Below are 72089 nucleotides of genomic sequence, written 5' to 3'. Positions count from 1 at the left end.
AAAATGGATGGATGGATGATAAGAAATGTCCCTGTAAATACTCTCTGCGTCCCCCTTTTGGTTGTGGTCTAGTCAGCAGTCACACTGAGTTGGGGTTATGCCAGGGAATATATATTTTAATGATGTTATACTCCACTAAAAATGTTGTTACGGAATAATCTAGTTGTTATGAATTTGTTTTAGTACAAAACAGGCTTTAAATTAAATACAAGTTTGATTACAAAAGTATAAACATTGTTTTCACCAAAATAAAAAGGTGTGAATTTTTTTTGTAATTGTTATAATGGTTGTCCACACATTTTATTATTATTATTATTATTTATTTTTGTTGATTTATTTATGATTAATCAGTCCAATAAAATAATACACAATAATACCATAATAATACAATTCCAATTCCAAAACCAAACCCAGCCCAACAACGTTGAGAATAGCAATCAACAGAGCAAGTGAGAGGACACACAAACATGACACAAAACAATCCAAAAGTAGTCAAACAAAAATGAATAATATCAACGACAGTATCAATATTAATAAGAATTCCAACATAGTGATTAGAAATTTAAAAAAAAATGTTTTATTATTTTTAAATGTTATCATTTTTATTATTATTTGCATTTATTATTTTTTATTATTTTTATGAAAACAAATTGATTAAAGTTTTGTATGATTTTTTTTTATTATTATTATTATTATTTATTTATTTTTGTTGATTTATTTATGATTAATCAGTCCAATAAAATAATACACAATAATACCATAATAATACAATTCCAATTCCAAAACCAAACCCAGCCCAACAACGTTGAGAATAGCAATCAACAGAGCAAGTGAGAGAACACACAAACATGACACAAAACTATCCAAAAGTAGTCAAACAAAAAATGAATAATATCAACAACAGTATCAATATTAAAAAGAATTCCAATATAGTGATTAGAAATTAAAAAAATATATATTATTATTTTTAAATGTTATAATTTTTATTATAATTTGCATTTATTATTTTTTATTATTTTAATGAAAAAAAATTGATTAAAGTTTTGTATGATTTTTTTTAATTATTATTATTATTATTTATTTATTTTTGTTGATTTATTTATGATTAATCAGTCCAATAAAATAATACACAATAATACCATAATAATACAATTCCAATTCCAAAACCAAACCCAGCCCAACAACGTTGAGAATAGCAATCAACAGAGCAAGTGAGAGGACACACAAACATGACACAAAACAATCCAAAAGTAGTCAAACAAAAAATGAATAATATCAACAACAGTATCAATATTAATAAGAATTCCAACATAGTGATTAGAAATTTAAAAAAAATGTTTTATTATTTTTAAATGTTATCATTTTTATTATTATTTGCATTTATTGTTTTTTATTATTTTTATGAAAACAAATTGATTAAAGTTTTGTATGATTTTTTTTTATTATTATTATTATTATTTATTTATTTTTGTTGATTTATTTATGATTAATCAGTCCAATAAAATAATACACAATAATACCATAATAATACAATTCCAATTCCAAAAAAAAAACCAGCCCAACAACGTTGAGAATAGCAATCAACAGAGCAAGTGAGAGGACACACAAACATGACACAAAACAATCCAAAAGTAGTCAAACAAAAAATGAATAATATCAACAACAGTATCAATATTAATAAGAATTCCAACATAGTGATTAGAAATTTAAAAATATATATATTATTATTTTTAAATGTCATAATTTGCATTATTATTTGCATTTATTTTTTTATTTTATTTTTTATGAAAAAAAAATTGATTAAAGTTTTGTATGATTTTTTTTAATTATTATTATTATTATTTATTTATTTATTTTTGTTGATTTATTTATGATTAATCAGTCCAATAAAATAATACACAATAATACCATAATAATACAATTCCAATTCCAAAACCAAACCCAGCCCAACAACGTTGAGAATAGCAATCAACAGAGCAAGTGAGAGGACACACAAACATGACACAAAACAATCCAAAAGTAGTCAAACAAAAATGAATAATATCAACAACAGTATCAATATTAATAAGAATTCCAACATAGTGATTAGAAATTTTAAAAATATATATATTATTATTTTTAAATGTTATAATTTTTATTATAATTTGCATTTATTATTATTTTTTTATTTTTATGAAAAAAAATTGATTAAAGTTTTGTATGATTTTTTAAAATTATTATTATTATTATTATTATTTATTTTTGTTGATTTATTTATGATTAATCAGTCCAATAAAATAATACACAATAATACCATAATAATACAATTCCAATTCCAAAACCAAACCCAGCCCAACAACGTTGAGAATAGCAATCAACAGAGCAAGTGAGAGGACACACAAACATGACACAAAACAATCCAAAAGTAGTCAAACAAAAATGAATAATATCAACAACAGTATCAATATTAATAAGAATTCCAACATAGTGATTAGAAATTAAAAACTTTTTTTTTTTAAATGCTATCATTTTTATTATTATTTGCATTTATTATTTTTTATTATTTTAATGAAAAAAAATTGATTAAAATTTTGTATGATTTTTTTTAATTATTATTATTATTATTTATTTATTTTTGTTGATTTATTTATGATTAATCAGTCCAATAAAATAATACACAATAATACCATAATAATACAATTCCAATTCCAAAACCAAACCCAGCCCAACAACGTTGAGAATAGCAATCAACAGAGCAAGTGAGAGGACACACAAACATGACACAAAACAATCCAAAAGTAGTCAAACAAAAATGAATAATATCAACAACAGTATCAATATTAATAAGAATTCCAACATAGTGATTAGAAATTAAAAACTTTTTTTTTTTTTTAAATGCTATCATTTTTATTATTATTTGCATTTATTATTTTTTATTATTTTTATGAAAAAAAATTGATTAAAGTTTTGTATGATTTTTTAAAATTATTATTATTATTATTATTTATTTTTGTTGATTTATTTATGATTAATCAGTCCAATAAAATAATACACAATAATACCATAATAATACAATTCCAATTCCAAAACCAAACCCAGCCCAACAACGTTGAGAATAGCAATCAACAGAGCAAGTGAGAGGACACACAAACATGACACAAAACAATCCAAAAGTAGTCAAACAAAAATGAATAATATCAACAACAGTATCAATATTAATAAGAATTCCAACATAGTGATTAGAAATTAAAAACTTTTTTTTTTTTTTAAATGCTATCATTTTTATTATTATTTGCATTTATTATTTTTTATTATTTTTATGAAAAAAAATTGATTAAAGTTTTGTATGATTTTTTAAAATTATTATTATTATTATTATTTATTTTTGTTGATTTATTTATGATTAATCAGTCCAATAAAATAATACACAATAATACCATAATAATACAATTCCAATTCCAAAACCAAACCCAGCCCAACAACATTGAGAATAGCAATCAACAGGGCAAGTGAGAGGACACACAAACATGACACAAAACAATCCAAAAGTAGTCAAACAAAAATGAATAATATCAACAACAGTATCAATATTAATAAGAATTCCAACATAGTGATTAGAAATTAAAAACATTTTTATTTTTATTTTTAAATGTTATCATTTTTATTATTATTTGCATTTATTATTTTTTATTATTTTTTATGAAAAAAAATTATTAAAGGTTTGTATTTTTTTTTTTTATTATTATTATTATTTATTTTTGTTGATTTATTTATCATTAATCAGTCCAATAAAATAATACACAATAATACCATAATAATACAATTCCAATTCCAAAACCAAACCCAGCCCAACAACATTGAGAATAGCAATCAACAGAGCAAGTGAGAGGACACACAAACATGACACAAAACAATCCAAAAGTAGTCAAACAAAAATGAATAATATCAACGACAGTATCAATATTAGTAAGAATTCCAACATAGTGATTAGAAATTTAAAAAAATATATATTATTTTTTTTTAATGTTATAATTTTTATTATTATTCGTATTTATTATTTTTTATTATTTTTATGGAAAAAAATTGATTAAAGTTTTGTATGATTTTTTTAAATTATTATTTTATTATTATATTTATTTTCCTATGATACTGTACTTATAGTCTTTGATCTATTTTGTAAAATTTTCCATTGTGTCTATTATTTGTGCACTTTCATTGTTGATGTATTATATCAATTGATTGAGCACAGCTGGGACTATTTAAGTGCATGACTTCCTGTGGAAAATGGCACGCTGATGGTGGAAAGCGCTCTGTGTTTGGCAGCACTTTGTATTAAAATGATTGCTGGCCTTGCTTTTTCTTTACACCTTTTGCCTTCATTTTCGTTTCATTAAGTTTTTGGGAGAGTGCGTGTTTTTCCTGTATTTTGTACAAAAAAGTTCTGCCCAATTTTGCCTGGAGCAGCCCTGATCCTACTGGGTTGACTGAGATTGCATCAATTAGAGAGGAGGCCACTACTCCAACATGGCTGGAAAAAGCAGGGTTGAAGATGGAAATGCGTACATGACGGTTCATCACTATTACCCAACAGAGCTCAGTTACTCAAGGCAAAGCTGATGGGAAGCGGGACAGAGGGCAAGGAGAGTGAAGTTGGGGGTGTGGCAACCCAAGAATGTCTATTTGTAAACTGGCTTTTCTGAGAAACGCCCCGAGAGATGTTTTTCGGGGTATGACGGGGGGGGGGTGACTTATAGCGGCCTTTGGGCCTGTTTCCTGTCAGACGTCCAGGATTCCTGGGTGGGAACGTCGGCCGAATCTGCCCCAGGAGGCTGCGCTGGCCGGGAAGCCTGCCAAGATCTTTCCAGAGAACTATGCAGGACATGACCTCACTTTCTGAGGACCAACATACCATGCAAAGACCACTCAATAATAAACAAACAATTCATGCAAAGTTAACTGAATATAGGTAAAGAACTGTTTTAGGTAGATGCATTTAAACTGTAAAAAATGTATGATTTTACACTTAACTAGATTGATTGATTGGGACTTTTATTAGTAGATTGCACAGTACAGTACATATTCCCTACAATTGACCACTAAATGGTAACGCCCCAATAAGTTTTTACACTTGTTTAAGTTGGGTTAGGGTTAGAGTCCATACTTGCCAACCCTCCCGGATTTTCCGGGAGACTCCCGAAATTCAGCGCCTCTCCCGAAAACTTCCCGGGACAAATTTTCTCCCGAAAAACTCCCGAAATTCAGGCAGACCTGAGTGACGTGTTGACAACACACAACAACAGTGTCTACCGTAAAGCAGTTCGTCTGCCGTAAACAGCAATGTTGTGACACTTTTAAACAGGACAATACTGCCATCTACTGTACATGCATATGTGACCCACCCATAATGTGTCACATTTTTGTGTTGATTTATTTATTTTATTTTGTGGTTTGAATTCGTTTTTGGAGCTGTCATTCCACATTTATCAGTATTCACATTGGTCAGTAGGGGGCAGTAGGGCGTTTCTTCCCAATTGAATGCTATCGCCTGCAGACCGGAAGTGTCTTGTCATTCTGATGAGCGCGACCAGTCTGTGAACAATTGAAACGTCCTGTGTGCTTTTTCCTCCTGTATAACAGGTTAGTTTTGGTGAATCAACTCACTGAATAACATCCATGTGATCTTTATAAGTTTAAGTACACATTCTGATGGTGGAGCCTAACTCTAAAGTGTTTGTGAGTTGTAGTTTGTAAATGAACACTGAAATTCAAGTATTTATTTTATTTATATATATATATATATATATATATATATATATGTATATATATATATATATATATATATATATATATATATATATATATATATATATATATATATATATATATAGCTAGAATTCACTGAAAGTCAAGTATTTCTTATATATATATATATACAGGGACGTGCACATGATTATAGAGGGGCAGGGGCTCAAAGTCAGAAAAGGGCAGGACTTTTTTTTTTTGGTCCTTTACACAATAAAGTTAAAGTTAAAGTACCAATGATTGTCACACACACACTAGGTGTGGCGAAATTATTCTCTGCATTTGACCCATCACCCTTGATCACCCCCTGGGAGGTGAGGGGAGCAGTAGCGGTGGCTGCGCCCAGGAAACATTTTTTGGTGATTTAACCCCCAATTCCAACCCTTGATGCTGAGTGCCAAGCAGGGAGGTAATGGGTCCCATTTTTATAGTCTTTGGTACGACTCAGCCGGGATTTGAACTCCCAACCTACCGATCTCAGGACGGACACTCTAACCACTAGGCCACTGAGTATATGGAAATTAATGTAAAATTAAATTTGCTAATAGGAAGCTAACTACTTAGCTATGTGTCCTTTGTAGGTAAAAGTGATTGCCATTTCTTTTGTGTCAACAAATTATTGTCATAATGAGTTAATTCACATTATCATAGTCTTGGAAGACATGAAAAGCAACAAAACACTGGTTTATTATTAGACACAGTGCATTTTATTTTGAAAATTAACCCGGTGTTTTATTTTGTATTTTGTACACTACTTCCTGTCCCGCACGATCCGCTCTGCTCTGTGCGGAGTTGATGTGCCGTGCTCAATTGATGCGCCGTGCTCCAACGTCCGGCAAAAACAGAAGCTGACACACTGAATAATAGAATAATACAGCGTTTTTCTGAAATATTACCCATATTAGATGCTGAATTAGTGGACGGCGACTAGACCATAACTCACAGGTTCAAGTTGCTCCACTGTCACATCTCCTCAGGGGCGCAGTTGGCTCTCTCTCCTCTTACTTACTCACTCACTCGCCCTCTCTCTCTCTCTCTGGCGGAAGCGGCAGGCTTAAACAACCCGGTATTACAAGAAAACGTGGAGTTTTTGTACCGCTGTTTTTTTGTTGTTGTTGTTTTTTTACATCCCTGACAGGAATTTATTACTGTTGTTTACAGAAAAAAAAAAAAAAAACACACACACAGGCAGAGGGCACTTTTTAAGACGAGGCAAAAAAGGGCAGGGGCTCAAGCACCCATAGGGCCCTATGTGTGCACGTGCCTGTATATATATATATATCTTAACCACGCCCCCAACCACGCCCCCCGCCCCACCCCCGACCACGCCCCCGCCCCCACCTCCCGAAATCGGAGGTCTCAAGGTTGGCAAGTATGGGTTAGAGGTTAGAGTTGAGGTTAGGGTTAGGGGTGGGGGGGAGAGTGCCTGGTCCACCTACAGCAGTCTTTTTCAACCACTGTGCCGCGGCACACTGGTGTGCCGTGAGATACAGTCTAGGGAGATTATGTAATTTCACCTAATTGGGTTAAAAATGTTTTTTGCACACCAGTAATTATAATCATTGAAGCTTAGGCATGGCTATGCAGAATGAAACTAAAACTTCACCGGCTGCAAAGTAAACAAAGCACAGACGTCAGTAAATGAATGTATATATTTGTAAACGCTCTGAAGTGGGAAAGGGGTAGGATTAAATAAGCTTTGCTTCTTCCAACTCCTTGTCGGACATGATGTAAAGTGAAATGATATGAAATGGTGTGATGTATTATGATGTAAGTGTGTTCATGTTTAAATGCTGAAATGCTTTGAATGTTAAAACCAGGGCCGGCCCGTGGCATAGGCCGTATAGGCAAATGCTAAGGGCGCCGTCCATCAGGGGGCGCCACGCCAGTGCCACAAATGTTGGAGAAAAAAAAAAAAGTTGGTACTATTATTTCTAAATAAAAAAAAATAATCCCACGTTAATTAAAATGCAAAGTAAAGCCTATATAATAGAAATATTATTTGTTACAACATTACGCCTCCCCGCACGGTGCGCCCCCTCCCTTCCCGTATCATGACTCTTTTTGGACGTCACCACATCAAAAAATCAACACAAGATGTCAAAACGGCCAAAACTGTCAGGTGCCCAGGGAAGAAAAAAGAGAAAAGAAGAGGAGGAGAAACGAGAAAAAGACAGAGGTAGCAGGTAGGTAACGTTAGCCTACATGAAATTATTTGTCTGTTACAGAATGTGATAGTAACCTGGCTTTTTAGCATTAAGCTAATGTTACATGATTCGGCAATTGCTAATCAATAAATATCTGTTTTAACGTCGGGTTAATATTGTGGAGGGGGCTAAATTGTTATGGAAAATAATAATGTAACGTTAGGTAATTACAGTACTCCCACCTTACATTCCTCAAGGACATTTGTATTAGATCTTTTAAGCAGGTGTTTTTTGTTTACATTGTTATTGCCTTCTGGTTAGCTAATGTTTGCCCTGCAGGTAATAGTCACTTTTCCACCCCTTTATATATTAGGTATAGTTGTAAACCGAGTTGTTAAAGTGCACATCAATAATGTTAATTAAGCAATATCACATGAGAGGGAATGCTGTTTTTTAATTTAAGCACTGCTGTGATTCGGTTAAAGGTAATCATAACATAACATTCTCATATAATATATGATACTGTTGCTTTGCATTCTGCTATTCAGCATTTCACTGTAATGATGACAATAAATTGAATCTAATCTAATTTGCATATCAGTTAACATCATACATATATCTCTTTGGTTTTTCATCTATATTATATCATTTCATTTTATTCCTGGAATCATATGTTTTTATTATTAAACTGTAATACTCAATGGTGTCACATACTCCTCTCTTCAGATGCACTGTTGAAGTTTCTAAATCCCACCCCTGGGCCATCTACCACATCTACCGCTGCTGCCTCCACTTCAGCAGCACAACCCACCAGTTTTGCAGCAGCAAAACATACAGCCATCTCTTCACTTGATGAGAGATTTCAGAGCCTTGGAGAGGTGAATGACAAGTTTGGAGTACTCCTCAATTTCCACAACTTACAAAAAGAAGAGCTGCTACAGCCCTGAGTACTACTCTGACCCATGACAGCCAGCTGGACATTAATGGCACAGAACTTGCAATGGAAATGCAGAATTTCCCACCATTGCCATCAAAGAACATGACAAACATGGAACTCTTGACCTTCCTGCATGAGAAGAAGCTGGCAGAAATGTACCCCAACATGTGGGTTGCTCTGAAAATCTCTATTAAAAAGCACAAATAGAGAACTCTGTAGGATCCCCTTTTTTTGTAATATAGTTGTTAAAGTCATACTGGTTTGATATCTTGTTTTGTGCAGTGCCTTATTTATATTGTATTTTTAATTTATTTTATGCAACTTGTTGACACGTTTTATTTTGTGTTTATGTACCGTATTTTCCGCACTATAAGGCGCACCTAAAAACCACAATTTTTCTCAAAAGCTGACAGTGCGCCTTATAACCCGGTGCGCTTTATTACGATTCATTTTCATAAAGTTTCGATCTCGCAACTTCGGTAAACAGCCGCCATCTTTTTTCCCGGTAGAACAGGAAGCGCTTCTTCTTCTACGCAAGCAACCGCCAAGGAAAGCACCCGCCCCCATAGAACAGGAAGCGCTTCTTCTTCTACCCGCCCCCGGAAGAAGAAGAAAAAACGCGCGGATATCACCGTACGTTTCATTTCCTGTTTACATCTGTAAAGACCAAAAAATGGCTCCTACAAAGCGACAAGGATCCGGTTCATAAAAAGACGCAATCTCTCCATCCGCACACGGATTACTACCGTATTTCACAGCAACTGATATTCCTGTGAACCGCACTGTGGATACAACGGGAGCACGTACGGTGAATATTCGCACCACAGGGAATGAGAAGTCATCCTTCACTGTGGTTCTAGCTTGCCATGCTAATGGCCAGAAACTTCCACCCATGGTGATATTCAAAAGGAAGACCTTGCCAAAAGAGACCTTTCCAGCCGGCGTCATCATAAAAGCTAACTCGAAGGGATGGATGGATGAAGAAAAGATGAGCGAGTGGTTAAGGGAAGTTTACGCGAAGAGGCCGGGTGGCTTTTTTCACACAGCTCCGAAGGCGAACACACCTTCACTAAGACGGGCAGACAGCGCCGGACGACATACGCCAACATTTGCCAGTGGATCGTAAATGCCTGGGCAGATATTTCGGTCACAACTGTGGTCCGAGCTTTCCGGAAGGCAGGATTCACAGAACTACTGGACAACAACAGCGACACTGAATCCGATGACTTCGACGAGACGGAGCCGGCCATTTTTGGATCCCACGCTTGCGCAACTTTTCAATTCGGACACCGAAGACGAAGAATTCGAAGGATTTACGAATGAAGAATAACTTCAGAAGGTGAGCGCTATGTTTATTTTGTGTGTTGTGACATTAACGTTCGAGCAACATTATGTTGCTTTTGCTCTACACCATTTTGAATTTTACTATGTTTGTGATTGCACATTTGCGTACATTTTGGGACAGAGTTGTTAGAACGCTGGTTTTCAATATATTATTAAAGTTTGACTGAACTATCTGACTGTTTTTTTGACATTTACTTTAGCGCAGCGTTTTTTTGACATTCACTTTAGCGCAGCGTAGGCGCGGCTTATAGTCCGGGGCGGCTTATTGGTGGACAAAATTATGAAATATGTAATTCATAGAAGGTGCGGCTAATAATCCGGTGCGCCTTATAGTGCGGAAAATACGGTATGTAAAAAATATTGTATTTCATATATTCATTTTTTATTTTTTGTATTCATTTATTTATTCATATTTTTTTTTAAATCTTGTTAACTATTCTGATTGTTAATTTGCTTTCTTTAAGTAAAAAAAAAAAGGTCAAAGACAAAGCTATTCGGTTTCTTGTGAGTATATACACTTCACTGCCGATGTGGGGGGGGGCGCCACCTAAAATCTTGCCTAGGGCGCCAGATTGGTTAGGGCCGGGCCTGAGTTCAACTATTCAACACAATTTGAATTAGCCAACATCATTTGCCCACTAATAGAAAAAAAAAAAGACGTGAGGTTTTGTCGCTGCTGTATAATTTGTTGGAAGTTTCCTTCTTCGCCACTAGATGGCAGTGTTTGTCCACTTTACAATATAAACCCCGCCCAGTTATGTCGTCATACCCGGAACTACGGAGCAACATCTCGCTGAGGTCATAGATACACGACACGCTTACACGACCCGGGAAATACTCACACAGTAGCAAATACTATTGATTGTTGGCTCATTTTGCAAGTTAACAGTTGCTATATATATATATATTTATATATATTTATGATTATTTATTTGGTGAGAAAGTCAGTGGCCAATGAGGTGAGCATTAGCCAAACATGGCTGCGTCTCAGGGACTCTCTTTGGCCGCGTTTGGTGTGACTTCTGAGGACAAATCCACTTCTGAGGACAAGTCCACTTCTGAGGACAAGTCCGGCGGTGAGCAGCCGGTGAAGAAGAAGCCGTGTCGCGCGTGTACGGACTTTAAATCGTGGATGAAGACACAGAAGCGCCAGACGACGTCTGCTGTGGAGGTGACAGTTCAAAGTGTTTGTCAACCTTTTCTGTTGGATCTGACTTTAAACCATCACCAAGCATGCATCACTATAGCTCTTGTCTCAAAGTACTGAGGGGTTTTTAGTCTTCTCCTGTGTGTGGTGTTTTACTTCTTGTCTTGCGCTCCAATAGGCGAGGGCGGACCGACGTCACTTCCGCCTGCCAATCCCCTAGCAACCGGTCGCCATATTGAATTCGTTGAAAACAAACCAGCTCACAGCGAACACAGCATTGACAGAAAAGGCATTTAACGAGGTTTCACGGCATTTTAAACTGTTCTAAATGGCGTATGATTATGTAAATAGTCTTTCCAGTGAGGCTAGGTTAAGATACGAGTTAAAATGTTTTGTAGTTGGCAGAGGTGGGTAGAGTAGCCAGAAATTGTACTCAAGTAAGAGTACTGTTACTTTAGAGATTTATTACTCAAGTAAAAGTAAGGAGTAGTCACCCAAATATTTACTTGAGTAAAAGTAAAAAGTATGTTGTAAAAAAACTACTCAAGTACTGAGTAACTGATGAGTAACATACACACACATATCATATATATATATATATATATATATACACACACACACACACATATATACATATATATATATATACACACACACATATATATTTATATATATATACATACATTGATATATACAATATATAATTTATATATATTTTTTTGCCGTTTTTGTTTACATGTTAATAGTGTTTTAATGAATATACATGCATGTTTAACACATATAGATTCCTTTCTTTCATGAAGACAAGAATATAAGTTGGTGTATTACCTGATTCTGATGACTTGCATTGATTGTAATCAGACAGTAGTGATGATAGCGTCCACGTTTTCAAATGGAGGAGAAAAAAAGTTCCTCCTTTCTGTCTAATACCACGTGAAAGTGGTTGGTTGTTGGCATCTTATATGTCCAGCTTCCATATTCGTTTTTATACACTTTACAAGAAATACATTGGCGGCAAACTCCGTAGCTTGCTAGCTTGTTTGCGCAGGCTTTCGGAGACTCTTATTTTGAAACCGCTGGCGCGAAGGAGCGGCACTTTTATTGTGAAGACAGGAACTGTGCAGTCAGTCTTTAGGCTTTTGACGGGATGTACGGTTGAAATAAAAAATGGTCTTTTTTCCTTCACACTTTTGATTGATTGATTGGAACTTGTATTAGTAGATTGCACAGTACAGTACATATTCCGTACAATTGACCACTAAATGGTAACACCCCAATAAGTTTTTCAACTTGTTTAAGTCAGGTCATGTGACCGCCTGGCTCTGTTTGATTGGTCCAACGTCACCAGTGACTGCATCTGATTGGTGGAACGGAGTGAACGTCACCAGTGACTGTATTTGTTGAAACGCAGGCACTATGAAGGTCTGTCTGACAGACCAAAACAAACAAAGCGTGCATTAACAGATCAATAAAAATTAGTAGCGAGTATCGAGCTGAATGTAGATAAAAGTAGCGGAGTAAAAGTAGCGTTTCTTCTCTATAAATATACTTAAGTAAAAGTAAAAGTATGTTGCATTAAAACTACTCTTAGAAGTACAATTTATCCCAAAAGTTACTCAAGTACATGTAACGGAGTAAATGTAGCGCGTTACTACCCACCTCTGGTAGTTGGATTAAACGACTGCCCTTACCGCCTTCCAGCAGACGGTATAGCCAAGTTGTGGTTAAGAAGGTGGATTTTTGTTCCTTATATTTACCAGAAACAAAGTGATCCGAACACACGACCCGGGATTTTGGGGGACTCCAGTGAGAACCGTCCTCGTTTTCCCGGTGTAAAGCTGCGAGCCATTTGTCTCGTCTCTGTGGGGCTTTTAGCACGCTTTGGCAGAACAAAATATTGAGAGATTTGAGGGCTACAACTACAAGTAATGTTTGATTACAACAAAGGAGACTTGCAGACAGCATTTTACGACTGTCTTGAAAAGTTGATTAAATGGCAACATGAAAATTATAGGGTTTCTTGGTTTTTAAAAACCCAACCGTTAAGTGCAAATTTAAATGAAACCGGTTTTCGAAAATAGCCTTTATACCGTATGTTATTGTTGTGCAACAACAACAGCTTCAGCTGTCGAACGTTATTCAGTAAAAATTCAACGGGTTCAACATTAGCATGGACGCTATAGCCAAGTTGTGGTTAAGAAGGTGGATTTTTGTTCCTTATATTTACCAGAAACGAAGTGATCCGAACACACGACCCGGGATTTTGGGGGACTCCAGTGAGAACCGTCCTCGTTTTCCCGGTGTAAAGCTGCGAGCCATTTGTCTCGTCTCTGTGGGCTTTTAGCACGCTTTGGCAGAACAAAATAGGACCTTTGTTTTCCCTGTTTCCAGTTGTGGTTTGCACAACCAAAACAACACAGTTTTTTGGCATTTTGGAGGCAGAATGACGGGTTTAATCAGCGCAGGTCGACAGGTTAAAGAGTAATGGCGACGGTTTGTTTTCAACGCCAGTCAGGTTGCTATGGCTCGAAGAACCCGTATGTAGCTCAGTTGCCCGGATGTCGGCCCTGCCCTATAGCTCTTGTCTCAAAGTACTGAGGGGTTTTAGTCTTCTCCTGTGTGTGGTGTTTTACTTCTTGTCTTGCGCTCCTATTTTGGTGTTGTCATGTCATGTTCGGATGTACTTTGTGGACGCCGTCTGCTCCACACGCTGTAAGTCTTTCAATCAATCAATCAATCAATGTTTATTTATATAGACCAGGTGTCGGCAACCTTTACCAGTCAAAGAGCCATTTTGACCAGTTTCACAAATTATAGAAAACAATGGGAGCCACAAAAATGTTTTGAAATTTTAATTGAAATAACACTGCATACAAAGTTTTTTTTTTGCTTTGTGCTATGTATAAACCAGGGGTCTCAGACACGCTGCCCACACTTTTATATGGAATCAGAAAGCTGGTGCGGCACGCGGGTTTTAAATGAATGGCGCTTATCAGCGTCATGCGTGCCGTGATGGTACAGCATATAGCACACACTACAACCAGCGTGCCTGATCAGCCACACGTTGTATGGTGTTTACACTTGCTCACGTAAGTGACAGCAAGGCATACTTGGTCAACAACCACACAGCTCACACTGACGGTGGCGGTATAAAAAAACTATAACACTCTTACTAATAATGCGCCACACTGTGAACCCACATCAAACAAGAATGACAAACACATTTCGGGAGAACATCTGCACAGTAACACAACATAAACACAACAGGACAAATACCCAGAATCCCATGCAGCCCTAACTCTTCCGGGCTACATTATACACCATCGCTACCAAACCCCGCCCACCTCAACCGACGCACAGAGGGGGGGTGATGTGTGAGGGAGCAGGGTTGGGGTGGGGGCGGGGTTTGGTGGTAGCAGGGGTGTATAATGTAGCCCGGAAGAGTCAGGGCTGCATGGGATTCTGGGTGTTTGTTCTGTTGTGTTTATGTTGTGTTAAGGTGCAGATGTTCTCCCGAAATGTGTTTGTCATTCTTGTTTGGTTTTGGTTCAAAGTGTGGCGCATTATTAGTAAGAGTGTTAAAGTTGTTTTATATGGTCACCGTCAGTGTAACCTGTGTGGCTGTTGACCAAGTATGCCTTGCTGTCACGTACGTGTGCAAGCAGAAGATGTATATTGTATAACATCTGTATATAATACAGATTGTAGAGGGCGCCAAATGTTGTACCATGATGGCACACCCTTATTATAGCTGTAAGGGTGAAATTCGGTGAATATTAATCCCGGGAGTTTTCTGCGAGAGGCACTGAAATCCGGAAGTCTCACGGGAAATTGGGGGGTTCAGCAAGTAAGCTGCTGAGCCGCAACAGAGTGATCAAAGAGCCGCATGCGGCTCCGGAGCCGCGGGTTGCCGACCCCTGATATAGCCCTAAATCGCAAAAGTCTCAAAGGGCTGCACAAGCCACAACAACATCCTCGGTACAGAGCCCACATAAGGGACGTCGATGTGAATGACTATGAGAAACCTTGGAGAGGACCGCATATGTGGGTAACCCCCCCCTCTCTAGGGGAGACCGAAAGCAATGGATGTCGAGTGACATAATATTGTGAAAGTACAGTCCTTAGTGGATCTAACATAGTAGTTGCTGTCGTCCAGCATTCTGTTTTTGTTTACTTTGCAGCCAGTTCAGTTTTAGTTTAGTTTTGAATAGCCATCCCTAAGCCTTTTCTTTATTTTTGGTTTAAGCAATAGATACCTTTTGACCTGCACGCTGTCGTCTGCATATTGCGTTATCGAATCAATTTTAAACTCCTTTTTATTTGTTTTGAAATGTCTAAACAACCTCGCGCCAACCTATCTCTCCGACCTCCTTCAGCCTTACTGCTCCACCCGATCCTTAAGATCGGCCGATCAGCTGCTGTTGACGGTCCTTGACACAAGGCTGAAGCTTAGAGGTGACAGAGCTTTCGCCGTTGCTGCTCCCAAGCTCTGGAACGACCTACCTCCGAGTGTTAGACAAGCCTCCTCTCTTCCTGTTTTTAAATCTCTCTTAAAAACATACTTTTATTCCATGGCTTTTAACACTGGGTGATATCCATCCTGCAATGGCGCCCCATAATACACCTGCTGTGAACCTGTTTTTATGTTTTTATTTATTCTATTTTATTTATTTATTTTTTATCGTGTTCTGTTTGTGTTGTGTTGTGTTTGCTCGGTACTCGTTTTATCTTTTAACCTGTCCATTGTACAGCACTTTGGCTACCCCTGTGGTAAATTTTAAATGTGCTTTATAAATAAAGTTGATTGATTGATTGATTGATCACAACAAACCATCTACAAAGCAATTAGCTACCTGCTGCCACCTACTGATGTGGAAGAGTATTACACGGTTACTCTGCCCAGCTCTAACCAATTAATTGAAATGACATAATCTCCCACGGCACACCAGACTGTGTTTCACGGCACACTAGTGCAGTGTTTTTCAACCTTTTCTGGGCCGAGGCACATTTTCTTCCATTGAAAAAATCCCGAGGCACACCACCAGCAGAAAACATTAAAAACTAAACTCAGCTAACAGTAAAAAGTCGTTGTCACAATTGTTGGATATGACTTTAAAGCATAACCAAGCATGCATCACTATAGCTCTTGTCTCAAAGTAGGTGTACTGTCACCACCTGTCACATCACACCCTGACTTGTTTTGAGGTTTTTGGTGTTCTCCTGTTTGTAGTGTTTTAGTCCTTGTCTTGCACTCCTATTTTGGTGTTGTCATGTCATGTTCGGATGTACTTTGTGGACGCCGTCTGCTCCACACGCTGTAAGTCTTTGCTGTCGTCCAGCGTCCTGTTTTTGTTTACTTTGCAGCCAGTTTAGTTTAGTTTTGCATAGCCTTACCTAAGCTTCAATGCCTTTTTGTTTATTTTTCTGTAACTAGCACCGACACTCAACAACAACGGCACGTTTGCGGATTATAATTACTGGTTTGCAAATAATATTTTCAACCCAATTAGGTGAAATGACATCATCTCCCACGGCACACCAGACTGTATCTCACGACACACTAGTGTGTGTTGAAAAACACGATGTTACATGAACTACTCTTACAACTTGTCTAGATGATGTGTCACTTTGTCAATGTTCTAGGAGTCCAAAGCTGAGCAGGAGCCTCAAGATCCTCAATGCCCACTTGACCGGGAGGAGCTGGGTCGCAACACCTGGTCCTTTCTGCACACCATGGCGGCATATTACCCGGAGACACCTTCTCCCAGCCAGCAGCAAGACATGGGACACTTCTTTCACCTCTTCTCCAAGTTCTTCCCCTGTGACGAATGTGCAGGGGACCTCAGGGACAGGTCAGACCTCACAACTCCATTTTCTATAGTGGGAGGGGGGGGGGGAGTCCTCATTAGGGTCACAGGTGAGCTGGAGCCTATCCCAGCGGATGGAAGGTGAGGGACGGGGCACAAAATGGCCAATTTAGAGCATCCAATTAGCACATCACACATGTTTTTTTGGTGAAACATGCAAACACCAATGGAGATTCCAACCCCTGTTTCTAGACCGTGGCGCTAACCACAGCCCCTCTTATGTAAGCGGACTTCATTCACTTCATGATTCCTTTACACCTTGTCCTTCAAAGTGGGGAGTTCAATGAAGTCCATCCAGATTGTCACTCAACAGTAGAAAGTAACAGGTGTTTAGACTTACACAAACTTTATTCATCCACAAGGGAAATTGTTCCACACAGTAGCTCAGTTACAAAGGATAATGCAGGTATAAAGTAGACTAAAAATGTACCGTAGTAGCAATATAAAATAAAACATATGTAATATTTGCATATTATATATACACTATATAATATATACTGATATTATACACGCACACAGTATTTTGAAATGTCTATATTGCTCATTTTGCTGTCTGTCTTATCTATCTCTCTCTCTCTCTCTCTCTCTCTCTCTATATATATATATATATATATATATATATATATATATATATATATATATATATATATATATATATATATATATATATATATATATCCCACCAACACGTCTTCCTATGAGGAAGCAGTGCCTGGGGAATCTGTGGTGGGCTCTTCTATTTCTGGGGCTGAGGTTGCTGAGGTAGTTAAAAGGCTCCTCGGTGGCAAGGCCCCGGGGGTGGATGAGATCCGCCCGGAGTTCCTTAAGGCTCTGGATGCTGTGGGGCTGTCTTGGTTGACAAGACTCTGCAGCATCGCGTGGACATCGGGGGCAGTACCTCTGGATTGGCAGACAGGGGTGGTGGTTCCTCTCTTTAAGAAGGGGAACCGGAGGGTGTGTTCTAACTATCGTGGGATCACACTCCTCAGCCTTCCCGGTAAGGTCTATTCAGGTGTACTGGAGAGGAGGCTACGCCGGATAGTCGAACCTCGGATTCAGGAGGAACAGTGTGGTTTTCGTCCTGGTCGTGGAACTGTGGACCAGCTCTATACTCTCGGCAGGGTCCTTGAGGGTGCATGGGAGTTTGCCCAACCAGTCTACATGTGTTTTGTGGACTTGGAGAAGGCATTCGACCGTGTCCCTCGGGAAGTCCTGTGGGGAGTGCTCAGAGAGTATGGGGTATCGGACTGTCTGATTTTGGCGGTCCGCTCCCTGTATGATCAGTGCCAGAGCTTGGTCCGCATTGCCGGCAGTAAGTCGGACACGTTTCCAGTGAGGGTTGGACTCCGCCAAGGCTGCCCTTTGTCACCCATTCTGTTCATAACTTTTATGGACAGAATTTCTAGGCGCAGTCAAGGCGTTGAGGGGATCTAGTTTGGTGGCTGCAGGATTAGGTCTCTGCTTTTTGCAGATGATGTGGTCCTGATGGCTTCATCTGTCCAGGATCTTCAGCTCTCGCTGGATCGGTTCGCAGCCGAGTGTGAAGCGACTGGGATGAGAATCAGCACCTCCAAGTCCGAGTCCATGGTTCTCGCCCGGAAAAGGGTGGAATGCCATCTTCGGGTTGGGGAGGAGACCCTGCCCCAAGTGGAGGAGTTCAAGTACCTCGGAGTCTTGTTCACGAGTGAGAGAAGAGTGGATCGTGAGATCGACAGGCGGATCGGTGCGGCGTCTTCAGTAATGCGGACGCTGTATCGATCCGTTGTGGTGAAGAAGGAGCTGAGCCGGAAGGCAAAGCTCTCAATTTACCGGTCGATCTACGTTCCCATCCTCACCTATGGTCATGAGCTTTGGGTTATGACCGAAAGGACAAGATCACGGGTACAAGCGGCCGAAATGAGTTTCCTTCGCCGGGTGGCGGGGCTCTCCCTTAGAGATAGGGTGAGAAGCTCTGTCATCCGGGGGGAGCTCAAAGTAAAGCCGCTGCTCCTCCACATCGAGAGGAGCCAGATGAGGTGGTTCGGGCATCTGGTCAGGATGCCACCCGATCGCCTCCCTCGGGAGGTGTTTAGGGCACGTCCGACCGGTAGGAGGCCACAGGGAAGACCCAGGACACGTTGGGAAGACTATGTCTCCTGGCTGGCCTGGGAACGCCTCGGGGTCCCACAGGAAGAGCTGGACGAAGTGGCTGGGGAGAGGGAAGTCTGGGCTTCCCTGCTTAGGCTGCTGCCCCCGCGACCCGACCTCGGATAAGCGGAAGAAGATGGATGGATGGATATATTATATTATATTGCCAAAAGTATTTGGCCACCTGCCTTTACTCACATATGAAGTTGAAGTGCCATCCCATGGAGTTGTCCAAAATGTTTTGGTATCCTGGAGCATTCAAAGTTCCTTTCACTGGAACTAAGGGGCCAAGCCCAACTCCTGAAAAACAAACCCCACACCATAATTCCTCCTCCACCAAATTTCATACTCGGCACAATGCAGTCCGAAATGTAGCGTTCTCCTGGCAACCTCCAAACCCAGACTGGTCCATCAGATTGCCAGATGGAAAAGTGTGATTCATCAGTCCAGAGAAAGCGTCTCCACTGCTCTAGAGTCCAGTGGTGATGTCCTTTACACCACTGCATCCCACGCTTTGCATTGGACTTGGTGATGTATGGCTTAGATGCAGCTGCTCGGCCATGGAAAGCCATTCCTTGAAGCTCTCTGCGTACTGTACGTGGGCTAATTGGAAGGTGACATGAAGTTTGGAGCTCTGTAGCAACTGAAAGTCTTTGCACTATGCTGACCTCTCTGTGAGTTTACGTGGCCTACCACTTGGTGGCTGAGTTGCTGTTGTTCCCAAACTCTTCACTTTCTTATAATAAAGTTGACTTTGGAATATTTAGGAGCGAGGACTGGATTTGTTGCACAGGTGGCATCCCATGACAGTTCCACGCTGGAAATCACTGAGAGCGGCCCAGTAGAAACAGTCTCCATGCCTAAGTGCTTGATTTGATACACCGGGCCAAGTGATTAGGACACCTGATTCTCATCATTTGGATAAGTGGCCAAATACTTTTGTCAATATAGTGTACTTTAAATCTATACCGTATTTTCCGCACCATAAGGCGCCCTGGGTTATAAGCCGCGCCTTCAATGAACGGCATATTTCAAAACTTTGTCCACCTATAAGCCGCCCCGTGTTATAAGCCGCATCTAACTGCGCTAAAGGAATGTCAAAAAAACAGTCAGATAGGTCAGTCAAACTTTAATAATATATTAAAAACCAGCGTGATGTGGGCGCGCATGGAGTCGTATATCAACATGGACGGAGCTGCGTGAAAAAAGCCACCCGGCCTCTTCGCGTAAACTTAAACTTACCTTAACCACTCGCTCATCTTTTCTTCATCCATCCATCCCTTCGAGTTAGCTTTTATGATGACGCCGGCTGGAAAGGTCTCTTTTGGCAAGGTCTTCCTTTTGAATATCACCATGGGTGGAAGTTTCTGGCCATTAGCATGGCAAGCTAGAACCACAGTGAAGGATGACTTCTCATTCCCTGTGGTGCGAATATTCACCGTACGTGCTCCCGTTGTATCCACAGTGCGGTTCACAGGAATATCAAAAGTCAGTGGAACCTCGTCCATGTTGATAATGTTCTCTGGCCGGATCTTTTTTTCAGCTATCTTGTTTTTACAATATGCACGGAAAGTAGCCAGCTTTTCTTGAAAGTCTTTAGGCAGTTGCTGTGAAATAATAGTCTGTGTGCGGATGGAGAGATTGCGTCTTTTCATGAACCGGATCCCTGTCGCTTAGTAGGAGCCATTTTGTGGTCTTTACAGATGCAAACACACAAAGGAAATGAAACGTACGGTATATCCGCGCGCTTTTTCTTCTTCTACGCGGGCGGGTGGTTGCTTACAGTAGAAGAAGAAGCGCTTCCTGTTCTATGGGGGCGGGTGCTTACCTTGGCGGTTGCTTGCGTAGAAGAAGAAGCACTTCCTCTTCTACGGGGAAAAAAGATGGCGGCTGTTTACCGTAGTTGCGAGACCGAAACTTTATGAAAATGAATCTTAATATTAATCCATATATAAAGCGCACCGGGTTATAAGCCGCACTGTCAGCTTTTGAGTAAATTTGTGGTTTTTAGGTGCGCCTTATAGTGCGGAAAATACGGTATATGATATTAAATCAACATTAGACAATAGAAGTAAGGGAACTTGTCACACAATAGGCCACCCTAAGAGTGCTCTAGATTTTGTTCTTCCCTACGAACAAATCCCAGCTGAGAAAAGATTGGTGAATACACAAATCTCCTTAAAAACCTCGTATGTGGGCCGAAGAACATTTTTCTCCAGAACGGTTGCTGAATGCGGTCCATTGACTTCATATTTGCTGTATTTCTTTGTCGGAGGCAGTTCTTCAGATAACATCATCTCTCCCCCCCAGACTAAGAAGCAATCAGCCGGACACCCGCAGCCGTCACGCCTTGTCTCAGTGGTTGTGTCGACTCCACAACAATGTCAACGTGCGTCTGGGGAAGCCGGAGTTTGATTGCTCCCGAGTGGACGAGAGATGGAAGGACGGATGGAAAGACGGTTCCTGTGACTGAGACAAATCCTCCCAGAACTTTCCGAGTGTGGAAGCGTTCCGCTTCTGCGCACGTGGAAGGAAATTATTTCATTCCGAATGGAGTTGCTGTCAACAGAATGGAGAAAGGTCCCTTTACGACCGACACTAATGCTAAGATGCAGTAGTACCTCGGCTTATGAGGCTCGTTCTCCTCTCACTAAATATTCTTATTTCAAATCAATATTACCTAGGGGTGTAACGGTGCACAAACATTTCGGTTCAGTACGTACCTCGGTTTGGAGGTCACGGTTCGGTTCATTTTCGGTACAGTAAGAAAACAACAAAATATACATTTTTGGGTTATTTACCAAATTTGCAAAATCTTCCACCAAAAATATTTTTCAAAGTGTAATATTTGATGTGAAGTAATGTGAACCTTGGATAGGTCAATAATTCATAATAACATTGATTTTGATTCAATATTATGTTTTGAGCAATGACAGTTTGAAAGAAAAAAAAAAACAGCTTTGTTTTATTAGTCAACATTGCAACTTTTTCTAAATGACATTTCACCTTTAAAGGGGAACATTATCACCAGACCTACAGGTAAAAGCCAGTAAATTAGAATATTTTGAAAAACTTGATTTATTTCAGTAATTGCATTCAAAAGGTGTAACTTGTACATTATATTTATTCATTGCACACAGACTGATGCATTCAAATGTTTATTTCATTTAATTTTGATGATTTGAAGTGGCAACAAATGAAAATCCAAAATTCCGTGCGTCACAAAATTAGAATATTACTTAAGGCTAATACAAAAAAGGGATTTTTAGAAATGTTGGCCAACTGAAAAGTATGAAAATGAAAAATATGAGCATGTACAATACTCAATACTTGGTTGGAGCTCCTTTTGCCTCAATTACTGCGTTAATGCGGCGTGGCATGGAGTCGATGAGTTTCTGGCACTGCTCAGGTGTTATGAGAGCCCAGGTTGCTCTGATAGTGGCCTTCAACTCTTCTGCGTTTTTGGGTCTGGCATTCTGCATCTTCCTTTTCACAATACCCCACAGATTTTCTATGGGGCTAAGGTCAGGGGAGTTGGCGGGCCAATTTAGAACAGAAATACCATGGTCCGTAAACCAGGCACGGGTAGATTTTGCGCTGTGTGCAGGCGCCAAGTCCTGTTGGAACTTGAAATCTCCATCTCCATAGAGCAGGTCAGCAGCAGGAAGCATGAAGTGCTCTAAAACTTGCTGGTAGACGGCTGCGTTGACCCTGGATCTCAGGAAACAGAGTGGACCGACACCAGCAGATGACATGGCACCCCAAACCATCACTGATGGTGGAAACTTTACACTAGACTTCAGGCAACGTGGATCCTGTGCCTCTCCTGTCTTCCTCCAGACTCTGGGACCTCGATTTCCAAAGGAAATGCAAAATTTGCATGGTTGGGTGATGGTTTGGGGTGCCATGTCATCTGCTGGTGTCGGTCCACTCTGTTTCCTGAGATCCAGGGTCAACGCAGCCGTCTACCAGCAAGTTTTAGAGCACTTCATGCTTCCTGCTGCTGACCTGCTCTATGGAGATGGAGATTTCAAGTTCCAACAGGACTTGGCGCCTGCACACAGCGCAAAATCTACCCGTGCCTGGTTTACGGACCATGGTATTTCTGTTCTAAATTGGCCCGCCAACTCCCCTGACCTTAGCCCCATAGAAAATCTGTGGGGTATTGTGAAAAGGAAGATGCAGAATGCCAGACCCAAAAACGCAGAAGAGTTGAAGGCCACTATCAGAGCAACCTGGGCTCTCATAACACCTGAGCAGTGCCAGAAACTCATGGACTCCATGCCACGCCGCATTAACGCAGTAATTGAGGCAAAAGGAGCTCCAACCAAGTATTGAGTATTGTACATGCTCATATTTTTCATTTTCATACTTTTCAGTTGGCCAACATTTCTAAAAATCCCTTTTTTGTATTAGCCTTAAGTAATATTCTAATTTTGTGACACACGGTATTTGGGATTTTCATTTGTTGCCACTTCAAATCATCAAAATTAAATGAAATAAACATTTGAATGCATCAGTCTGTGTGCAATGAATAAATATAATGTACAAGTTACACCTTTTGAATGCAATTACTGAAATAAATCAAGTTTTCCAAAATATTCTAATTTACTGGCTTTTACCTGTATGTAAGCGTCAATATATACCTTGATGTTGCAGAAAAAAGACTATATATTTTTTTAACCGATTTCCGAACTCTAAATGGGTGAATTTTGGCGAATTAAACGCCTATCTAATATTCGCTCTCGGAGCGATGACGTCACATCGGGAAGCAATCCGCCATTTTCTCAAACACCGAGTCAAATCAGCTCTGTTATTTTCCGTTTTTTTCGACTGTTTTCTGTACCTTGGAGACATCATGCCTCGTCGGTGTGTTGTCGGAGGGTGTAACAACACCAACAGGGACGGATTCAAGTTGCACCAGTGGCCCAAAGATGCCAAAGTGGCAAGAAATTGGACGTTTGTTCCGCACACTTTACCCACGAAAGCTATGCTACGGCAGAGATGGCAAGAATGTGTGGATATCCTGCGACACTCAAAGCAGATGCATTTCCAACCATAAAGTCAAAGAAATCTGCCGCCAGACCCCCATTGAATCTGCCGGAGTGTGTGAGCAATTCAGGGACAAAGGACCTCGCTAGCACGGCAAGCAATGGCGGCAGTTTGTTCCCGCAGACGAGCGAGCTATCGACCCTAGCTTCCCTGGCCTGCTGACATCAACTCCAAAACTGGACAGATCAGCTTTCAGGAAAAGAGCGCGGATGAGGGTATGTCTACAGAATATATTAATTGATGAAAATTGGGCTTTCTGCACTGTCAAAGTGCATGTTGTTGCCAAATGTATTTCATATGCTGTAAACCTAGTTCATAGTTGTTAGTTTCCTTTAATGCCAAACAAACACATACCAATCGTTGGTTAGAAGGCGATCGCCGAATTCGTCCTCGCTTTCTCCCGTGTCGCTGGCTGTCGTGTCGTTTTCGTCGGTTTCGCTTGCATACGGTTCAAACCGATATGGCTCAATAGCTTCAGTTTCTTCTTCAATTTGGTTTTCGCTACCTGCCTCCACACTACAACCATCCGTTTCAATACATGCGTAATCTGTTGAATCGCTTAAGCCGCTGAAATCCGAGTCTGAATCCGAGCTAATGTCGCTATAGCTTGCTGTTCTTTCCGCCATGTTTGTTTGTGTTGGCTTCACTATGTGATGTCACAGGAAAATGGACGGGTGGTTAAAATCAGGCACTTTGAAGCTTTTTTTTAGGGATATTGCGTGATGGGTAAAATTTTGAAAAAAACCTCGAAAAATATAATAAGCCACTGGGAACTGATTTTTAATGGTTTTAACCCTTCTGAAATTGTGATAATGTTCCCCTTTAAGCTTTTTTATTTCACTTTTGTTATGTATTTGTTTATTTGAATAGTATTTTTAGAATGTGCCGTGGGCCTTTAAAACATTTTGACACCCCTGCTATAGATAATAAAAAATTAAATGTGATAAATCTATGGATAAAAAGCAAAGCCTGGCGATGCATGCGCGTTTATCATAACTCTCTCTCTCTCTCTGTCTCTGCCCCTCCCTCACCAATGCTGCTGTTTGTTTTGTTTTTAACCCCTTCTTAACCCTGAACGTACATTGAAAATACACGCAACCCTAACTCAAAATGCCGGACATTTGAGGCATTTAAGAAACTCCGCAAAAGAGGACATGTCCGGTGAAAAGAGGACGTATGGTCAGTCTATCCTAGCCCGTTAGCTGCTAGCATGCCGTGTGTTGTGCCTCGGTGTGCATTGTTTACACAACGTGCGTTACGCTACTTAATATGTCCGTGTGGAAACTTGTTCGAACCGGAACCCCCGTACTGAAACGGTTCAATACAAATACACGTACCGTTACACCCCTAGTATTACCCTTTGAAATTCATATGTTCTGGGAGCCCCAAAAAACACAAAAATTGTGACATGTGACTTGCTTTTTAATAAGAAAAATAAACTTCTACATAAGTAAGTACATTTCATTCATAAAGCGCTTTTCACAGATCAATTGACAAAGCGCTGTACAAAACATAGGTGACGTAAAACAACAATTGAATGAAAACAACATCATAAAAAAGTGGATTAAAGTTGATAGTTAAACGGTGCATTACCTAAAAGCTTTCCTAAAAAGAGAATTTTTCAAATGTTTCTTAAGTTTCAACACAGTGGTGCACATTGTTCCAGAGTCTGGGAGCTATAGCCACGGTCTCCACGGGTTTTAAAACCAGTTTTGGGGATCTTTAGAAGACCCTGGCCTGAAGACCCTGAAGAGTAGGTGCATAGCAAATCAATAATGAATATTGGATCAAACAAGATTATAGAATCTACAACTCCAGTAGTTTTATAAAGTAATATTGCAGTGACGTGCGGTGAGGTTGATGGCTGGTGAGGCACTGACTTCATCACAGTCAGATTTACAAACATATGAACCCTAAAGAGTATCTTATTCACCATTTGATTGGCAGCAGTTAACGGGTTATGTTTAAAAGCTCATACCAGCATTCTTCCCTGCTTGGCACTCAGCATCAAGGCTTGGAATTGGGGGTTAAATCACCAAAAATTATTCCCGGGCGCGGCGCCGCTGCTGCCCACTGCTCCCCTCACCTCCCAGGGGGTGATCAAGGGGATGGGTCAAATGCAGAGGACAAATGTCATTACACCTAGTGTGTGTGTGACAATCATTGGTACTTTAACTTAACTTTAACTTTACACATACAAACTGTAGCACACAAAAAAGCACATTTAATAAAAAAAACGTTATTATGGTCTTACCTTTACTTATAAATGAAGTCCATGCCCCGCAACTAAAGCCCTCACTTAAACTTTCCACGTGCAAGATTGAATCTATTTAAAAAAGTGTAACCGAGGGTTTATAAATGTGGCCTATACTGTATGAAACTACAAAATAACAAAACACGGAGGCTCCAGTTTACACGAGGACCACTTTATTTACCTTCTTTGAAAAACCTCCGCAACGTGACATCACGTCCGCTCTTAGCGCCTTCAAAATAAGAGCTCAAGGCATATACTGTATAACAGCGCATAACAGGAACTTAACATCACAAAGAGGAAAGCCCATGAAAATAGGTTACAAAAGTTATTTAATAAGAAGCCAAAAAGTGCAAAAACAATAATGTTGGTGTTGGAGGAGTTGTGAATTAGGTACACCTGCAGTCTGCAGGTGTATCTAATGTTGTGTCCCTGCAGTCATTCACAACTCCTCCAACACCAACATTATTGTTTTTGCACTTTTTGGCTTCTTATGAAATAATTTTTGTAAATAGATTCAATCTTGCACGTGGAAAGTTTAAGTGTGGGCTTTAGTTGATATAACAATTCTACGGCGGGGGTGCAGGAGGCGAGCCTCAGCCAGTGCGTCTTTTGCAGCCGTTTTATGATCGCTCAGCACAAGAAATACTTTACACACATACAGTTGTTGACAAAATACACTGTACATTATATACCTCAGCTAACTAAACTAATGAAATGTATAATATAGTTCATATAGCAATACGGTCTCACTGCACAGCAGGCCAGCAGTTAGCCGAGTCCGTCCATGTTGAGGCACTGAGTGACGTGCCTCGACTGGCTGCTGTTCACCGCACCGTCTCTTCTCAGTATTTGAACGGCAAATGTGAAAATTCAGCGATTTTGAATAAAAATAATCTAAAACTGGTGAAGTTAAATGGAAAATAACTTTATAGTATAATCACTGGATACATATAACAATTTAATACATTTTTTTTCTTTTTACATTTTTTTTCTTTCCATGAAAGCCTCACCTGCCTCTAGTGACTGCACGTCCTTACTGCATTTACCTTACAGAGTGTACTTCTCTATATTTTCATGGATACATGTCCACTATATAGAGAAACATTTGATGGACGTTATTATTAGCCATTGCTATCGGTTTTTGTTTCACTGTGGCATTCGTTGCACCAACCATCGGTGACGAGGTATCTGAACCTGGCTCCTAATCCAAATGTTTGTTTGCAATTTAAATGGTGAGGTGACACTGGTACGCCAGAGGTACCACTTTGTGGACATTGTGTTGGACAGGCACGTGCAGACATCCTGAGGAGCAGGTGGTCAAGATAAAGAAAGGGCACCACCCTTCGTGAAAATGATTATTACAATTCCACAAGTCACAGCTAGGATATTTTCAGACATGGTTATATTCAAACAGACAATACAAGTAAGTGTGACCTGGCTGGTCCATTCCCTGCTGTGTCTTGCCCTGGATCCTAACCACCAATGAGAGTGTGGCATGGAGCTAAAAACAAAGATGGGTCAACTCAGTATCTTGTGCAAACAGCAACATACCACTTGCACAGCCACATATGATTTGTAATCACTTTGTAAAAGCCATAAATCACATAATGAGTGACTGTAAAGTACAGTACACCATACTTGCCAACCCTCCCGGATTTTCCGGGAGACTCCCGAAATTCAGCGCCTCTCCCGAAAACCTCCCGGGACAAATTTTCTCTCGAAATTCAGGCGGAGCTGGAGGCCACGCCTCCTCCAGCTCTTTCCCACAATATAAAGAACGTCTACAGTAAAGCAGTCCATCTGCCGTAAACAGCAATGTTGTGACACTCTTAAACAGGACAATACTGCCATCTAGTGCATTTGATGAAAGCACTTTTGTGCGTGCCACACATCAATGCATCATCAGAGAGGGTGTTCAGCATGGTTAGAAAGATAGTGACAGAGAATAGAACAAGGATGGACAATTCAACCCTTAACTCAACAATGAGTAGATGAGTGTTATGTGTGTGTATATGTGTAAATAAATGAACACTGAAATTCAAGTGTTTCTTTTATTTATATATATATATATATATATATATATATATATATATATATATATATATATATATATATATATATAGTTAGAATTCACTGAAAGTCAATTATTTATTTTATATATATATATATATATATATATATATATATATAAATCCATCCATCCATCCATTTTCTACCGCTTATTCCCTTCGGGGTCGCGGGGATATATACATATATATATATATATATATATATATATATATATTAGAGATGCGCGGTTTGCGGGCACAACCGCGGAGTCCGCGGATTATCCGCGGAGTCCGCGGATTATCCGCGGATCGGGCAGATGAAATTTAAAAAAATTAGATTTTATCCGCGGGTCGGGTCGGGTCGGGCGGTTATAAATAAATAAATGATAAATGGGTTGTACTTGGTTGAAATAAAAAAAAATTAGATTTTAAATAGATTCAGGCGGGTGGCAGTTAAACCAATTGGGAAATATATATACATAGTTAAATGTTGTTACCCACATACGAAAAACGTATGTGGATAACACCTGCAGCATATGCCACAACAGAAGAAAAAAAAAAAAAGAGATGGACACTTTTACGGAGCGGAGAAGGCCCCCGACGCCTCGCCGGGGTCCGGGACCGAGGCCCCTTCCCCCGAGAGGGCCCCACCGGGAGCCGTAGCTGAGGCGATCCGCGAGAAGGGCCCGACGCACGTCCAGGGTCACCACCGCGCCCACCGCACCGACACCCCGCCTCGTCCGCCTTCGCCGTGGCCGGCGTCACGCGCAGCAGGTAAGCAGCTTACCTGCCCGCCACCCCCGTGGCCGGGGGCTCGTAACAGGGGTCACTCCGCGCGCTCCGCCCGCGCAGCTTACCTGCCCGCCACCCCTGTTGCCGGGGGCGCGTAACAGGGGTCACTCCGCGCGCAGTGCGCTCACGAAAGGGGTGGGGCTCACCCTGGTTGATATAGACAGCAGCTAGGACGGTGGCCATGGACGTCGGAACCCGCTAAGGAGTGTGTAACAACCCACCTGCCGAATCAACTAGCCCTGAAAATGGATGGCGCTGGAGCGTCGGGCCCATATATCCGGCCGTCGCCGGCAGCGAGACGCGCTTGGAGGTGCACTCAGCGCGGCTCCCATATGATTGCGCACTGGTGTGCGTCTGGGTCGTGACAGCGTGGCACGCAAATGTCTGTGCTGCATTGGATCAGTCTCCTTTCTTTAACAGGCAAAAGCTTTATAACCTCACTAATGCCTTGCATCGTCTATATTAGATATATAACAACGGGGGGGTGCGGGCGGATGCGGTTCTGATCAAATGTTAGATCGGGTGGATTGCGGATGGTTGACGACTTTCTGATGCGGTTGCGGATGAAATAATTGCCTATCCGCGCATCTCTAATATATATATATATATATATATATATATATATATATATATATATATATATGAAATACTTGACTTGGTGTATTCTAGCTGTAAATATACTCCTCCCCTCTTAACCACGCCCCCGCCCCAACCACGCCCCCACCTCCCGAAATTGGAGGTCTCAAGGTTGGCAAGTATGCAGTACACATTTATTTTGACTCTTTCCTGCAGCGTTGAAACATGAACAGTATAATGTACCACAACACAACTCTCCACCTCCATCTCAAAACTTCTTTGAAACGAAACACACCTTATCTGATTTGTACAAGAGTAAAATTGTCTTTGAAATGTCGGCCTGTCTGTCTTATTCCTTCTCCCTCCAACATGCCAACATGACCATGACCCACGTCAGTGAATGCCTCAGCAGATCAAAAAACATATTTGGTCCAAAATTGACAACAGAGAGTCATTTTTATGTTTTAATTCATGAGTACAAACAGCAGAAAGTCACTTTTCTCACGCAGGGCAAAATTGCAGGTGCTCGAGCAACTATAAAGGGTGTGCACATGCCTGCGTCAACACATTTCACATTAAAAATGTTTAGAGGTTTAGTGTAACGAGGCATAACCCTTTGATAGTAGGACAATACACTCAAAAACGGAGGCATGCACTCCAATAAAGCGCTGAACGGGGACAGGGAGTTAAATCAGGTTTGTTTAAGCGTGCGTTAAAGTATAATTTATGTAAAATCCCATCATTATTTAATACATTGATTATTTCTACTATTTTATTTGCAATGTGTCTGTTGCATCATGCTTTGTTGATTTGTTTGCTAACAAAGTGAAGCATTTAGTGAACTCTTGAGAAGTTCCTCCGAACTATGGGAGACCGGGCTCTCTGCTCTGTCTGTGGAACGCTCTCCCTGACCACCTGAGGGCACCACAGACTGTGGATGCTTTTAAAAAAGGCTTAAAAACCCTTCTTTTTAAAAATCCTTTTTTTTAGATATATGTGTGCTACCCGGTAAGGTCTATTCAGGTGTACTGGAGAGGAGGCTACGCCGGATAGTTGAACCTCAGATTCAGGAGGAACAATGTGGTTTTCGTCCTGGTCGTGGAACTGTGGACCAGCTCTATACTCTCGGCAGGGTCCTTGAGGGTGCATGGGAGTTTGCCCAACCAGTCTACATGTGTTTTGTGGACTTGGAGAAGGCATTCGACCGTGTCCCTCGGGAAGTCCTGTGGGGAGTGCTCAGAGAGTATGGGGTATCGGACTGTCTGATTGTGGCAGTCCGCTCCCTGTATGATCAGTGTCAGAGCTTGGTCCGCATTGCCGGTAGTAAGTCGGACACGTTTCCAGTGAGGGTTGGACTCCGCCAAGGCTGCCCTTTGTCACCCATTCTGTTCTGAACTATTAAGGAAAGAATTTCTAGGCGCAGTCAAGGCGTTGAGGGGATCTGGTTTGGTGGCTGCAGGATTAGGTCTCTGCTTTTTGCAGATGATGTGGTCCTGATGGCTTCATCTGGCCAGGATCTTCAGCTCTCACTGGATCGGTTCGCAGCCGAGTGTGAAGCGACTGGGATGAGAATCAGCACCTCCAAGTCCGAGTCCATGGTTCTCGCCCGGAAAAGGGTGGAGTGCCATCTCCGGGTTGGGGAGGAGATCTTGCCCCAAGTGGAGGAGTTCAAGTACCTCGGAGTCTTGTTCACGAGTGAGGGAAGAGTGGATCGTGAGATCGACAGGCGGATCGGTGCGGCGTCTTCAGTAATGCGGACGCTGTATCGATCCGTTGTGATGAAGAAGGAGCTGAGCCGGAAGGCAAAGCTCTCAATTTACCGGTCGATCTACGTTCCCATCCTCACCTATGGTCATGAGCTTTGGGTTATGACCGAAAGGACAAGATCACGGGTACAAGCGGCCCAAATGAGTTTCCTCCGCCGGGTGGCGGGGCTCTCCCTTAGAGATAGGGTGAGAAGCTCTGCCATCCGGGAGGAGCTCAAAGTAAAGCCGCTGCTCCTCCACATGGAGAGGAGCCAGATGAGGTGGTTCGGGCATCTGGTCAGGATGCCACCCGAACGCCTCCCTAGGGAGGTGTTTAGGGCACGTCCGACTGGCAGGAGGCCGCGGGGAAGACCCAGGACACGTTGGGAAGACTATGTCTCCCGGCTGGCCTGGGAACGCCTTGGGGTCCCACAGGAAGAGCTGGACGAAGTGGCTGGGGAGAGGGAAGTCTGGGCTTCCCTGCTTAGGCTGCTGCCCCCGCGACCCGACCTCGGATAAGCGGAAGAAGATGGATGGATGGATGGATATGTGTGCTAGCTCTAGCTATTAGGCTGTTCTTGTTTTTATTTTTTTACTATTTATTTTACTTGTTGGGGGCAGCTATTTGTGGTTCTAGCGTTGTTGGGTTTTTAAATGCACTGTAGCACTTTGAGTTTGAGGTTGTTCAATGTAAAGTGCTTTTTACAAATAAAATATATTATTATTATTATATGAATAAAATGTACTTATTTACAAGAATCTTACACACTTTTATTTGAAACCAATTTTGCAATATCAAACTTGAATTTCTTTTGATGCATGTGTTGTACTAAAACTAATAAATGGGGATGGGGGAATGTCGGATGCATTAACAGAACTAAAACATACATTAGTATCTCTTCATTTTGACAAGATTCAGTCCCTTTACGACTGCACTAACACTCGGTCCTGCAGGAGACAATGTCAGGTGAAATGATATTCTTATCAGTGACAAAGCAGGAAGGAGCTAGGAATACATTTGCTTCAAATGTCATATGAAGCGCCCTGCCATTCACTAATTGACATTTTACATGTCCTTTTAACTTGAAGCAGAACGGGGCCCTCCACGGATGGTGGGGCCCTACGTAGTTCAATCCCTTGCGCACGGATCTGCGTTTGACTATTAAAAAACAACAACTTTGGAGGTGAAATATGAGATGTAAACGTGTTGGTGCTGTCACTGTCATGGATGATGTCTTTTTGTCCCTGATGTGTGATGTTTATTGTCTAAATGTACGGTCAGCGGAAATTAATTTCCCCACGGGGACCAATAAATCTAAATTTAAATCTAAATTTAAATCTAAAATCTAAATTTAAATCTAAATTTAATGTGTGATGTCTATTGTCTAAATGTACGGTCAGTGAACATGAATTTCCCCATGGGGACCAATAAATCTAAATTTAAATCTAAATCTAAATTTAAATCTAAATCTAAGGTGTGATGTTTATTGTCTAAATGTACAGTCAGTGAAAATGAATTTCCCCACGGGGACCAATAAATCTAAATTTAAATCTAAATTTAAATCTTAAATCTAAATTTAAAGTGTGATGTTTATTGTCTAAATGTACGGTCAGTGAACATGAATTTCCCCATGGGGACCAATAAATCTAAATTTAAATCTAAATCTAAATTTAAATCTAAATCTAAATCTAATGTGTGATGTTTATTGTCCAAATCGGTCAGTGAAAATGAATTTCCCCACGGGGACCAATAAATCTAAATTTAAATCTAAATTTAAATCTTAAATGTAAATCTAAATTTAAATCTAAATCTAAATCTAATGTGTAATGTTTATGTTTAAATGTACAGTCAGTGAAAATGAATTTCCCCACGGGGACCAATAAATCTAAATTTAAATCTAAATTTAAATCTTAAATCTAAATTTAAAGTGTGATGTTTATTGTCTAAATGTACGGTCAGTGAACATGAATTTCCCCATGGGGACCAATAAATCTAAATTTAATTCTAAATCAAATCTAAATTTAAATCTAAATCTAAGGTGTGATGTTTATTGTCTAAATGTACGGTCAGTGAAAATGAATTTCCCCACGGGGACCAATAAATCTAAATTTAAATCTAAATCTAAATTTAAATCTAAATCTAAATCTAATGTGTGATGTTTATTGTCTAAATGTACGGTCAGTGAAAATGAATTTCCCCACGGGGACCAATAAATCTAAATTTAAATATAAATTTAAATCTTAAATGTAAATCTAAATTTAAATCTAAATCTAAATCTAATGTGTAATGTTTATGTTTAAATGTACAGTCAGTGAAAATGAATTTCCCCATGGGGACCAATAAATCTAAATTTAAATCTAAATTTAAATCTAAATTTAAATCTAAATTTAAATTTAAATCTAAATCTAAAGTGTGATGTTTATTGTCTAAATGTACGGTCAGTGAAAATGAATTTCCCCAATAAATCTAAATCTAAATTTAAATCTAAATCTAATGTGTGATGTTTATTGTCTAAATGTACGGTCAGTGAAAATGAATTTCCCCACGGGGACCAATAAATCTAAATTTAATTCTAAATCTAAATTTAAATCTAAATCTAAATTTAAATCTAAATCTAAATTTAATTCTAAATCTAAATTTAAATCTAAATCTAAATTTTAATCTAAATCTAATGTGTGATGTTTATGTTTAAATGTACGGTCAGTGAAAATTAATTTCCCCACGGGGACCAATAAATCTAAATTTAAATATAAATTTAAATCTTAAATGTAAATTTAAATTTAAATCTAAATCTAAATCTAATGTGTGATGTTTATGTTTAAATGTACGGTCAGTGAAAATGAAATTCCCCACGGGGACCAATAAATCTAAATTTAAATCTAAATCTAAATCTAAATCTAAATTTAAATCTAAATCTAAATCTAATGTGTGATGTTTATTGTCTAAATGTACGGTCAGTGAAAATTAATTTCCCCACGGGGACCAATAAATCTAAATTTAAATCTAAATTTAAATCTAAATCTAAATTTAAATCCAAATCTAATGTGTGATATTTATGTTTAAATGTACGGTCAGTAAAAATGAATTTCCCCATGTGGACCAATAAATCTAAATTTAAATCTAAATTTAAATCTAATGTGTGATGTTTATTGTCTAAATGTACGGTCAGTGAAAATGAATTTCTCCACGGGGACCAATAAATCTAAATTTAAATCTAAATTTGAATCTTAAATGTAAATGTAAATTTAAATTTAAATCTAAATCTAAATTTAATGTGTGATGTCTATTGTCTAAATGTACGGTCAGTGAACATGAATTTCCCCACGGGGACCAATAAATCTAAATTTAAATCTAATGTGTGATGTTTATTGTCCAAATGTACAGTCAGTGAAAATTTATTTCCCCACAGGGACCAAATTTAAATCTAAATTTAAATCTAAATCTAAATCTAAATCTAATGTGTGATGTTTATTGTCTAAATGTACGGTCAGTGAAAATGAATTTCCCCACGGGGACCAATAAATCTACATTTAAATCTAAATCTAAAGTGTGATGTTTATTGTCTGAATGTACGGTCAGTGAAAATGAACTTCCCCAATAAATCTAAATCTAAATCTAAGCAGTGTGCACACCAATGAGCTCCATATATCCCAGGCTGTACTCGTGTCCATTCTATCAGTCAGCCTTTATAGACGCCTGGCACTCTCTGCAGTTGAGTACATGTGTGATGACGTCATACAGCGACAATAGAGAGGTTAATCAGAAGCTATAATGGCGTGTATTTCCATCGTGTGGTATCGATGTAAATGCGCCTCTATCGTCGTCATGCACGCCACGCAGGAGGCGGGAGCGCGCACGCAGGAGCGGTCCCTGCAGCAGAGCTCGGGCCGCGTGCGTGCGCGTGCGTGTGCGTGTGCGGTGGAGGAGCCTTGAGGAGCGCACACGGAACCAGCGAAGATGGACGGAGTGGGATCGTTCGGAGCGGGCCGAAGCGGGTCCACTGTGGACCCCATTACCTTCGCCAAACAACCGCAGACCATATTAAGAATCCTGTCGTGGGTGAGTTTTTATTTTTATTTCATTTTTCCCAACATCGGGATGCGTGTTCTCTTCCGGGGTGTGTTCACGTTCACGCGGAGGATGAAAGCAAGGCCACGGTGGTCATTTGCATTTGTACACATGTTTGCTTTTCCCAGGTTACTCAAACGCACCATCAGCAGCACAATGTTGTTATCGCGAAGATCGTGGCCTTTTCCCCCTCGTCACGCATGCGCGTGTTTGGGACTGAAAATAGGCAATATTCTCCTCGTCATCGCACCTGTGATTGGCTCGTGGCCGGCGGTGCGCGCGCACGGGCAGTGACGTCATGTCAGGGTGAATGTCCCCCAACAACCGGCACGACCAATGGCGGGAGGATGTCGGTCATCTGATTATGCAGATGCCATTTTGGTGTGGTACACTTTTACCACACAACAATGTTTTTACACCTTTTTTTTAACCATTGTTTTATTGAAAGAATGCAGAAAACATAAAACAATTCAACTCAGCAGTTCTAATTTTCTGCCAGCGGCTGCTTGGTGTTTGTCCCCATACCAATATTTTGGTACCGGTACCAAAAATAGTTTGGTACTTTTCAAAATAAAGGTGACCACATAAAATGTTTTTTTTAACAAAAATCTTACGGCACATTAAAGTGAATCATATTTATATAGCACTTTTCTCTACTGACTCAAAGTGCTTTTACATAGTAAAATGCAATAATAAACATGTTTATTATTGCAATTTAGTCCTTAAATAAAATAGTGAACATACTACACCATTGATTGATTGATTGAGACTTGTATTAGTAGGTTGCACAGTACAGTACATATTCCGTACAATTGACCACTAAATGGTAACACCCCAATAAGTTTTTACACTTGTTTAAGTCGGGGTCCACGTTAATCGATTCATGGTACAAATATAAACTATCATCACATCACACAAGTTCATCATCAGAGTATATATATTGAATTATTTACATTATTTACAATCCGGGGAGGTGGGATGTGGAAGGGGGGTGTTAGTTTAGGGCATACTTGCCAACCTTGAGACCTCCGATTTCGGGAGGTAGGGGTGGGGGCTGGGGGGCGTGGTTAAGATATATATATATATAAAAAATATTTGACTTTCAGTGAATTCTAGCTATATACAGGTAAAAGCCAGTAAATTAGAATATTTTGAAAAACTTGATTTATTTCAGTAATTGCATTCAAAAGGTGTAACTTGTACATTATATTTATTCATTGCACACAGACTGATGCATTCAAATGTTTATTTCATTTAATTTTGATGATTTGAAGTGGCAACAAATGAAAATCCAAAATTCCGTGTGTCACAAAATTAGAATATTACTTAAGGCTAATACAAAAAAGGCATTTTTAGAAATGTTGGCCAACTGAAAAGTATGAAAATGAAAAATATGAGCATGTACAATACTCAATACTTGGTTGGAGCTCCTTTTGCCTCAATTACTGCGTTAATGCGGCGTGGCATGGAGTCGATGAGTTTCTGGCACTGCTCAGGTGTTATGAGAGCCCAGGTTGCTCTGATAGTGGCCTTCAACTCTTCTGCGTTTTTGGGTCTGGCATTCTGCATCTTCCTTTTCACAATACCCCACAGATTTTCTATGGGGCTAAGGTCAGGGGAGTTGGCGGGCCAATTTAGAACAGAAATACCATGGTCCGTAAACCAGGCACGGGTAGATTTTGCGCTGTGTGCAGGCGCCAAGTCCTGTTGGAACTTGAAATCTCCATCTCCATAGAGCAGGTCAGCAGCAGGAAGCATGAAGTGCTCTAAAACTTGCTGGTAGACGGCTGCGTTGACCCTGGATCTCAGGAAACAGAGTGGACCGACACCAGCAGATGACATGGCACCCCAAACCATCACTGATGGTGGAAACTTTACACTAGACTTCAGGCAACGTGGATCCTGTGCCTCTCCTGTCTTCCTCCAGACTCTGGGACCTCGATTTCCAAAGGAAATGCAAAATTTGCATGGTTGGGTGATGGTTTGGGGTGCCATGTCATCTGCTGGTGTCGGTCCACTCTGTTTCCTGAGATCCAGGGTCAACGCAGCCGTCTACCAGCAAGTTTTAGAGCACTTCATGCTTCCTGCTGCTGACCTGCTCTATGGAGATGGAGATTTCAAGTTCCAACAGGACTTGGCGCCTGCACACAGCGCAAAATCTACCCGTGCCTGGTTTACGGACCATGGTATTTCTGTTCTAAATTGGCCCGCCAACTCCCCTGACCTTAGCCCCATAGAAAATCTGTGGGGTATTGTGAAAAGGAAGATGCAGAATGCCAGACCCAAAAACGCAGAAGAGTTGAAGGCCACTATCAGAGCAACCTGGGCTCTCATAACACCTGAGCAGTGCCAGAAACTCATCGACTCCATGCCACGCCGCATTAACGCAGTAATTGAGGCAAAAGAAGCTCCAACCAAGTATTGAGTATTGTACATGCTCATATTTTTCATTTTCATACTTTTCAGTTGGCCAACATTTCTAAAAATGCCTTTTTTGTATTAGCCTTAAGTAATATTCTAATTTTGTGACACACGGAATTTTGGATTTTCATTTGTTGCCACTTCAAATCATCAAAATTAAATGAAATAAACATTTGAATGCATCAGTCTGTGTGCAATGAATAAATATAATGTACAAGTTACACCTTTTGAATGCAATTACTGAAATAAATCAAGTTTTTCAAAATATTCTAATTTACTGGCTTTTACCTGTATATATTTTTTTTAATTCCATATATATATATATATATATATATATAATAAATTATTATTTATTTATATATATATATATAAATAAATAAAAGAAATACTTGAATTTCAGTGTTCAATTATTTACACATAAACTCACACATAACACTCATCTACTCATTGTTGAGTTAAGGGTTGAATTGTCCATCCTTGTTCTATTCTCTGTCACTATTTCAGAACACACACATTATACAAATATACATTATAAAATCAATAAGAAAACGGGAGCTCTAATTTGGGAGTCTGAATTAGGATCAGAAGTTCCTATATAAACATTGCGCACTCAAGTCGCCATTTTGTATTGATTGCTGCAGCTGTGCGCTGGATTCATTCACAAATACAAACTACAACTCACAAACACTTTAGAGTTAGGCTCCACCATCAGAATGTGTACTTAAACTTATAAAGATCACATGGATATTATTCAGTGAGTTGATTCACCAAAACTAACCTGTTATACAGGAGGAAAAATTTGTTTGACATGTACTTCGGTATCAGGGAGGTGTAGCGGATTTTATAGACTAGGCTCAGTGCAAGTGTTTTTCAACCATTGTTGGTGTTTTTCTGTGTGTAGTGTTTTAGTTCTTGTCTTACGCTGTTATTTTGGTGGCCCTTCCTGTTTTGTTGGTGTTTTCCTAGACATGCACCTGGGGATAAGTTGATTGGCAACACTAAATTGGCCCTAGTGTGTGAATGTGAGTGTGAATGTTGTCTGTCTATCTGTGTTGGCCCTGCGATGAGGTGGCGACTTGTCCAGGGTGTACCCCGCCTTCCGCCCGATTGTAGCTGAGATAGGCTCCAGCGCCCCCGCGACCCCAAAGGGAATAAGCGGTAGAAAATGATGGATGGATGGACTATTTAACCTGTTGCTGTACTTCTTTGTGTGGACATTGTTGATTGCCTTGTCATGTACGGATGTACATTGCGGACGCCGTAAGTTTTTGCTGTCGTCCAACATTCTGTTTCTGTTGACTTTGTAGCCAATTTTACTTTCGTTTTGCATAGCCATTGCCTTTTCCTTTCCCTTTTGTTCATTTTTTGGTTTAAACGCTGCATACCTTTTTACCTGCCTCCCGCTGTGCTCTGCATATTGGGTTCACGACAAACCATCCTCATCTCAGCCGACACATTCCGACTTTTACAAAGCAATGAAGTACCTGCTGCCACTAGTGTGCCGTGAGATATTGTCTGGTGTGCCGTGGGAAATGATGCAATTTCCCCTAATTGGTCAAAAAAATATTGTTTGCAAATCAATAATTATAATCTGCAAATAATGTGTCATTGCTTAGTGTCCCTTGCCAATCATTCCCTGGGAGGGAATGTTGACCATTTTGACAATTTTTCCACATTTTGGCCTGTTTTGGCCTTTTTCTTCCCGGCTACCCTTTGAGTCATCCCCGGGGGTATTTTTGAAATTTTTCTCATATTGGTTCTTCCTGGAACTTGTGGAACTCACTCCCGGGAAGGGAATGTTGACCATTTTCGGCATTTTTCCACATTTTTGGGCCTGTTTTTACTTTTTTTTTCCCCAGCTCCCTCTTGAGTCATCCCCAGGGGTATTTTTGACATTTTTCTCATATTGGCAAAAAAAATGTGGAAAAATGCCAAAAATGGTCAAAATTCCCTTCCCAGGAGTGAGTTTTACAAGTCCCGGGAAGGGAATCTTGACCATTTTTGGCATTTTTCCAAATTTTTTGGCCTGTTTTTACCTTTTTCTTCCCAGCTCCCTCTTGAGTCATCCCCAGGGGTATTTTTGAAATTTTTCTCATATTGGTTCTTCCTGGAACTTGTGGAACTCACTACCGGGAAGGGAATTTTGACCATTTTTGGCATTTTTCCACATTTTTTGGCCTGTTTTTACCTTTTTCTTCCCAGCTCCCTCTTGAGTCATCCCCAGGGGTATTTTTGAAAATTTTCTCATATTGGTTCTTCCTGGAACTTGTGGAACTCACTCCCGGGAAGGGAATGTTGACCATTTTCGGCATTTTTCCACATTTTCTGGCCTGTTTTTACCTTTTTCTTCCCAGCTCCCTCTTGAGTCATCCCCAGGGGTATTTTTGACATTTTTCTCATATTGGCAAAAAAATGTAGAAAAATGCCAAAAATGGTCAAAATTCCCTTCCCAGGAGTGAGTTCTACAAGTCCCGGGAAGGGAATCTTGACCATTTTTGGCATTTTTCCACATTTGTTTTGCCTTTTTCTAACCCTAAAGCAAATAAACTTTAAGTCACAGCCCATCTAGTATTGACCAAAAAACAAAATAAAGCATAAATAAAAACTCTTCCTTCCATGTATCAAGTCCCTCATTTGCTCATATTAATCCTGTGCTAAGTCAACAAAGCATGCAAACTGAAGTAGAAACTATTCAAGAGTTACTCTCTGCCTTCTAGGTCTCACTGGGTATTGATAACAAAATAAAAGCTGTGCAACGTGTGAACAATTTCAACAAACCAAAAATAGTAAATCACACAATGTTCACTTTAAATGTGCACAATCATTTCCACAGAACTATATCAAGGTGCAGTATCATTGCAGTTACGCTACAATATGCACCCCCCCTCAACCCCGCCCACCTGAACCTCCTCATGCTCTCTCAGGGAGAGCATGTCCCAAATTCCAAGCTGCTGTTTTGAGGCATGTTAAAAAAAAAAAAAGCACTTTGTGACTTCAATAATAAATATGGCAGTGCCATGTTGGCACTTTTTCCCATAACTTGAGTTGATTTATTTAGGAAAACCTTGTTACATTGTTTAATGCATCCAGCGGGGCATCACAACAAAATTAGGCATAATAATGTGTTCATTCCACCACTGTATATATCAGTATCGCTTGATATTGGAATCGGTAATTAAGGGTTGGACAATATCGGAATATCGGATATCGTCAAAAAAAGTCATTATCGGACATCTCTAGTATCAACACTTAAGTCAGGCTAATTACAAAATTGAGCACTAATCCAATATACAGAAAAAGAAGGAACTCACAAAAACGGATGAAAAATTACGCAGTGCTAAAATAAATACATCCATCCATCCATCCATCTTCTTCCGCTTATCCGAGGTCGGGTCGCGGGGGCAGCAGCCTAAGCAGGGAGGCCCATACTTACCTCTCCCCAGCCACTTCGTCCAGCTCCTCCCGGGGGACCCCGAGGCGTTCCCAGGCCAGCCGGGAGAGATAGTCTTCCCAGCGTGTCCTGGGTCTTCCCCGCGGCCTCCTACCGGTCGGACGTGCCCTAAACACCTCCCTAGGGAGGCGTTTGGGTGGCATCCTGACCAGATGCCCGAACCACCTCATCTGGCTCCTCTCCATGTGGAGGAGCAGCGGCTTTACTTTGAGCTCCTCCCGGATGACAGAGCTTCTCACCCTATCTCTAAGGGAGAGACCCGCCACCCGGCGGAGGAAACTCATTTGGGCCGCTTGTACCCGTGATCTTGTCCTTTCGGTCATAACCCAAAGCTCATGACCATAGGTGAGGATGGGAACGTAGATCGACCGGTAAATTGAGAGCTTTGCCTTCCGGCTCAGCTCCTTCTTCACCACAACGGATCGATACAGCGTCCGCATTACTGAAGACGCCGCACCGATCCGCCTGTCGATCTCACCATCCACTCTTCCCTCACTCGTGAACAAGACTCCGAAGTACTTGAACTCCTCCACTTGGGGCAAGATCTCCTCCCCAACCCGGAGATGGCACTCCACCCTTTTCCGGGCGAGAACCATGGACTCGGACTTGGAGGTGCTGATTCTCATCCCAGTCGCTTCACACTCGGCTGCGAACCGATCCAGTGAGAGCTGAAGATCCTGGCCAGATGAAGCCATCAGGACCACATCATCTGCAAAAAGCAGAGACCTAATCCTGCAGCCACCAAACCAGATCCCCTCAACGCCTTGACTGCGCCTAGAAATTCTGTCCATAAAAGTTATGAACAGAATGGGTGACAAAGGGCAGCCTTGGCGGAGTCCAACCCTCACTGGAAACGTGTCCGACTTACTGCCGGCAATGCGGACCAAGCTCTGGCACTGATCATACAGGGAGCGGACTGCCACAATCAGACAGTCTGTTACCCCATACTCTCTGAGCACTCCCCATAGGACTTCCCGAGGGACACGGTCGAATGCCTTCTCCAAGTCCACAAAGCACATGTAGACTGGTTGGGCAAACTCCCATGCACCCTCAAGGACCCTGCCGAGAGTATAGAGCTGGTCCACAGTTCCACGACCAGGACGAAAACCACACTGTTCCTCCTGAATCCGAGGTTGGACTATCCGGCGTAGCCTCCTCTCCAGTACACCTGAATAGACCTTACCGGGAAGGCTGAGGAGTGTGATCCCACGATAGTTAGAACACACCCTCCGGTTCCCCTTCTTAAAGAGAGGAACCACCACCCCGGTCTGCCAATCCAGAGGTACCGCCCCCGATGTCCACGCGATGCTGCAGAGTCTTGTCAACCAAGACAGCCCCACAGCATCCAGAGCCTTAAGGAACTCCGGGCGGATCTCATCCACCCCCGGGGCCTTGCCACCGAGGAGCTTTTTAACTACCTCAGCAACCTCAGCCCCAGAAATAGGAGAGCCCACCACAGACTCCCCAAAATAAATACATACTAAATTAATAATATATATGCTTCTTAAAATCAACTGTCAATACAATTAAAGTGCAAATAAAAATAGAGCTTTACCACATTTTGCGCTTTAGAAACTTCTCTCTGACTTTAGCTGCAGACTTCTTCTGTTTGATTGGAATAGCCATGACTGCCACAAGTGGTGGGAAAGTGTACTACAACCGAGTAGCGCTCATACGGACCACGGCAGAGGAACTGATATCGTTACCGGCACGGCCTCACAAAGGGCTCCGGCCCAATGGTAAATAGTCGACTTTTTCTGCTTCTCTCCTGTCAAAAGCAACACTTTTTCCTCTTAACCAACCTAAATGGACATATTTTTAACCACTAATTGACTGTGAAAAGTGCTACTTCCTACATGATGTTGTGTTTTGCAGGTGCAGTGCAAAAAGCATAGAAGCACCTGTGTCTCTAATCAGGTTTAATGTCACCCTGGGTCTGACATTGTGTGGAACCTCCACCATCACATGGCCGGGTGGGAGTGTGTGTGTCACATGGCCTTGTTCTGTTACTCAGCTGATCATGTGATCATTGTCCATGTGGGAGCGCAAGAAGAAAGGCTCGTTTCAGGAGAATTGTCATAGCTAGAAGGAAAAGATGATTTGGTCTTAGAGCTATGCTAACTTGTATCACTCAAGTTGGCATTGCACACACACACACAAACACACACACACACACACACTTGTGTTTTTCCGACCTTCTTGGGACCTGAGAAAAATTCCTACCTCTTTAGGACCAGCCTTTCTAGATATATAAAGAAGTGTATTTACAACATTAATAATAAATACAAACTATGTAAATATAAAAAAGCTTGTTGTGAAAAATTAGTTGGAATTTCACAAGAAAAACTTGGAATTTGTCATGTCTGTGTGATCATGTTTTGTTTTAGTAATGTTCGGTTTAAATTTTGGACTTTTTGTGCACTTTTGTTTTGTTTTGTCACCATAGCAACCATTAGTTTCACCTGTCACGTCACGCACCTGTTCCACGTTTGGACTCATTGTGCACTCTTGTCACCATAGCAACCATTAGTTTTCACCTGTCATGTCACGCACCTGTTTCACGTTTTGAGTCACGCACCTGCTTTCACTAATCATGTCCATAGTATTTAAGTTCATTCATTTTCTGTTGTTCGGCCTGACGACATCTGTCAGGACTTGGACTTTGGCTTGGTTTGTTCTCCCGTGGTGCAAATGAACTGGACTGGTCAAGGCTTGAAGGTGGGTACATGATTTATTTTAAACTATCAAAAAAGGAATAAACAAAAAGCGCGCACAGTGGCGGAGAATAAAACTAGACTTTAAACACAAAACTTGCACATTGGCAGAAACTATGAACAATTAAACAAAACACTAACTGTGGCTTAACAAACAAAAACTTACTTGGCATGGAACCGGCATGAAAAAAAGAGTAGCAAGGGTCATTAGGGCTGGGAACTGTACAGGTGGGGTGACTCAGCTTCGCCATGCCAAGCCGCAACCCCCAGCTAGACCACCACATTTATGCTCCTGCACACTCTCCACACCCTGATGACCCTTGCTACTCTTTTTTTCATGCCGGTTCCATGCCAAGTAAGTTTTTGTTTGTTAAGCCACAGTTAGTGTTTTGTTTAATTGTTCATAGTTTCTGCCAATGTGCAAGTTTTGTGTTTAAAGTCTAGTTTTATTCTCCGCCACTGTGCGCGCTTTTTGTTTATTCCTTTTTTGATAGTTTAAAATAAATCATGTACCCACCTTCAAGCCTTGACCAGTCCAGTTCATTTGCACCACGGGAGAACAAACCAAGCCAAAGTCCAAGTCCTGACAGATGCCGTCAGGCCGAACAACAGAAAATGAATGAACTTAAATACTATGGACATGATTAGTGAAAGCAGGTGCGTGACTCAAAACGTGAAACAGGTGCGTGACATGACAGGTGAAAACTAATGGTTGCTATGGTGACAAGAGTGCACAATGAGTCCAAACGTGGAACAGGTGCGTGACGTGACAGGTGAAACTAATGGTTGCTATGGTGACAAAACAAAACAAAAGTGCACAAAAAGTCCAAAATTTAAACCGAACATTACTAAAACAAAACATGATCACACAGACATGACAGAATTTGGGCAGTATTATAATAAAAGTTGTCATTTTACTCAAACGCAAGTCAAAATGTTGCAAGAAGAACTGAACATTTGTGCGATATTATGATAAAAGTTGGAATTGTACTCAATAACAGTCGCAGTTTTACAAGAAAAGCTTAACATTTTGGCTATTTTATGAAAAGAGTCATAATTTTACTCGACAAAAGTCACAATTGTATTAGAAAACTGTCAAATGTCGGCAATATTATAATAACAATTGTAATTTTCTGCGATGAGGTGGTGACTTGTCCAGGGTGTACTTCGCTTTCCGCCCGAATGCAGCTGAGATAGGCTCCAGCACCCCCCGCGGCCCCGAAAGGGACAAGCGGTAGAAAATGGATGGAATTGTAATTTTACTCGGCAAAACTATGACAAAAATTATAATTTTACTAAAAAAAAATGTCACTATTTTACAAGAGCAACAAAAAAAATTGGCAATATTGTGATGAAAGTCACAACTTTATATGACAAATGTCCCTGTTTTGCATTAAAAAGTAATTTTATATGTTAAAGTAATAATTTTAAGAGAAAATATTGCATTATGACAGAAACAGAAAGATTATGAGGAATTGTTCCCAATTGTATAAGAAAAAAGTCGACACATTGTGAGAAAAAGACTACTTTTAGTTCATCTATTTATTTTTGTTTGTAATTGTTTTTAATCTTCATTATTTACTTCAACTTATTACATACTTGCCAACCTTGAGACCTCCGATTTCGGGAGGTGGGGGGGGCGTGGTCTGGGCGGGGCGGGGGCGTGGTTGGGGGCGGGGCTAAGAGGGGAGGAGTATATTTACAGCTAGAATTCACCAGGTCAAGTTTTTCATATATATATATATATATATATATATATATATATATAACAAATACTTGACTTTCAGTGAATTCTAGCTATATATATATATTTATTTTATTTTATATATATATATATATATATATATATATATATATATATATATATATATATATATATATATATATATATATATATATAAATAAAAGAAATACTTGAATTTCAGTGTTCATTTATTTACACATATACACACACATAACACTCATCTACTCATTGTTGAGTTAAGGGTTGAATTGTCCATCCTTGTTCTATTCTCTGTCACTATTTTTCTAACCGTGCTGAACACCCTTTCGCAGGTACCCAGAAAGGTTTCGAGTACCACCAAAAAAACTGAATCTCTGAAGACAGTATAAAAATCTGTGTTAAAGATGTACAAATACTGTTTGTATAATAAGCATGTTTATTTTTTAAATGAGGGTTAAGAGTTCAGTACTAAAAAAAAAAAGAAAATAATGTGGCTTAAGTACAGTTTTTTAATTGAGCTGCTGCATTTTTTGGTTGGGTTGTTTATTTATTTTGAGTAACTTCTATACATTTCTAAAAGGGGAGGAATGTAATAGAGTGATCTATGTTTGTCTGTTGCCATCTCCTGGTGAATGTTGGCTATAGCGTACTGGGGTTACTTTTTGGTCGGCCAACGATTTACGTGGTGTTGCGCACCTGACGTCACTCAGGTCCGCATGGAGCTGGAGGGGGCGTGGCTTCCAGCTCCGCCTGAATTTCGGGAGATTTTCGGTGAGAAAATTTGTCCCGGGAGGTTTTCGGGAGAGGCGCTGAATTTCGGGAATCTCCCGGAAAATCCGGGAGGGCTGGCAAGTATGACTTATTACAGTATGTCTCTATATACATTTTATTTTTAAATTAATTTTGGCCAAAGGGGTCGCATTTCAATTTCTTACACACACTTGTTATTTCATATGTTGACCAGAGGGGGAGCACTTTTTAAAAGCGACACACAGTCAATGTGGAAAAATCCCTCCTTTTTGGGACCACCCTCATTTTGACCAGCAGGGGTGCAAATGAGACATTGTCTATTACATACTTGCCAACCTTGAGACCTCCGATTTCGGGAGGTGGTTGGGGGGCGTGGTTGGGGGCGTGGCTAAGAGAGGAGGAGTATATTTACAGCTAGAATTCACCAAGTCAAGTATTTCATATATATAAATGATAAATGGGTTATACTTGTATACTTGTATAGCGCTTTTCTACCTTCAAGGTACTCAAAGTGCTTTGACACTATTTCCACATTCACCCATTCACACACACATTCACACACTGATGGCAGGAGCTGCCATGCAAGGCGCTAACCAGCACCCATCAGGAGCAAGGGTGAAGTGTGTATATATATATATATATATATATATATATATATATATATATATATATATATATATATATATATATATATATATATATATATATATATATGTCTTAATAAGGTTATCCAAAAAATAGTGCTCGATACCGTAGTAGAGCGCAATATATGTATGTGTGGGGAAAAAAATCACAAGACTATTTCATCTCTACAGGCCTGTTTCATGAGGGGTTCCCTCAATCATCAGGAGATTTTCTCTTACATCTCCTGATGATTGAGGGAACCCCTCATGAAACAGGCCTGTAGAGATGAAGTAGTCTTGTGATTTTTTTCCCACACATTCATATATATATATATAATATATGTATGTGTGGGGAAAAAATCACAAGACTATTTCATCTCTACAGGCCTGTTTCATGAGGGGGGGTACCCTCAATCATCAGGAGATTTTAATGGGAGCATTCGCATACCATGGTTTATATAGGGCACAGAGTGGGTGGGTACAGGCTGGTGTAGGGGCGTGGTGATTGGCTCATGTGTTACCTAGGAGGTGTTTCCGTCTATGGCGGCATGTTGTTACAATTTCGCTGCGCTTGTTGAGGGATGACAGGTCTGGACGGTAAATAATAAACAGTTTCTCTTTCAAGCATAGGTTGCATCTTTTATTACCACTATTGTAAGGTGTGCTGGATGCAAGAATTTGCCATGTTATTGAATATTCAACATTATTGTCTTTGAGGTCCCAAATGTGTTTGCTGAGTTCTGTGGTATTTCGCAGGTTTTTGTTCCTGAAAGAAGCCTTGTGATTGTTCCATCTGGTTTTGAATTCTCCCTCGGTTAATCCTACATATGTGTCGGATGTGTTAATGTCCTTGCGTATTACCTTAGATTTGTAGACAACTGATGTTTGTAAGCACCCCCCGTTGAGAGGGCAATCAGGTTTCTTTCGACAGTTACATCCTTTGTTGGTTTTGGAGTCGCTCTGTGTGGGGGTCGACGGCTCATTTGCAATTGTTTTGTTGTGGTTTGAGATGATTTGTCGTATATTGTTCATGCAGCTGTAGCTCAATTTAATGTTGTTCTTGTTGAATACTTTTCTTAGGGTGTTGTCTTTGGGAAAGTGTTTGCCAATCAGATTGAGGAATTTGTGTCCAATGTTCGTTGAGACGTTTTTGCTGTATGGGGGGTTGTACCAGATGATGTCGTTTCGTTTTCTGTTCTTTTTTGGCTGGTTTCCTGGCGTGGGTTCATAGGTGAGGGTGAAATTGTATCCGCTTTCATCAAGGGCTTTTTGGTACGGGGGGGTTGCTTGGTCAAATTCAGCTTTGCTAGATGACAGCATCGATAGCCTTTTATTGATTCCGGTAGGTATTCTTTTCGTGGTGGTGGGTGGGTGGTTGCTGTCATGGTGCACGTATTGGAGTGTTGTGTTGGGTTTCGTGAATGGTTGGTAGCTGTTATTTCTCAGGTTGAAAGTGACGTCAAGGAAGTTGACGGTTTGCTTGTTGGCTTCAATCGTGATCCGTAGGCCGTTCTCTTTGAAAATTTGGCATATGCGCTTCTTGGTATTCTCGCTGCTCCTTGGCGAGGCGCGACACACTGCCAGTCCGTCATCACGGTAAATACCAAGGTTCAGATTGAGGCTAGCGAGCTGGGAGAGTAGGAAACTCTCATTTATATATATATATATATATATATATATATATATATATATATATATATATATATATATATACATTTATATATATATATATATATATATATATATATATATATATATATATATATATATATAAGAAATACTTGACTTTCAGTTAATTCTAGCTAAAAATATATATTTATTTTATTGTATATATATATATATATATATATATATATATACATATAAAATAAATACTTGAATTTCAGTGTTCATTTATTTACACATATACTTCTTAAGTTAAGGGTTGAATTGTCCATCCTTGTTCTATTCTCTGTCACTATTTTTCTAACCATGCTGAACACCCTCTCTGATGATGCATTGCTGTGTGGCACGCACAAAAGTGCTTTCATCAAATGCACTAGATGGCAGTATTGTCCTGTTTAAGAGTGTCACAACATTGCTGTTTACGGCAGACAAACTGCTTTACGGTAGACCAAAACGTGACTGCTGTTGTTGTGTGTTGTTGCCGCGCTGGGAGGACGTTAATGAAACTGCCTAACAATAAACCCACGTAAGAAACCAAGAACTCGCCCTCCATCATTCTACAGTTATAACGTCATTGGGCAGGCACGCTGTTTATATTGTGGGAAAGCGGATTCAGGTCCGCCTGAATTTCGGGAGATTTTCGGGAGATAATTTGTCCCGGGAGGTTTTCGGGAGAGGCGCTGAATTTCGGGAGTCTCCCGGAAAATCCGGGAAGGTTGGCAAGTATGCTATTAGATGCAATGTTATTGATTTATGTCATCACTTCTTCACACCTCCTCATATGGAAGATACTTTTCCTTCTTCATGTCTCAAGAAGGCTAGACATTCAAGAACACACACAAACACACACACACACGTACATTGCCTGAGGGCTGTGTGATAGTGTAAGGGAAGTGAAGCATGAAAGTGTTCAGTGGTCATAGTTTGGCAGAAATGAGGTTGTGGAGACGTTGACTAGCAGAGCTGCCATTTGTCTGATTTATCAGAACCTCCAGGACTTTGCAACTTTGCGATCCGCATTTTATTTAAAATCGATTCACATCCAAATTACAAATATTTTTTTTTTTTACGAGTCTAAACTGATTCAAAGTTTTCAAGAATCTATTTAGAACATGTTTTTCAGGTATCAATATTTAATGGGAAGCTATAATAATTTTAATCTACATTTAAAAGCCATCCATGTGTTCTAGATCATATGTATTCTACAGGTAAAAGCCAGTAAATTAGAATATTTTGAAAAACTTGATTTATTTCAGTAATTGCATTCAAAAGGTGTAACTTGTACATTATATTTATTCATTGCACACAGACTGATGCATTCAAATGTTTATTTCATTTAATTTTGATGATTTGAAGTGGCAACAAATGAAAATCCAAAATTCCGTGTGTCACAAAATTAGAATATTACTTAAGGCTAATACAAAAAAGGGATTTTTAGAAATGTTGGCCAACTGAAAAGTATGAAAATGAAAAATATGAGCATGTACAATACTCAATACTTGGTTGGAGCTCCTTTTGCCTCAATTACTGCGTTAATGCGGCGTGGCATGGAGTCGATGAGTTTCTGGCACTGCTCAGGTGTTATGAGAGCCCAGGTTGCTCTGATAGTGGCCTTCAACTCTTCTGCGTTTTTGGGTCTGGCATTCTGCATCTTCCTTTTCACAATACCCCACAGATTTTCTATGGGGCTAAGGTCAGGGGAGTTGGCGGGCCAATTTAGAACAGAAATACCATGGTCTGTAAACCAGGCACGGGTAGATTTTGCGCTGTGTGCAGGCGCCAAGTCCTGTTGGAACTTGAAATCTCCATCTCCATAGAGCAGGTCAGCAGCAGGAAGCATGAAGTGCTCTAAAACTTGCTGGTAGACGGCTGCGTTGACCCTGGATCTCAGGAAACAGAGTGGACCGACACCAGCAGATGACATGGCACCCCAAACCATCACTGATGGTGGAAACTTTACACTAGACTTCAGGCAACGTGGATCCTGTGCCTCTCCTGTCTTCCTCCAGACTCTGGGACCTCGATTTCCAAAGGAAATGCAAAATTTGCATGGTATAATGTACAAGTTACACCTTTTGAATGCAATTACTGAAATAAATCAAGTTTTTCAAAATATTCTAATTTACTGGCTTTTACCTGTATATGCTCTACAGCAGTGTTTTTCAATCTTTTTTGAGCCAAGGCGCATTTTTTGCGTTGGAAAAAACACGGAGGCACACTACCAGCAGAAATCATTAAAAAACTAAACTCAGTTGACAGTAAAAAGTTGTTGGATATAACTTTAAAGCATAACCAAGCATGCATCACTATAGCTCTTGTCTCAAAGTAGGTGTACTGTCACCACCTGTCACATCACACCCTGACTTATTTAGACTTTTTTGCTGTTTTCCTGTGTGTATGTCATGACTTGGTCCTGGGTGTGTGCTTTTCCGGGATGCAACGGAAAGTTGGCACGGGCGAGACGGGAATGAAGGTACATGATTTATTTATTATATCAAAAAAAAGTGCAAACGAAAAGCGCGCACAGTGGCGGAGAATAAACTATGAAACCAAAAGACTATAGCAAAAAAGTACAAACGAAAAACACCGCACAATGGCGGAGAACAAACTATGAAACCAAAAAGACTATAAACATGGAACAAAAACTTACTTGGCTTGGACAAAAATAGTTGCTTGAGGAATGGACATGGAAAGAATAGACAGAGCATAAATGTGGTGAGGTCGTCAGCACGACAAACTGAAAAGAATGAACTTAAATACTACGGACATGATTAACGAAAACAGGTGCGTGACTCAAAACGTGAAACAGGTGCGTGACGTGACAGGTGAAAACTAATGGTTGCTATGGTGACAAACAAGAGTGCACAATGAGTCCAAACGTGGAACAGGTGAAACTAATGGGGTAATCATGGAAACAAGACAAGGGAGTGAAAAGACAGAAACTAAAGAGTCCTATAACTAAACAAAACATGACTTAAAACAAAACATGATTACACAGACATGACAGTGTACTGTTTTACTTCTTGTCTTGCGCACCTATTTTGGTGGCTTTTTCTCTTTTTTTGGTATTTTCCTGTAGCAGTTTCATGTCTTCCTTTGAGCGATATTTCCCGCATCTACTTTGTTTTAGCAATCAAGAATATTTCACTTGTTTTTATCCTTCTTTGTGGGGGACATTGTTGATTGTCATGTCATGTTGGGATGTACTTTGTAAACGCCGTCTTTGCTCCACAGTAAGTCTTTGCGGTCGTCCAGCATTCCGTTTTTGTTTACTTTGTAGCCAGTTCAGTTTTAGTTTCATTCTGCATAGCCTTCCCTGAGCTTCAATGCCTTTTCTTAGGGGCACTCACCTTTTGTTTATTTTTGGTTTAAGCATTAGACACCTTTTTACCTGCACCCTGCCTCCCGCTGTTTCCCACATCTATAAAGCAATTAGCTACCGGCTGCCACCTACTGATATGGAAGAGTATTACACGGTTACTCTGCCGAGCTCTAGACAGCACCAGTAGTATTAGTATTGTGGTACTAATGAATAAAAAATGGTAGTATACTCTGTTTGAAAAGTACCGAACAGCTAAATTTCCTCCAGAAGGTCTTATCTTTGTCCATGTGATGTCAGATGAAACAAAAATGGAGCTGTTTGGCCACAATACCCAGCAATATGTTTGGAGGAGAATAGATGAGACCTTTAATCCCAGGAACACCATACCTACCGTCAAGCATGGTGGTGGTAGTATTATGCTCTGGGCCTGTTTTGCTGCCAATGGAACTGCTGCTTTAAATGGGACAATGAAAAAGGAGGATTGGTTCCGAATTGTTCAGGACAAGCTAAAATCATCAGCCCGGAGGTTGGGTCTTGGGCACAGTTGGGTGTTCCAACAGGACAATGACCCCAAACACACCTCAAAAGTGGTCAAGGAATGGCTAAATCAGGCTAGAATGAAGGTTTTAGAATGGCCTTCCCAAAGTCCTGACTTAAAGGTGTGGACAATGCTGAAGAAAAAAAAGTCATATGTCCACTGATGTTTAAAAACTCTACACTTGAAATCTATTTTACGTTTCCCCAACGACTTTTATTGTGAAAGTTACTGACTGTTCAGTCAAAGAGGCCGGACGACTGGCGTAAACACTCCACAATATATAATAAATACATAGAGCAATATTGCCCCCTTGTGGAACTGTGCCGTCACAACTCCCTCCTCCAACCCATAACAGTCCTGACTTAAAGGTGTGGACAATGCTGAAGAAACAAGTCCATGTCAGAAAACCAACACATTTAGATGAATTGCACAAATTTAGTGGTCAAGTGGTCAAGCAGAAGCTTGTGGATGGCTACCAAAAGCGCCTTATTGCAGGTCAACTTGCCAAGGGACATGTAAGCAAATATTAACATTGCTGTATGTATACTTTTCACCCTCACATTTTCATAATAAATTCATAAAAGAAGCAAACTTCATGAATGTTTTTTGTGAGCAACAATTACGTGCTCCAATCACTACATCACACAAAAAATAAGAGTTGTAGAAATGATTGGAAACTCAAGACAGCCATGACATGATGTTCTTTACAAGTCTATGTACAATGTACACACTGCAAGTATATATATATAATGTAGTAACAGACACCTTCATAACAATATGTAATATGTACAATATACACACTGCAAGTATATCAGTGACGTGCGGTGAGGTTGATGACTGGTGAGGCACTGACTTCATCACAGTCAGATTTACAAACATATGAACCCTAAAGAGTATCTTATTCACCATTTGATTGGCAGCAGTTAACGGGTTATGTTTAAAAGCTCATACCAGCATTCTTCCCTGCTTGGCACTCAGCATCAAGGCTTGGAATTGGGGGTTAAATCACCAACAATTATTCCCGGGCGCGGCGCCGCTGCTGCCCACTGCTCCCCTCACCTCCCAGGGGGTGATCAAGGGGATGGGTCAAATGCAGAGGACAAATTTCATTACACCTAGTGTGTGTGTGACAATCATTGCTACTTTAACTCATTGGCGTTGTTAGGCCTATTATAATATTATAATAATTTGGTGTTTTTTGGGTTTTTTTTACAAATAAATGCCGACATATTCATTATAAAGTGGCCCAAATATGAGTTTAAATAAATAATCATATAACCTGTTATTATTCACTCAGTTTCCCCTCACTTCGTAGCGTAAGGTAGAGAGCCCCTTTCGTGCGTCGGTATCCAATCCATTCCACTTGTTCATATGGAAAATGCCCACATCACTCAAAGTCCAGCCCGCATTTTCTCTGCGACCTTGCTTGCGGTCCTGCAGGTGTACGAAGCACATTATCTTCCTTTACAATGAGTGAAGCTGCGCAAAACCTTGTGTGTGCAATTGTAAATCATTTATTTTTTAAGTTTTGTGTTTCTTGTAGAATCTATATAAAGTAATATACATAAGCCTATTGTTAAAATAATGAAAAAAACATCATTAAATATATTTGTTTTATTGTATTGCTACATTAATAGCTGTTTTATTATTATAGGATGGCTTGTTAAACATTTAATAGGATTTTCAGAGGGAGGAAAAACCAAGACATTTAATATAAAATGTAAAGTGAATAAATACATAAAAAGAAAATATATGGTTAAAAGCCATCGTCCCGGGGAGCATTTCATTTCGTCCCGTGCATTTTTTTTAAAATAATAATAATAACAATGAATAATTTCTAAGTCTTTGTTAGCCGTTTGTGAAGTTTTGTGCTCGTGCGTAACATTTGCTCGCATCCTGTGCATCTCCTGGGGGCAAAGCCCCCCCTGTCCTTAAAAGCTAGTGACGCCCCTGCTTTAACTTAACTTTAACTTTACACATACAAACTGTAGCACACAAAAAAGCACATTTAATAAAAAAAACGTTATTATGGTCTTACCTTTACTTATAAGTGCGGGAACAGTGGTGTTGGTGTTGGAGGAGTTGTGAATGAATGAAATATGAAATCCGTGCTGCAGTCTGCAGGTGTACCTAATGTAGTGTCCTTGCAGTCGTTCACGGCTCCTCCGGCGCGAGCATTGTTGTTTTTGCACTTTTTGGCTTCTTGTTAAGTGACTTTTTTTGGTGGATTCGGTCTTGCACGTGGAGGGTTTGGGTGTGGGCTTTGGTTGGTGTGGCGCTCTCGTCGGGGGGTGCAGTCTGCGGCGGACTGGGCGAAGGTGCCTTAACCAGCACCAGGAGGCGTGGTTACGCGAGCCTCAGCCAGTGCGTCTTCGCAGCAGTTTTATGATCGCTCAGCACAAGAAATACGTTACACACATACAGTTGTTGACAAAATACACTGTACATTATATACCTCAGCTAACTAAACTATGGAAATGTATAATATAATTCATATAGCAATACAGTCTCACTGCACAGCAGGCCAGCAGTTAGCCGAGTCCGTCCATGTTGAGGCACTGAGTGACGTGCCTCAACTGGCTGCTGATCACCGCACCGTCTCTTCTCAGTATTTGAACGGCAAATGTGAAAATTCAGCGATTTTGAATACAAATAATCTAAAACTGGTGAAGTTAAATGGAAAATAACTTTATAGTATAATCACTGGATACATATAACAATTTAATTTTTTTTTTTTCTTTTTACATTTTTTTTCTTTCCATGATGGCAGGTGAGGCCCCGCCTCACCTGCCTCTAGTGACCGCATGTCACTGAAATATATATATAATGTAGTAACAGACACCTTCATAACAATATGTACCTAATGATCTGTCCAGTCTAAAGCATGAAAAGTGTGTGCTTGAAACAACGTTGTCTTCTTCCCAGATCTTCTCCCTGGTGGTGTTTGCCTCCATCGTGAACGAGGGCTACGTCAACATGGGCAGCGAGCGTCTCTACTGCGTCTTCAACAAGAACGCGGACGCGTGCAACTACGGCGTGTTTGTGGGTCTGGTGGGTCTGCTGGCCGGCTCCTTCTTCCTGCTTCTGGACTACAAGTTCTCTTCCATCAGCTCCGTCAAAGACCGCAAGAAGGCCGTCATGCTTGAGGTGGTCTTCTCGGGTGAGGACGCACGCGTGTTGGACTCATGCAAGAAGACATTGGCTCACACTTGCAGTCTCACACTCAGGCCCGGCCCTAACCAATCTGGCGCCCTAGGCAAGATTTTAGGTGGCGCCCCCCCACATCGGCAGTGAAGTGTATATACTCACAAGAAACCGAATAGCTTTGTCTTTGACCTTTTTTTTACTTACAACTATACCTAATATATAAAGGGGTGGAAAAGTGACTATTACCTGCAGGGCAAACATTAGCTAACCAGAAGGCAATAACAATGTAAACAAAAAACACCTGCTTAAAAGATCTAATACAAATGTCCCTGAGGAATGTAAGGTGGGAGTACTGTAATTACCTAACGTTACATTATTATTTTCCATAACAATTTAGCCCCCTCCACAATATTAACCCGACGTTAAAACACAATTAGCTATTTATTGATTAGCAATTGCCGAATCATGTAACATTAGCTTAATGCTAAAAAGCCAGGTTACTATCACATTCTGTAACAGACAAATAATTTCATGTAGGCTAACGTTACCTACCTGCTACCTCTGTCTTTTCCCGTTTCTCCTCCTCTTCTTTTCTCTTTTTTCTTCCCTGGGCACCTGACAGTTTTGGCCGTTTTGACATCTTGTGTTGATTTTTTGATGTGGTGACGTCCAAAAAGAGTCATGATACGGGAAATGACCCGTATCATGACTCCCCGTGCGGGGGGAGGGGGGGGGGGGGCGTAATGTTGCAACAAATAACATTTCTATTAAGTAGGCTTTACTTTGCATTTTAATTAACGTGGGATTATTTTTTGTATTTAGAAATAATAGTACCAACTTTTTTTTTTTTTTTTTTTTTTCTCCAACATTTGTGGCACTGGCGTGCATGGCGCCCCCTGATGGACGGCGCCCTTAGCATTTGCCTATTACGGCCTATGCCACGGGCCGGGCCTGCTCCCACTTGTCACCTTGTGTAAATACAACAAATCCTTTTCAACTTATATTCAATTGAATAGACTGCAAAGACAAGATATTTCATGTTCACACTGAGAAACTAAATAATCATCAACTTAGAAGTGAATGGCAGCAACACATTGCAAAAAAAGGCATTTTTACCAGTGTGTTACATGGCCTTTCCTTTTAACAACACTCAGTAAACTGAGGAGACACATTTTTGAAGTGGAATTCTTTCCCATTCTTGCTTGATGTACAGCTTAAGTTGTTCAACAGTCTCCCTTCTCATATTTTAGTCTTCACACATTTTCAATGTCTGGACTACAGGCAGGCCAGTCTAGTACCCGCACTCTTTTACTATGAAGCCACACTGTTGTAACACGTGGCTTGGCATCGTCTTGCTGAAATAAGCAGGGGCGTCCATGATAACAACATATGTTGCTCCAAAAGCTGTATGTACCTTTCAGCATTAATGGTGCCTTCACAGATGTGTAAGTTACCCATGTCTCGGCCACTAATACACCCCCATACCATCACACATGCTGCCTTTTACACTTTGTGTCTAGAACAATCCAGATGGTTCTTTTCCTCTTTGGTCCACAGTTTCCAGAAAACCATATGAAATGTGGACTCGTCAGACCACAGAACACTTTTCCACTTTGCATCAGTCCATCTTAGATGAGCTCGGGCCCAGCGAAGCGTTTCTGGGTGTTGTTGATAAACATACTTGCCAACCTTGAGACCTCCGATTTCGGGAGGTGGGGGGTGGGGGTGGGGGGCGTGGTCGGGGTGGGGTGGTTGGCGTGATTAAGATATATATATATATATATATATATATATATATATATATATATATATAAAATAAATACTTGACTTTCAGTGAATTCTAGCTATATATATATATATATATATATATATATATATATATATATATATATATATACATAAATAAAAGAAATACTTGAATTTCAGTGTTCATTTATTTACACATAACACTCCTCTACTCATTGTTGAGTTAAGGGTTGAATTGTCCATCCTTGTTTTATTCTCTGTCACTATTTCAGAACACACACATTATACAAATATACATTATAATATCAATAAGAAAACGGGAGCTCTAATTTGGGAGTCTGAATTAGGATCAGAAGTTCCTACATAAACATTGCGCACTCACGTCGCCTTTTTGTATTGATGACTGCAGCTGTGCACTGGATTCATTCACAAATACAAACTACAACTCACAAACACTTTAGAGTTAGGCTCCACCATCAGAATGTGTACTTAAAGTTATAAAGATCACATGGATATTATTCAGTGAGTTGATTCACCAAAACTAACCTGTTATACAGGAGGAAAAAGCACACAGGACGTTTCAATTGTTCACAGACTGGTCGCGCTCATCAGAATGACAAGACACTTCCGGTCTGCAGGTGATAGCATTCAATTGGGAAGAAACGCCCTACTGCCCCCTACTGACCAATGTGAATACTGATAAATGTGGAATGACAGCTCCAAAAACGAATTCAAACCACAAAATAAAATAAATAGATCAACACAAAATGTGACACATTATGGGTGGGTCACATGTGCATGTACAACAGGCTGTCAACACGTCACTCAGGTCCGCATGGAGCTGGAGGGGGCGTGGCCTCCAGCTCCGCCTGAATTTCGGGAGAAAATTTGTCCCGGGAGGTTTTCGGGAGAGGCGCTGAATTTCGGGAGTCTCCCGGAAAATCCGGGAGGGTTGGCAAGTATGTTGATAAATGGCTTTGGCTTTGCATAGTAGAGTTTTAACTTGCACTTACAGATGTAGCGACCAACTGTATTTAGTGACAGTGTCTTTTTGAAGTGTTCCTGAGCCCATGTGGTGATATCCTTTACACACTGATGTGGCTTTTTGGTGCAGTACAACCTGAGGGATCCAAGCTGTGTAATATCATGGCTTACGTGCAGTGATTTCTCCAGATTCTCTGAACCTTTTGATGATATTACAGAGCGTAGATGGTGAAATCCCTAAATTCCTTGTTGAGAAATGTTGTTCTTCAACAATTTGCTCAGGCATTTGTTGACAAAGTGGTGACCCTCGCCCCCGTCCTTGTTTGTGAACGACTGAGCATTTCATGGAAGCTGCTTTTATACCCAATCATGGCACCCACCTGTTCCCAATTAGCCTGTTCACCTGTGGGATGTTCCAAATAAGTCTTTTGATGAGCATTCCTCAACTTTATCACTCTTTTTTGCCACTTGTGCCAGCTTTTTTGAAACATGCTGCAGGCATCAAATTCCAAATGAGCTAATATTTGCAAAAAAGAAGAAAGTTTGTCAGTGTGAACATGAAATATCTTGTCTTTGCAGTCTATTCAATTGAATATAAGTTGAAAAGGATTTGTTGTATTCTCTTTTTATTGACAATTTACACAACTTCACTGCTTTTGTACAATAATAGTTCTTCTAACTGCTTCAAGTCACACTCCAAGATGTATGAAGAGAATTAAAAAGTTCCAGAGAAGTCAGCTGATGAGAAAAGCTCAGCCCTCGTGTCTGGACTGTTGATACAAAGCTGCTCTCTCTTTGTTCTTTGACAGGTTTCTGGGCCTTCTTGTACTTTGTAAGCTTCTGCTTCCTGGCCACTCAGTGGTCCCAAACAACGGCCGACGAGCTGCCACTCAACCAGGGGGCGGACGCCGCTCGGGCCGCCATCGCCTTCTCCTTCTTCTCCGTACTCACTTGGGTAAGAACATGAACTCTTGCCAACTTCAATACAACATTGCTTACATCTGCCATGCTAGTGTGGCTTCAATAGACATGGCGAGGTTCTGGAAGTATGCTACATGTAGTCAGTCCAATAGTAGAAGTAGTCAGTCCAATGGTAGAAGTAGTCAGTCCAATGGTAGAAGTAGTCAGTAAAATGTTAGAAGTAGTCAGTCCAATGGTAGAAGTAGTCAGTCCAATGGTAGAAGTAGTCAGTCCAATGGTAGATGTAGTCAGTCCAATGGTAGAAGTAGTCAGTCCAGTGGTAGAAGTAGTCAGTAAAATGGTAGAAGTAGTCAGTAAAATGGTAGAAGTAGTCAGTAAAATGGTAGAAGTAGTCAGTCCAATGGTAGAAGTAGTCAGTCCAATGGTAGAAGTAGTCAGTCCAGTGGTAGAAGTAGTCAGTCCAGTGGTAGAAGTAGTCAGTCCAGTGGTAGAAGTAGTCTGTCCAGTTGTAGAAGTAGTCAGTAAAATGGTAGAAGTAGTCAGGAAAAGTAGTCAGTCCAGTGGTAGAAGTAGTCAGTAAAATGGTAGAAGTAGTCAGTCCAATGGTAGAAGTAGTCAGTAAAAGTAGTCAGTAAAATGGTAGAAGTAGTCAGGAAAAGTAGTCAGTCCAATGGTAGAAGTAGTCAGTAAAATGGTAGAAGTAGTCAGTGAAATGGTAGAAGTAGTCAGTAAAATGGTAGAAGTAGTCAGGAAAAGTAGTCAGTCCAGTGGTAGAAGTAGTCAGTGAAATGGTAGAAGTAGTCAGTAAAAGTAGTCATTCCAATGGTAGAAGTAGTCAGTAAAATGGTAGAAGTAGTCAGGAAAAGTAGTCAGTCCAGTGGTAGAAGTAGTCAGTAAAATGGTAGAAGTAGTCAGTAAAATGGTAGAAGTAGTCAGTCCAATGGTAGAAGTAGTCAGTAAAAGTAGTCAGTAAAATGGTAGAAGTAGTCAGGAAAGGTAGTCAGTCCAGTGGTAGAAGTAGTCAGTAAAATGGTAGAAGTAGTAAGTGAAATGGTAGAAGTAGTCAGTAAAAGTAGTCATTCCAATGGTAGAAGTAGTCAGTAAAATGGTAGAAGTAGTCAGTCCAATGGTAGAAGTAGTCAGTAAAAGTAGTCAGTAAAATGGTAGAAGTAGTCAGTCCAATGTTAGAAGTAGTCAGTAAAAGTAGTCAGTAAAAGTAGTCAGTCCAGTGGTAGAAGTAGTCAGTAAAATGTTAGAAGTAGTCAGTAAAATGTTAGAAATAGTCAGTAAAATGGTAGAAGTAGTCAGGAAAATGGTAGAAGTAGTCAGTAAAATGGTAGAAGTAGTCAGTAAAAGTAGTCAGTAAAATGATAGAAGTAGTCAGTCCAATGGTAGAAGTAGTCAGTAAAATGGTAGAAGTAGTCAGTAAAAGTAGTCAGTAAAATGGTAGAAGTAGTCAGTCCAATGGTAGAAGTAGTCAGTAAAATGGTAGAAGTAGTCAGTAAAAGTAGTCAGTCCAATGTTAGAAGTAGTCAGTAAAATGTTAGAAGTAGTCAGTAAAATGTTAGAAGTAGTCAGTAAAATGTTAGAAGTAGTCAGTAAAATGGTAGAAGTAGTCAGGAAAATGGTAGAAGTAGTCAGTAAAATGGTAGAAGTAGTCAGTAAAATGGTAGAAGTAGTCAGTCCAGTGGTAGAAGTAGTCAGTAAAATGGTAGAAGTAGTCAGTAAAAGTAGTCAGTAAAATGGTAGAAGTAGTCAGTCCAATGGTAGAAGTAGTCAGTAAAATGGTAGAAGTAGTCAGTAAAAGTAGTCAGTATAATGGTAGAAGTAGTCAGTAAAAGTAGTCAGTAAAATGGTAGAAGTAGTCAGTAAAAGTAGTCAGTAAAATGGTAGAAGTAGTCAGTCCAATGGTAGAAGTAGTCAGTAAAATGTTAGAAGTAGTCAGTAAAATGTTAGAAGTAGTCAGTAAAATGTTAGAAGTAGTCAGTAAAATGTTAGAAGTAGTCAGTAAAATGGTAGAAGTAGTCAGTCCAATGATAGAAGTAGTCAGTAAAATGGTAGAAGTAGTCAGTAAAATGTTAGAAGTAGTCAGTAAAATGTTAGAAGTAGTCAGTAAAATGTTAGAAGTAGTCAGTAAAATGTTAGAAGTAGTCAGTCCAATGGTAGAAGTAGTCAGTCCAATGGTAGAAGTAGTCAGTAAAATGTTAGAAGTAGTCAGTAAAATGTTAGAAGTAGTCAGTAAAATGTTAGAAGTAGTCAGTAAAATGTTAGAAGTAGTCAGTAAAATGTTAGAAGTAGTCAGTAAAATGTTAGAAGTAGTCAGTAAAATGGTTGAAGTAGTCAGTAAAATGTTAGAAGTAGTCAGTAAAATGTTAGAAGTAGTCAGTAAAATGGTAGAAGTAGTCAGTCCAATGATAGAAGTAGTCAGTAAAATGGTAGAAGTAGTCAGTAAAATGTTAGAAGTAGTCAGTAAAATGTTAGAAGTAGTCAGTAAAATGTTAGAAGTAGTCAGTAAAATGTTAGAAGTAGTCAGTCCAATGGTAGAAGTAGTCAGTCCAATGGTAGAAGTAGTCAGTAAAATGTTAGAAGTAGTCAGTAAAATGTTAGAAGTAGTCAGTAAAATGTTAGAAGTAGTCAGTAAAATGTTAGAAGTAGTCAGTAAAATGTTAGAAGTAGTCAGTAAAATGTTAGAAGTAGTCAGTAAAATGGTTGAAGTAGTCAGTAAAATGTTAGAAGTAGTCAGTAAAATGTTAGAAGTAGTCAGTAAAATGTTAGAAGTAGTCAGTAAAATGTTAGAAGTAGTCAGTAAACTGTTAGAAGTAGTCAGTAAATAAGGTCATGTCAATCCAATGTATTTCTTCTGAATTAGTTTGAGGACAAAACATTGATCAACTTCAATTGAAGTTTGATTAGAAAAAGTATAAAAATCCTCTTGATGTCAATCTTAAACTCACAATTCTGATTCTCGGGGTGACGATTCGATTCAGAATGGATTCTTTCTTCAGCACGACTCTTGCAATAAATGATGTGCTTTAAAAATGACAAGAAAGTCTTTTTAGGTTACAAAATACCACAACATTGGTATGGGGACAAGACTAATACACAACATTGGTATGGGGACAAGACTAATACACAAACATTGAGGCAGAAATGTAGATGGGCGGCATGGCTCGGTTGGTAGAGCGGCCGTGCCAGCAACTTGAGGGTTCCAGGTTCGATCCCCGCTTCCGCCATCCTAGTCACTGCCGTTGTGTCCTTGGGCAAGACACTTGACCCACGTGCTCCCAGTGACACCCACACTGCTTTAAATGCAACTTACATATTGGCTTAAAGCAGTGGTTCTCAAACTTTTTTTGTCATCCCCCACTTTGGACAAAGGGGGAGTTTTCAAGCCCCACCTGCCCCCATCGCCCCAACAGAACGCTAATGCCAAGCTTTAACATTTTCAAATGTATTGAACATCAAGTTGTATACATTCAAACTCAATAACATAAAATAACAACAAGTTCAATAATAAATAAAATAACTGTGCAGCTGTGGTATAACTTGCATCAAGTTCAATAATAAATAAAAAAAACTGTTATAACTTGCATCAAGTTCAATAATAAATCAAAAAAAGTGTTATAACTTGCATCAAGTTCAATAATAAATCAAATAAGTGTTATAACTTGCATCAAGTTCAATAATAAATCAAAAAGTGTTATAACTTGCATCACGTTCAATAATAAATCAAAAAAAGTGTTATAACTTGCATCAAGTTCAATAATAAATCAAATAACTTGCATCAAGTTCAATAATAAATCAAAAAAAGTGTTATAACTTGCATCAAGTTCAATAATAAATAAAACAAAAGTGTTATAACTTGCATCAAGTTCAATAATAAATCAAAAAAACTGTTATAACTTGCATCACGTTCAATAATAAATAAAAAAAACTGTTATAACTTGCATCAAGTTCAATAATAAATCAAAAAAAGTGTTATAACTTGCATCACATTCAATAATAAATAAAAATAACTGTTATAACTTGCATCAAGTTCAATAATAAATCAAAAAAAGTGTTATAACTTGCATCACGTTCAATAATAAATCAAAAACAGTGTTATAACTTGCATCAAGTTCAATAATAAATCAAATAAGTGTTATAACTTGCATCAAGTTCAATAATAAATAAAAAAAACTGTTATAACTTGCATCAAGTTCAATAATAAATCAAAAAAACTGTTATAACTTGCATCAAGTTCAATAATAAATCAAATAACTTGCATCAAGTTCAATAATAAATCAAAAAAAGTGTTATAACTTGCATCAAGTTCAATAATAAATAAAACAAAAGTGTTATAACTTGCATCAAGTTCAATAATAAATCAAATAAAAGTGTTATAACTTGCATCAAGTTCATTAATAAATCAAATAACTTGCATCAAGTTCAATAATAAATAAAACAAAAGTGTTATAACTTGCATCAAGTTCAATAATAAATCAAAAAAAGTGCTATAACTTGCATCAAGTTCAATAATAAATAAAACATAAGTGTTATAACTTGCATCAAGTTCAATAATAAATCAAATAACTTGCATCAAGTTCAATAATAAATAAAACAAAAGTGTTATAACTTGCATCAAGTTCAATAATAAAAAAAAGTGTTATAACTTGCATCAAGTTCAATAATAAATCAAATAAAAGTGTTATAACTTGCATCAAGTTCATTAATAAATCAAATAACTTGCATCAAGTTCAATAATAAATCAAAAAAAGTGTTATAACTTGCATCAAGTTCAATAATAAATAAAACAAAAGTGTTATAACTTGCATCATGTTCAATAATAAATCAAAAAAAGTGTTATAACTTGCATCAAGTTCAATAATAAATAAAACATAAGTGTTATAACTTGCATCAAGTTCAATAATAAATCAAAAAAAGTGCTATAACTTGCATCAAGTTCAATAATAAATAAAACAAAAGTGTTATAACTTGCATCAAGTTCAATAACAAATAAAAAAAAGTGTTATAACTTGCATCAAGTTCAATAATAAATTAAATAACTTGCTTCAAGTTCAATAATAAATACAATAAAAGTGCCACTTTGCAATCTTTGCAAAAAAAAAAGGAGGAGCTATGCATTTGGCAAGACAGAGCAAGTGACAGCACTTTGCCCCAGGAGAGCCACCTTGCTTCACTGTGAAACAGCACAGCTGTATGATCAGCTCCCATTTCCTCACACAGTGCAGAGAACAGTCGCGCTTTCAGTGGTCGTGTTTTGATCAAATTTACCGCGCTCACAACATCTGTTAAAACCTCATTGAGTTCGGGGCTGAGCTGCCTTGACGCGAGTGCTTCCCGGTGAATGACACAGTGTGTGCCCGTCAGATTTTTGTTTCTCTGCAGGCGCTGGCTCTGGCTCGACGACCTTTGAGGTGCGAGTCACAAATGTATATATTTGTGTAATTGTGATCCACACATTAGCCTGCTACCCATCCGCGCGAAAGTTTGTTCCGCTTAGCCCCGCCCCCATTAGTTACTGTTGCTATGTCTGTCAAACTTTCGCTCCTACCGAGAAATTTAAAGCCTACAGTAAAAATAAGTACCGGTAATTTCCACCTGTCATGTCTCTATTCCCCACCAGTGGGGCGCGCCCCACACTTTGAGAAACGCTGGCTTAAAGTGCTTGGAGTCACTAGAGAAAAGCGCTATATAAAAACAATTCCCAATGAAGTGTGTACGTGTGCTTGCAGGCTGGTCTCACGGTGCGTGCGGTGCAGAAATACCTGCTGGGCACCGACATGAGTCTGTTCACCTCAGAGCATGCAGACGCCCAGCCTTGTCCCTCCGACCCACCAGGGGGCACCGGCGAGTCCACAGAAGCTTACCAGAACCCGCCGTTTACAGAGAACAACACAGCACCGACGTACCAGGTGCCCATTTATTAGCCGGGGTCAAGACTAGAGAAAGGTCTCCCCCCCTCCCCCCCGTCACTTTTCAAAACCATGTTAGCAAATATTTGCTTTCCTCCTCTCGTTGTTGACGTCAACATTCCAGCTCTTTCCGCACTTTTCTACACTCGCTTTCACGCGGAGGACGTTCCTCGGCGGAAAGGTCGGAGAGAAAAGAGAAAACACGGAGGAGGAATCATAGGAGATGAGGCGGCATTCCAACAACATACCACACTTTCACTTTCACTTTCACTTTCCTTCTGTCCTTGCAGTCGAACAGCGATCACACGCATTAATTGGTTCCGCATGTAGCAACTCAAGTACTCCAAGTGACTTCATTTAGCAACAATAGTTTCTGTGAGCAGTCACTTTGTCCTGCGGGGGCTTGTACTGCACTGCGGGGGAGCCACACTGGCTGGGTGTGGATAGAGAAAGTGAAAGCAACAGCAGGTTGTTAAAAAAATAAACATAAAACAAATGACAGAAACATAATAAATGGGCATAGAACCATGCAATCAATATGTTGGAGGAAATGTATCAATAACAAAATGTATACAGTATTTATGTCGCATTACTTTTTTTATATTCTCCCAGACAAATCTTGTTCTTTTAGTTGAATTGTGTTGGTTAAATGTAAGTCACATATTCAGTTTTATATTTATTATTAGTATCATTATTATGTCTCTATGTATTTAGTTTATATTTTCCCTAACATGTGTTCATTAATGCATGATAAAAATACATTAATAATGTATTTTTTTTTTATTATTTGTAATAATACTTACATAAAATAATACATTATGTATTTTTATTACATATGAATCAGTATGTGTTGATTCATACGTAATAAAAATTAATCCTTAATAATAATGTATTTTTATTTAATATTCATACTACTATTACCGTTATAAGTAATATTAAAATAAATAAAATATTAATGATGTATGTTTGTCATGTATGAATCACCACACAAAAGCTATATAATTCTATAATATAAAATAAATGATCATTTATAATGTATTTGTATTATGTATTTAACACTAATAATGTATTTATTTAATATAACATTACTTGTAATAATACTTACATAAAATAATACATTATGTATTTTTATTTATTTATTTAACATGTGTTGATTAATGCATGATAAAAATACATTAATAATGTATTTTTTTTATTATTTGTAATAATACTTACATAAAATAATACATTATGTATTTTTATTACGTATGAATCAGTATGTGTTGATTCATACGTAATAAAAATTAATCCTTAATAATAATGTATTTTTATTTAATAATACTATTATTAACGTTATAAGTAATATTAAAATAAATATAATATTAATGATGTATGTTTGTCATGTATGAATCACCACACAAAAGCTATATAATTCTATAATATAAAATAAATTATCATTTATAATGTATTTGTATTATGTATTTAACACTAATAATGTATTTATTTAATATAACATTACTCGTAATAATACTTACATAAAATAATACATTATGTATTTTTATTTATTTATTTATTTGACATGTGTTGATTAATGCATGATAAAAATACATTAATAATGTATTTTTTTTATTATTTGTAATAATACTTACATAAAATAATACATTATGTATTTTTATTACATATGAATCAGTATGTGTTGATTCATACGTAATAAAAATGAATCCTTAATAATGTATTTTTATTTAATATTCATACTATTACTGTTATAAGTAATATTAAAATAAATATAATATTAATGATGTATGTTTGTCATGTATGAATCACCACACTAAAGCTATATAATTCATTAATAATATAAAATAAATTATCATTTATAATGTATTTGTATTATGTATTTAACACTAATTTAATATAACTACTCGTAATACATAAATTATTGATTAATACATAAGAAGAATACATGATCAATAATGTACTATTAATGTATATATTACAATATGACTTGTAACAATAATAATTATCACAAGTCATAGTACAATAAAAATAAATTATTAATAAAGTATTATTATAATTAATACATATACATACTATTACAAGTAATATTAATAATATTGTAACAGTAATTATTACAAGTCATATTATAATAAATAAATACAATATTAGTAGCAATGTATTTATATTATGTCTTAATCAACACATGTAATAAGTCATTATTACAAATTATTAAAAATGTATATATATTGTGTATTAATCAACACATGTTGGGGAAATATATATTATTATATAAGCTATTCCTTACTATAATTTCACTAATAGTAATTATTACAAGTAATATGAATAAAAACATCTATACTAATATATACATGTAATTATTTATTAAATAATATACCATTATTAATCATGCATTTGCAGTTATTCATAACAACAGATACATATTGTATATTTTAATAATATACATGAAATGATTTACAAAAATGAAACTATATAATCAACATGTTTGGGAGATGTATCACTTTTATATTTTCTTCCCAATTGAAATGTGCAGGTTATAAAAGATGGAAATATTAGGAGGGTGCGTTCACTTCCTGTATCCACTCCACACTCGCTCCTGTCTCACATCAGTCCTGTCTCACATACACTCGCTCCTGTCTCACATACACTCGCTCCTGTCTCACATACACTCGCTCCTGTCTCACATCCACTCGCTCCTGTCTCACATACACTGGGCTTTGAATTGTACTCCAACATCTCAGGCATATTTCATCCACTTCAGTTTTTCAATTGAAGCTTTAATATTTATGTTCCTCGTGGATGTAGCGCCGAATCAAAAGCGGAATAAAACCCAAAATGTTTGACATTTCTGTAGCAGGGAATATACACTATATTGCCAAAAGTATTGACTCACATGTGAACTTGAAGTGCCATCCCATAGGGTTCAATATTATATTAATATTACAGCTTCAACTCTTCTGGGAAGGCTGTCCACAAGGTTGCAGAGTGTGTTTATAGCAATTTTTCCACCATTCTTCCAAAAGTGCATTGGTGAGGTCACACTGATCCCAAAGGCGTTCTATCGGGTTTGGGTCAGGACTCTGTGCAGGCCAGTCAAGTTGATCCACACCAGACTCTGTCATCCATGTCTTTATGGACCTTGCTTTGTGCACAGTCATGTTGGAAGAGGAAGGGGGCCCGCTCCAAACTGTTCCCACAAGGTTGGGAGCGTGGAATTGTCCAAAATGTTTTGGTATCCTGGAGCATTCAAAAAGTTCCTTGCACTGAAAAACAACCCCACACCATAATTCCTCCTCCACCAAATGTCACAATGCAGTTCGAAATGTAGCGTTCTCCTGGCAACCTCCAAACCCAGACTGGTCCATCAGATTGCCCAGATGGAAAAGTGTGATTCATCAGTCCAGAGAAGGCGTCTCCATTGCTTTAGAGTCCAGTGGTGATGTCCTTTACACCACTGCATCCCACGCTTTGCATTGATGTATGGCTTAGATGCAGCCGCTCGGCCATGGAAAGCCATTCCATGAAGCTCTCTGCGTACTGTACGTGGGCTAATTGGAAGGGGACATGAAGTTTGGAACTGAAAGTCTTTGCACTATGCTGACCTCTCTGTCAGTTTACCTGGCCTACCACTTCCTCCTGGCTGAGTTGCTGTTGTTCCCAAACTCTTCACTTTTCTTATAATAAAGTTGACTTTGGAATCTTTAGGACTGGATTTGTTGGCATCCTATGACAGTTCCACGCTGGAAATCACTGAAAGCGGCCCATTCTTTCACAAATGTTTGTAGAAACAGTCTCCATGCCTAAGTGCTTGATTTGATACACCGGGCCAAGTGATACTTTTGGCAATATAGTGTATGTGTGTGTGTTTGTCTTCATGTTTACTTTCTAGAAGCTGCCAAACTGCCCGATGTACTTGTTTATATTCCACCAGTGCTGTTTGCTTCATGCCAACGATTGTGCTCAACTCACTTAAATGATGCCTGACTGTTGCCACGGCGACCAGGCGAGTACGTTGTGGATGTGAGTGTTTGTCACCTGGTTACAGGCATTCTGTTGGTTTTTTTAATAACCAAATTTTTGATCATTTTCCCTTTAAAGAGAGATGTTTTTTTTTGGTGGTGAAAACAACGGAATATAAATGCAATCTCCCTTATTGGCCTGTGGAAGACTCGGCCTGTAATTCCCCCATGTTGCGCCCTGATGTTGCGCCCTATGCTGACACAAATAAACGCCAGGGAGGACAACTTGTATATTCCAAAAAAAAAAAAAGAAGAAGAAAAAAGCATGACATTAAATGGTGCGAGTCCTGGGGAATGAAGTGAGAGTCAAAAGCCATCGAAACAGCAAAACTGTTGTCATTTTTCTAATAATCACGAGAATAAATAGTGCCGAGTCTGCACCTGCATGATGATTATGTGCAACAAAAACTATTATTCCCTTTCCTTGATGAACACGGAGTCAAGTATTTGAACGGTTTAGTGTTATTCCATGTTCTTGTCTAATAACTGCCAAATAAACGCATGTTTTTGTGTTGATTCGCTGACAGAATATCAACTTGCATTATTGCCTCATCCCTCACTTCTAGCCTGGTGAGTGCGGAAGAGACAGAGATGCCACCTAGTGGTCGTTTGAGCACACTGAAGGGAAGTGCGTCAAAAGTGGACATAGACTTGTAAAGGACATCATGTCATGGCTGGCTTGACTTTACAATCATTTCTACAACTCTTATTTGTTTGTGATAGAGAGATCGGAGCACAGGACTTTCCTCCAGAAGGTCTCATCTATGTCCACACCACCATGCTTGACGGTAGGCATAGTGTTCCTCCAAACGGACATCACATGGGCAAAGATAAGACCTTCTGGAGGAAAGTTCTGTGGTCAGATTACATAAAAATGGAGCTGTTTGGCCACAATACCCAGCAATATGTTTGGAGGAGAAAAAGTGAGGCCTTTAATCCCAGGAACACCATGCCTATCGTCAAGCATGGTGGTGGTAGCATTATGCTCTGGGCCTGTTTTGCGGTCAATGGAACTGCTGCTTTAAATGGGACAATGAAAAAGGAGAATTACCTCCAAATTCAAGTCTTTTAACGTTTAAAAAAAAAAAAAAACTACTTTTCCCAAAATTCCCACATTTTCATGAAATGTCCCATTGAAATCAATGGGACATTTTTCAAAGTTTCACAATTTTTCATCCGATTCAAAACGTTCCAAATCCAAAATATTTTTAACATTTTTTAAATTGTGTGCTCTCCAACAATTTTTTTTTTTTAAATTCCCGGATTTCCAAGAGAACTCTCAGTTTTCCCTATTCAAAATGAATGGGACATTTTTCCCAAGTTGCACCATTTCCACATTTTTCAACACATTCCACCTTCAACACATTCCACTCATCCTGGACATTCAAACTATCATTTTGGCCAAGTTCAAAAAAATTCCAGGATTTTCCAGAATTCCAGGTGTTGCAAAGCCCTATTTTCACCCTTTTTTTTGGCGACTACTTTTCAACCGTCAAATAATTCCTCTTAAACAGGACAAAAAAACGAAGTTGTTTGTTGAACTGGAAAAATTCCCACAATGCAACTGCTGCTTTAAATGGGACAATGAAAAAGGAGGATTACCTCCAAATTCAAGTCTTTTAACGTTTTCAAAAAAAAAAAATGCCCACTTTTCCCAAAATTCCCACATTTTCATGAAATGTCCCATTGAAATCAATGGGACATTTTTCAAAGTTTCACAATTTTTCATCCGATTCAAACCGTTCCAAATCCAAAATATTTTTAACATTTTTTAAATTGTGTGCTCTCCAACAATTTTTTTTTTTAAATTCCCGGATTTCCAAGAGAACTCTCAGTTTTCCCTATTCAAAATGAATGGGACATTTTTCCCAAGTTGCACCATTTCCACATTTTTCAACACATTCCACCTTCAACACATTCCACTCATCCTGGACATTCAAACTATCATTTTGGCCAAGTTCAAAAAAATTCCAGGATTTTCCAGAATTCCAGGTGTTGCAAAGCCCTATTTTCACCCTTTTTTTTGGCGACTACTTTTCAACCGTCAAATAATTCCTCTTAAACAGGACAAAAAAACGAAGTTGTTTGTTGAACTGGAAAAATTCCCACAATGCAACTGCTGCTTTAAATGGGACAATGAAAAAGGAGGATTACCTCCAAATTCAAGTCTTTTAACGTTTTCAAAAAAAAAAAAATGCCCACTTTTCCCAAAATTCCCACATTTTCATGAAATGGGACATTTTTCAAAGTTTCACAATTTTTCATCCGATTCA

General features: G+C 39.3%; 2 protein-coding genes across 2 annotated transcripts; both read left to right on the top strand.

The window, feature by feature from the left end:
- Positions 1-10990: 10990 nt before the first annotated feature.
- On the top strand, positions 10991-22394 carry gfer (growth factor, augmenter of liver regeneration (ERV1 homolog, S. cerevisiae)). The gene is made up of 3 exons (XM_061982283.1): positions 10991-11380; positions 17000-17208; positions 21661-22394. Exons 1-3 carry the CDS (start codon positions 11186-11188, stop codon positions 21821-21823), a joined length of 567 nt encoding a protein of 188 aa, XP_061838267.1. The 5' UTR covers positions 10991-11185; the 3' UTR covers positions 21824-22394.
- A 13249-nt stretch (positions 22395-35643) lies between these two features.
- Positions 35644-66785, top strand: syngr3a (synaptogyrin 3a). Its single transcript, XM_061982115.1, has 4 exons — positions 35644-35877; positions 56019-56253; positions 59780-59925; positions 65627-66785. Exons 1-4 carry the CDS (start codon positions 35776-35778, stop codon positions 65819-65821), a joined length of 678 nt encoding a protein of 225 aa, XP_061838099.1. The 5' UTR covers positions 35644-35775; the 3' UTR covers positions 65822-66785.
- Positions 66786-72089: the final 5304 nt, after the last annotated feature.

Source organism: Nerophis lumbriciformis, linkage group LG24 (genome assembly GCF_033978685.3).
Source record: "Nerophis lumbriciformis linkage group LG24, RoL_Nlum_v2.1, whole genome shotgun sequence".
Lineage (NCBI taxonomy): Eukaryota > Metazoa > Chordata > Actinopteri > Syngnathiformes > Syngnathidae > Nerophis > Nerophis lumbriciformis.
Note: the sequence above shows the minus strand (reverse complement) of the source record. Positions and strands in the feature narration are given on the sequence as shown.

Excerpts from the sequence above, each read along its gene's own strand:
- gfer (XM_061982283.1), top strand. The coding sequence starts at position 11,186 with ATGGCTGCGTCTCAGGGACTCTCTTTGGCCGCGTTTGGTGTGACTTCT. Across the intron at positions 11,381-16,999 it reads AGACGACGTCTGCTGTGGAG|GAGTCCAAAGCTGAGCAGGA; the intron begins GTGACAGTTCAA and ends TCAATGTTCTAG. Across the intron at positions 17,209-21,660 it reads GCAGGGGACCTCAGGGACAG|ACTAAGAAGCAATCAGCCGG; the intron begins GTCAGACCTCAC and ends TCTCCCCCCCAG.
- syngr3a (XM_061982115.1), top strand. The coding sequence starts at position 35,776 with ATGGACGGAGTGGGATCGTTCGGAGCGGGCCGAAGCGGGTCCACTGTG. Across the intron at positions 56,254-59,779 it reads GCTTGAGGTGGTCTTCTCGG|GTTTCTGGGCCTTCTTGTAC; the intron begins GTGAGGACGCAC and ends GTTCTTTGACAG. Across the intron at positions 59,926-65,626 it reads TCTTCTCCGTACTCACTTGG|GCTGGTCTCACGGTGCGTGC; the intron begins GTAAGAACATGA and ends GTGTGCTTGCAG.